At 35.8% G+C, this 72,089-nt stretch overlaps 1 pseudogene; it reads left to right on the plus strand.

Annotated features, from left to right (window-relative positions):
- Positions 1 to 18,997: 18,997 nt before the first annotated feature.
- Positions 18,998 to 47,523, plus strand: LOC100659899 (dolichyl-phosphate beta-glucosyltransferase-like; annotated as a pseudogene).
- The last annotated feature ends 24,566 nt before the right edge of the window (positions 47,524 to 72,089 follow it).

Raw genomic sequence — 72,089 nt, forward strand, 5'->3', positions numbered from 1 at the left:
CAAGGCATCCACTGTCCTGACCTCACACACGGAGCTTTGAATCAATTATACCCCCGGTTCATAGACTGTAATTAGTGTTGGTGCACACAAGGACCTTCTCTTGTTTCACTGATTTATTTTTATCCCCATTCATGGCTCCCAATCCCCCTTACTTCCTTCAAAGATTTTTCAGTAACTAAGAACCCGTTAAATCCAATGTGTTTTACAATCAAAATTAATTGTCCTTATGATATCCCCAGAGGTTAGCATAGAATTATGATCCGGTTCTGTACGAAGAATAGGAATCAAGAGTCATGTGCTCAGTCATTGCCTTATAAAACCAGGATGTGATGGGACACCTGACAATAAAGAGCTGTGTCAACAAATTGAACATGTTGTCCTTCACTTTACATATATTGCATATCACTGGATTTCATTTTAAGGTGCTCGCTGTACAGTTCAAAATCCTTAAAATTTAATTACAGATACTGCACTACCAAAGAGGCTATTCAAAGACTAAAATATCTCTCTTATTAACCCACTGAATTCCAACATGGGAGCATTTATTATTTTCACTTTAAATTGTCATTCTTTCACTAGAAGGCTTTGTAGGACATCTTTTCTTTGCTTTAAGAGAAAATCATAAAAGTGAAAATGCATCGGGACTAAGCTCCTAAAATTGGGCCCTCCTGAAATTCCTTGCATCTTCTCCTCCAGAGGAAACCTGTCACATAGTAAGACCTGTTTACCTTTTCACCTTTTCCTAACGTATCTACCAAAGCAACATTTATTTTACTGCTTAAACAGCATCATGCAGTGTCGGAGACAAGAAATACTGAAATGAAATATATCTATCAAAGCTAAACGAAGTTATACTCAAATGTTTGCCTCTTCAGGATGTGCCTGTTACTTCATATAAATTCTAAAAGATGTGCTATGACTTCTCAGACATTATTAGTGATTCAAAATATTATTTAATGCATGTCCCTATTGCATAATACATTGCCATGTACTCTGCCAAAAATTTTTGCAAGTCAGGGCTTCCAACTGGTTTGAACCCTGCTGAGAATTTGCATTTCTAACAAGTTCCAGGCCATGCTAACGATGCTGGCAAGGGACCAGTTCTGAGGACCACTGGTCCAGCAGTGCTTCTCAAAATTTATTATACAAAAGAATCACCTGGGGACCTTGTTAAACTGTAGATTCGGATTCAGTACTTTTGGAGTGGAAATGCAAATTCTCAGCAGAGATTTGAACAGAATGATCTGGTTCAAAGCCCTCTTGCAAATGAAAATCACTACTTTTCATAGCTGTCTTTTCTAATGGGACTCAGCATATCAAGGATATTAGAGTCACCTTTCTCAACATTGTTAATCAGAACACTCACTATGTCAGGTCTCCTGATAATGAATTAGTGAAAAATTATTTTTGATCCTGATATGGTTATTTTAATTTAATATGTCATCATCAACATCAGAATTGATGTAGGTAGATAGATAGATTTTATGCCTATTCCCAAGAAAGGTGATCCAACCAAATGTGGAAATTATAGAACAATATCATTAATATCAAACCAAGCAAAATTTTGCTGAAGATCATTCAAAAACAGCTCCAGCAAGTATATCGACAGGGAACTGCCAGAAATTCAGGCCGATTTCAAAAGAGGACTTGGAGCCAGGGATATCATTGCTGATGTCAGATTGATCCTGGCTGAAAGAAGAGAATACCAGAAGGATGTTTACCTGTGTTTTATTGACTATGCAAAGGCATTCGACTATGTGGATCATAACAAACTACGGATAACACTGCAAAGAATGGGAATTCCAGAACACTTAATTGTGCTCATTAGGAACCTTTACATACATCAAGAAGCAGTTGTTCAGACAGAACAAGGGGATACTGACTGGTTTAAAGTCAGGAAAAGTGTGCGTCAGGGTTGTATTCTTTCACCATACCTATTTAACCTGTATGCTGAACAAATAATACAAGAAGCTGGACTATACAAAGAAGAACAGGGCATGAGGATTGGAGGAAGACTCATTGACAACCTGAGTTATGCAGATGACACATCCTTCCTTGCTGAAAGTGAAAAGGACTTGAAGCATTTACTAATGAAGATCAAAGACCACAGCCTTCAGTATGGATTGCATCTCAACATAAAGAAAACAAAAATCCTCACAACTGGACCAATGAGCAACATCACGATAAATGGAGAAAAGATTGAAGTTGTCAAGGATTTCATTTTACTTGGAACCACAATCAACAGCCATGGAAGTAGCAGTCAAGAAATCAAAAGACGCGTTGCATTGAATAAATCTGCTGCAAAGGACCTCTTCAAAGTGTTGAAAAGCAAAGATGTCACCCTGAAGACTAAGGTATGCCTGACCCAAGCCATGATATTTTCAATCACATGATATGCATGTGAAAGCTGGACAATGAATAAGAAGACCGAAGGAGAGTTGACACCTTTGAATTGTGGTGTTGGGGAAGAATATTGAATATACCATGGACTGCCGAAAGAACGAACAAATCTGTCTTGGAGGAAGTGCAGCCAGAATGCTCCTTAGAAACAAGGATGATGAGATTGTGTCTTACATACTTTGGACATGTTGTCAGGAGGGATCAGTCCCTGGAGAAAGACATCATGCTTGGCAGGGTATAGAATCAACGGAAAAGAGAAAGACCCTCAATGAGGTGGATTGACACGGTGGCTGCAACAATGAGCTCAAGCATAACAATTGTAAGGATGGTGCAGGACCAGGCAGTGTTTCGTTCTGTTGTGCATGGGGTCTCTATGAGTTGGAACTGACTCGACGGCACCTAACAACAACAAGATAGATAGATAGAGGGACTGTGCAGAAAAACAGAGATTCAAACATGTGATGACATTTTGTGTAACACGTATTAGTGAGATATCTATTATTTTACATCTCCACATATTTTGATATGAATAATCAGTGGTTTACAACAGCTTGTTTTCCCCTAAATTGTAACCATTCTCTAAAATGAATGCTGTAGTAGCTCAGTAAATCTCCAACAGACAGTACCAATATGGGGTACCAACTATTAATAAGCCTTGCCTCGGATTTTCCAGAACATTGATGTAATAATGTCAAGTACAGATTTTGGCCTGACATTCACAAGTCACCTCTAGCACACAGTGATAGAATCAAGACTGTGCTAGGGAGAATGATGAAGGTGATGAAGGTGAGAAAGGTTATCTTCTAGTGAAAAATGCATTAAATAACCCATTGCTGTCAAGTCAATTCTGACTCATAGTGACCCTATAGGACAGAGAACAGCCCCATAGGGTTTCCAAGGAGCACCTGGTGGATTTGAGCTGCTGACCTTTTGGTTAGCAGCTATAGCTCTTAACCACTATGCCACCAGGGTTTCTGGGAGAAAAAAAAAAAAAAAAAAACATGAAAATGAAATGAAAAATGCATTACTCATCACAAAATGCCACAATGTGTCTACAAAAAATAATCTCACACACATGCACACATAATTATTGAACGTGCTAGAGTCTGCCATCTTCTCAGAAAGGAAACCCATTTGGCTGATACACTTAACTTTTCTGCTATGTATCTTATAAAAGAATACTGCAAACTTAAGGATTTTTTCAAGTGTTGCCTTTAAGGATCTGAGGATTTGGTTCTATCCATCTGGGGAGGAAACATGACTGGCTACATGATTTTCTTCTAAGCAGTGGTTTAAAATCCAAGAGTAATTTAAAACCAATGTGAAACTTACCCATGAAGTATAATTCTATTATCTTTTACTGATATAAGAATGCTTTTAAGAGTCAAAAATGTAGGAAATAGTAACTTTCATTTGTGAACTTTGATGAGATTGAGAGAAGAGCAGATAGAAGCTTAGAAAGGAAGCAGACAAAAAAACATATTATTTCTTGATTCACAGAGAGGAAAAGAATATTTTTATTCACTAATATAAAACACTAGTGGTTTTCTGGATGGCTGCACTCAGATCACTTGGAGTTTCAGGTGCTAGGGTGTTACCAAGTTCTGTCATTTTTTTTTTTCTTTGTCTCCTCTCCTCCAACATTTCAAGCTTCAACTCTAACAAGTATAGGAACTCATCAACTTAAAACTACTCATATCTTCTATTTTTTCTTTGATTTCTGAAAGAAGTCAGATTACTTTTTGCACAGTACTAATTTGATCTCGTATTTGCGTTATCATAATGGACACTTAATTTTTAGGTGTATTTCATTGAGAATTACATATAAACATTTAGAAAATATTACAGGCCTCTTTCACATATGATATATTTTTTTTTTATAGTCTGTAGGTGGTGTGAATGGTTAAGACGTTTGGCTGCTAAGTGAAAGGTTGATGGTTCAAGTCCACCCAGAGGCATCTCAGAAGAAAAGCCTGGCAATCTACTTTCATAAGATTACAACCACTGAAAACCCTGTGAGAACAGTTCTACTCTGACACGCATGAGTTGCCGTGAGTCAGCATCAACTCCACGGCACAGGTTTGGGTTTCTTCTTTTCAGTGTTTTGGAATTCAGGTGAACAATTGGGATTTGGCAAGATTAATTTGCTCTTCTGTGATAGTAGTGAGAAAATGACTGAGCTGGAACATGAAAACTAGATAATCTCATTTAGAGTTCATGCTTCTAATTGCCGATCTATTTTGCTTACTTTAGATTCTGTGTATAAAAGGATACACGGAATCTAGAGCCATATCAGGTTCTATTCCCTCAATTTGTTTTTCAGGGTCCCATAATCTAATAACACGCTACCTTTTTAACCTCAGGTCCCTCTTCTTCCTTACACAAACCTGCTTTTCTAAATAGGACATTTCCTGTGTGTATCTGGGAGAGAGAGAGTGAAGGAGGGAGACAGATAGATAAAAAACAGATGATAGACGATTAGATAGACAGACAGACAAGAGAGATAGATAGATAGAGACAGCGAGAGAGTGACACTCATTTCTGATATTATCCTTTGTTTTCCTAATACCAGGAAAATAATACTGTTTTTTATTGTTGTTTGTTTTGTTTTGTTTAATTATATAAATTAATGGTTCTCATCTGCTGTATTGCTCCCTAAGAGATCTTTGGGAAATTTGTCAGAGAGATTTCTTCCCAATGATTATAACGCTTGGGTCCAAAAATGGGGGCATCTTGGGGGGAAGGCACTAGGGATGCTAGATGCCTTGCATGCAAATCCCGGATATTAAAATGTTTTTTTATGTCCCACATTTATGTAAGTGAAAAATCTGTTTATAACATACCTGAACCTTGGACTTAACTCAATTTTCATTTAAGATTGTGAGGAGTCACTTAGATCCATTTTGTAATCAAGTTTAACATAGAGTATGCTGACTTTTCTAACCACCCTGTAAATGAAGAGAGTCTAAAGTTTGTTTTGTGTAGAAATTTAATAGCAAAGCATTCCTGTGATCCACATTTCTGAAGGCAAGACCACTCAGATGGTAGTGTTTACATACTAACCTGGCACATTTGGATCTCTGCATTTCTGTCTGCCTAATTCAAATACAGGTGCTTTAATGCATAGTCTATTGTAACAGTGGAAACACTGGTGGTGTACTGGTTAAGAGCTATGGCTGCTAACCAAAGGGTCTGCAGTTCGAATCCACCAGGCGCTCCTTGGAAACTCGATGGGACAGTTCTACTCTGTCCGATAGGGTCGCTATGAGTTGGAATCGACTCGAAGACAATTTTTTTTTTAAATGTAATAGTTCTGTAACGTGTATTTTGTTACACATTACTTTCTTCTATTTTCCCCTTTATATTACACTTTGGGAATTCTATTAACTTTTTTTGAAATTTTGTGTATGTGGTTACATTACCTTTGATTTTCACTTCTGGATAGCAAAGGTGGATATTACTTCAGAGAAGGTGGGGAGATAGTGTCGTGTGATCATCTCTAAGTAATGAGATTTTGTGTGGTGGTTTTGTTTTTTTGAGTCTGTTTTTTCTAAACTCTTTAATTCTTCTAACCAACTTATACACAATATTAGAATAATAATATAATATTTAAACACTTTTTAAACCTAAAATTAATTCCAGCCTGCTTTCCTATATATTTCACCCTGCTCTATCAATATTAAAATATTAATAGTTTTTTAATCTTAATCTTTTTATGAACTTGGTGCCTTTTGTAAGTAGGTTAAAAAAAAGGGGGGATGTAATTACTAACTGTAACATTTATGCAGTTTGAAATCAAGTTCATTCTGAAGCTCTTGCATATTTGTTATATTAATTTCAATTTCAACAGAACACACAAAGAAGAAAAATTATGAAGATGGCAGAATCAATACGTTTAGCTGAGAAAAAAATGCCTATTCAAATAAAATACATGTTAAAATATATATATATAAATAAATACAAGAGAAGTGGATTTTTAAATTCACTCACTGGAAACCAAGGTATTAAATATCCTTTTGAATAAAATGAGCTTTAAACAAAATGGAAAATTTGAGAGTTATTTCCTTCATGCAAAAATTCCTGGTATTCATCTACCATACATAGGTTTTTAAAAAGTTTAGTATTAATTATCAGAATAATTCTTATAATTTAAAGTATTTGTAAAATTAAATGCACTAAAAAAAAAGAACTACTGTCCTATTGGGAGCTTATATTTAGAAAGTGGATACCCGTGAGACAAATTATATCCATTCAGTGCTTGTCTTGATATGGTATATCCATTAAAATTCATTTTCTATAATTAGATAAAAATAGTATTCAAAATAAAATTTTAAAATATTTTAATCTAAAATCTTAATTATATTCTTGTAATTTATAATTATTTTGAGTATAAATAATGATAATGTTTAATTAAAACAATTTAATTATTTTATTCTTTATTTACAATATAAAGATTAAGCAAAAAAAACTCAACTGCAAAAAAATAAAAATATACCCCATCATTTATACTTCTAGATATTTAAAACAATAATTTAACCTTTGTCTCTCTTTCTCTTTTTTTCCTGGAATGAAAAGTCCCATCAAATACAGTGTAATTACATAATAATATTTGCTAATAGTAAATATTAAACACATAGTATATACAGTTGCATTACTGGAAAAAATATGACAGTTTATTGCCAGATATGATAATTTGGTCTTTAGAAATTTGATTATTTTAGAATTAGTTATTAAATTATTTTAAGTGGTAATATGATATATACACATATATATCAATAAAATGTACCTGTATTTTTTATATATATGAACTGCACAGCATGTTTGTTTTATAATTTTTGGTGTATTATTTTCCATGTCATTACTGAAATAACCAAGGAAAATAATTAAAAACATTTAAAATAGGAATTCACCAATATATGATACTTGTTCAATAGTTTCAAAAGTGTTTCTTTCTTAGTAAATAATTTACTAATATATAATACTACATAGTTTGCAAGGTAATTAAGTTCAAACATTTTATTTGAAAAAATAGTATTTAAAAGTTTTCATAAAATTGAGTTTCTATTAATTCTTTTAAAAATAATTTGTATTAAAATGCTAATATCAATATACATCTTTAACTTCAAAATAAAGTGTTAGTACTGACTACTCAACTAGTAAAACTGCTTCCTGATTCAGACGAAGCATGTTTTCCTGTTTGAAAGTGATTAAAATGATTAATAGTACACAATTTAATAATAAAATCAATACTGCTGCAAATGTTAGAAAATGCCAGCAGAAAAGAGGACCTATTCAGTTCTGTTTTGTCATATTTTTGTATTGCAATCTGGGCTATCCAAAAGAGGGTGCTATAGTATTGTGCTAAGTAGCTTGGTTTTATGAATCTGAGACTTTGGATGAGCTTCATATACGTAGCTGCTTTTAGATGTAAATTTAACCTGACTAAAGCCGAGTTATTAGCACTTGCATTTAAGGGACAATGTTTAACTTACAATCCTAAATTTTTGTTTTTCTCACACAAAAACATTCTTTTCTTTCAACCACCATCAACTTTTAAAAAATAAATTGCAAAAGACAGAAGGAGCGTTAGATAAAACTTATTTTTGATTTTTAAATCTTAGAATGGAAGGACAGAAATCAGATAAGGCTTTGGTAACTTGAATCACAGGAATTTGTCTACATTTATATAAAGAGTACCAATAATATTGAGGTTGTTTCTATGGACATGAAGACTTTTAAAAGTAATATAAAATAAGACACATCTATAAAACACACACCAGGAAAATACAGCTTTTATATAACTTCAGTGGGAGAGTTGGCAAAGAGACCGTGTACGTTAATTATATGTGTGTTTATATACCAGGGTTGCTACCCATTTCCCCTATAGACTAAGACAAGACACCATTATAAATAAAGGTTCATTGCCAAAGAAAAAGAGAATCTGAAGTACCTTATTGAAAAATGGTATTTTATAATGAGGTTTACTTAATTAGTGAATAGATTAATTTACTTGCTCTGTACATCAGAAAGAAATCTTTAACTCCAGTAGGAATCAAGAAGAGAGGAGATAATTTATCTATAAATAATTAATTTTCCTGTAAATAGATTGTGAAAGCAAAATGTTTAATTGACTATCGGATACTCATATTGTTATGTTTCCTCGAGACACTACATTGAAACAGAGGATTTTGCTCTTTTGTGAATTGGGTGAGCTTTTTTTTTATCTTTACCACTCACACTTTTCTTATTATTCCCGTAACACTAGAGATAGAGCATGATTAAGGATAGCAATTTCTTCTAGGATTAATTGAGGGGTTTAGCAATTGAAGTGCCAAAGAATTTTTTTTAGACATAGCCTAATGGAATAGTATCCAAGGGTAGAATTGTGAAGCAATACCAGTATATAATAAACAGATGGATAACAGACTACATATTCTTTTAAAAATCAAGTCTTTAAAAAATTAAGTTACTATTTTTTAGGACTTTATTTAACATTAGAATAATTTATTTTGTGAATGAGCTCAATATTCCTCTTTAAAACTGTCAAACTGGTTTATACATACTTCTTTCCCAAAGGATCAATCAGTTATATTAACAAATAGCTCCATGTCATGCATTCCTCTGATGTAATTTAAATAGTTTGTGAGTATAAATAATGCCCAGAATAGCACAACTTTATACCCTCAGAAACACATACGATGAGCTCCAGTGAATGTTTAGGCTATGCTAATTGAATTAGCTGATTTAAATGACTTCAAAATGATGACTGAAACTAGTTTTTCTTTTAGGCAATTGATATTTGAGTTTGTTACCGGGTTATAATAGATGTGAATATGATGACAGAATGCTTGAAACAGAGCAGTACTGTCAACCTGAAATATTAATATGTTTCTCAATATGTGTGACAATAATGGAATTTTAAGTCATTTACCAACTGTCAGTTTGTTGTACCCTTGTAGCTTCCATGTAGCTCTAATACTAGAAGCTACACCAATAAGATATCAAATACCATAAGGGTCACCCACGGTGAACAGGATTCAGTAGAGCTTCCAGGCTGGACAGACTAGGAAAAAGACCTGACAATCTACGTTACCAATTTAGCACCCGTCAATGTCCGTTCTGGTAAGTCAAAGCTAGCTCAGTAGCAACTAACAGCACCAACACTCATGCTTTATTTATACACGCAAATTTGGAGATCAATGCAGGGAAATTTAGGCCATATGGGACAAGGTCATTTAAACAAACACAATAGATCTGGTTTTAGAATGGATACCACCTAGAGGAATCCACATCTCAGAAACGGCTTTCAATAGAACCAGGTCTACGGGTATGACATCCAGGTATTTGGACATTTCTAAATATGTCTATTATTTCTATCATTCTATTTTTTTCTTCCCTACAAGATGCAGGTTTGTTAGATCAAAAGTTTAAAATGAAAAATTTCAAGCAAAGATTCAAATAACTTTAGTTCAAACAGAGATGTTAGAAATCTTCTAACTTCCCTTCTTCATTTACAAAATAATGAAATTGTCTCAGGTTGGTAAATGAGAAGTCCCCTATTTCTGATCACATTACTCTCATCCATTGCTTTCCTTACTATCCCAAATGGAGTGTAATTGCACCATGCAAAATTTGGGAATCGATTAGCTGACCTCCCTTTGGTGGTGTGGGCTTTGGCTTTTGGAGGTAGAATAGACACTTGGTATAAATCCATGGCCCTCCTCCACATTAATAGATCCTCCACATTAATAGATCCTAAATCTACTCAGTAAAGTTTGTGGAGAGAGCCAGAACCAACCACGGTGGTGAATTAAATGGCAGCTGTGTTTTTAACTTTTGTCACACATTTAATACAGTGCCATATTTTACATGTAAAGGGTTATGAATAGAAACCAATTCTCTAAAAGTATAACGGTTTATACCAATAAGGCATTCTTAAGTGTACACTACATTCCAAAAAACCTGGATTCTACTCTTGGTTTTTCTGCTCCAGGATCAGTTTTTGGTATCCTTATCTGTAAAACCAGTTAACAAAATAAAACATCAGTTAAGGTGCCTTCTTGCTGCAATAATCTCTGATTATATTGAATCATTCCTTTCTTAGTTTAAAATATTTTTTACAAGACAGAGATCACATTTTATAGGATTAACTTTTTTCATTTGAAAATAGCATTGAGAATCATCAGAAACTATTCAAACTTGACCCTCCTTTCATTAATGATAAGTAAAATTAAATATTTTCCATGAACTATATTTTTCATACATTTAAAAACATACACATACATAGTTTCATACTCAGATAATATGAAGCAGTTATTATGCTCTGAGTCTTTTGAAAGTTCTGATGCTTATACAATTTTTAACATCTCTTTAATTTTTTCTGAGATATTCTCATTGTTGTTCCCACTGTCTGCATTTGTGAATGATTAAATGATATGTTTAAAAGCTGCTGGAGGTACACATACATGTATATGTGTGTGTATATAAATTATTTTCTACCTTCTTTTAAAAACCTAGAAAAGGAAAGATCCTGAAACATGTATAAAATGTGATTATTGCTTTTCTTAAATAGAACAGTAAAATTTTCTTAAAATATAAAAATATGAGAAACCAACAGTTTGACTACACTGCAACTATATTACTACTACTATTACTATAATATTAATAATAAACAAGATTAATACTTATTAAGTAGATTTTTTTTTTATGACAAGCACTGCTATGAGATGGAATCTACTTGACTGCAATAGGTTTGGTTTTTGGTCTGATGACAAGCACTTTGACACAATTATTATCATAATAAATCTGGACAATAATCCTAAGAATTATAATTATCCACGTTTTCACTTGAGGAAACTGAGATTTGGGAAAATTAAATAACGGGCACCATGCAAGGTGCATAATATGAAGGTGGTGTTTCTGACTCAAGAACTTGAGCTCTTAATCATTACAGTTTATATGTAAATAAATCTAAGTTCTTTCCTCATCTGTAGCTCAAAAGAAGTTCATACTCGGGTGGGAAAGGGAGAAGCAGGGAGTTACAATGTGCAGAGTTAGCATCAAATGCAAAGTTATGAAGACCATATCATTTTCAATCTGACACAGGGATTTGTTTGATAATCAAGCAATGCAAACTTAAAGAACAATTTAGCAGAACTTGATTCACCTAAAACATTTAAAGTCGCGTGTATTTACTTTGAAAAAAACATTAAAAGTTTATGATATAACTTTAACAAATCCAAATTAGGTATTATTTTTGTTTTCAGTTAAGAACCATAAAATAAATTTTTGCCAAAAAAAAAAAAAAACTACACTTTAGAGTGACAAGTATATAATTTACATATTATTTTGGTGAAAATTATATACCTCATTTTGTTCAAATGCTGTGGACTTGTCAATATACTTTGAATACCGTGGTGACCCCACCACGTGTCTGTCAGTTTGTCTTACTGTGGAGGCTTGTGTGTTGCTGTGATGCTAGAAGCTATGCCACTGGTATTCAGATATGAGCAGGGTCACGTACGGAGGACAGGTTTCAGCTGAGCATCCAGGCTAGGAAGAAGCACCTGGCAGTCTACTTCTGGAAAGAATTAGCCAGTGAAAACCTTATGAGTAGCAGTGGAACATTGTCTGATATAGTGCTGAAAGATGAGCCCTCCAGTTTGGAAGGCACTCAAAAGATGACTGGGGTAGAGCTGCCTCCTCAAAGTAGAGCGGATCTTAATGATGTGGATGGAGTCAAGCTTTCAGGACCTTCATTTGCTGATGTGGCATGACTCAAAATGAAAAGAAACAGCTACAACCATTAATTAATAATCGGAATGTGGAATGTACAAAGTATGACCTTGGAAAACTGGAAATTGTCAAAAATTAAATGGAACACATGAACGTCAATATCCTGGGCATTAGTGAGCTAAAATGAAGAGTACTGGCCATTTTCAATCAGACACTCATATGATCTACTGTGCCAGGAATGAAACTTGAAGAGGAATGGTGTTGCATTCCTTGTCAAAAAGAATACTTCAAGATTTATCCTGAAATACAACACTGTCAATGATAGGATAATATCCATACCCCTACAAGGAAGACCAGTTAATACGACTATTATTCAAATTTACACACCAATCACTAAGGCCAAAGATGAAGACATAGAAGATTTTTATCAGCTTCTGCAGTCTGAGATTGATCAAACATGCAATCAGAATGCATTGATAATTACTGGTGATTGGAATGTAAAAGTTGGAAAAAAAGATGGATCAGTAGTTAGAAAATATGACCTTGCTGATAGAAACAATGCCAAAGATCCCATGATAGAATTTTGCAAGACCAACAACTTCTTCATTGCAAATACATTTTTCAACAACATAAATGGCAACTATACACACGGACCTCACCGGATGGAATACACAAGAATAAAATCAATTACATCTGTGGGAAGAGACTGGAAAGACTCAATATCATCAGTCAGAAAAAGGCCAGGGACCGAGTGTGTAACATATCATCAATTGCTCATATGCAAGTTCAAGTTGAAACTGAAGAAAATTAGAACAAGTTGATGAGAGACAAAGTACGACCTTGAGTATATCCCACTCAAATTTAGAGACTATCTCAAGAATAGATTTGACACATTGAACACTAATGAACAAAGACAGGATGATTTGTGGAATGACATCAAGGACATCATACATGAAGAAAGCAAGAGGTCGCTGAAAAGACAGGAAAGAAAGAAAAGACCAAGATACATGTCAGAAGAGACTCTGATGCCTGCTCTAGAAAGTTGAGCAGCTAAAACAAAAGGAAGAAATGATAAAGTAAAAGAACTGAACGGAAGATTTCAAAGGGCAGCTCCAAAAGACAAAGTAAAGTATTATAATGACATGTGCAAAAGCTGGGGATAGACAACCAAAAGGGAAGAACAGGCTTGACATTTCTGAAGCTGAAAGAACTAAAGAAAAAATTCAAGCCTCAAGTTGCAATAGTGAAGGACTCTATGGGGAAAATATGAAAAGAGGTAGGTAGCATCAAAAAAAGATGGAAGGAATACAGAGTCATTATACCAAAAAAAATTAGTTGATGTTCAAACATTTCAGGAGGTAACATATGATCAGAAGGTCATTCAAAAGTGGCTGCAGGAGTATATTGACAGGCAACTGCCAGAAATTCAGGTCAGATTCAGAAGAGGACCTGGAACCAGGTATATCATTGCTGATGTCAGATGGATCCCAGCTGATAGCAAAAAATACTGGAAGAATGTTTACCTGTGTTTCATTGACCATGCAAGGACATTTGACTCAGTGGATCATAACAAATTATGGATAACATTTTGAAGAATGAGAATTCCAGAACACTTAATTATGCTCATGAGGAACCTGTACATAGATGAAGAGGCAGTCGTTCGGACCAAACAAGGGGATACTGCATGGTTTAACATCAGGAAAGGCATTCATAAGGGTTGTATCCTTTCACCATCCCTATTCAATCTGTATGCTGAGCAAATAACCTGAGAAACTGGACTATATGAAAAAGAACGGGGCATCAGGATCGTAGGAAGGCTCATTAACAACCTGCATTATGCAGATGACACAACCTTGCTTGCTTAAATTTAAGAGGACTTGAAGCACTTACCAATGAAGATCAAAGACCACAGCCTTCAGTATGGTTTACACTCAACATATGAAAACAAAAATCCTCACAACTGGACCAATAAGCAACATCACGATAAAGGGAGAAAAGACTGATGCTATCAAGGATTTCATTTTACTTGGATCCACCATGAACACCCATGCAAGCAGCAGTCAAGAAAGCAAAAGACACATTGCATTGGGCAAATCGGCTGCAAAGGATCTCTTTAAAGTGTTGCAAAGCAAAGATATCACCTTGAAGACTAAGGTGCACCTGACCCAAGCCATAGTATTTTCAGTCACCTCATATGCATATGAACAATGGACAATGAATAAGGAAGACCAAAGAGGAATTGATGCCTTTAAATTGTAGTTTTGGTGGAGAGCATTGAATATACCATGGACTGCCAAAAGAACGAACAAATCTGTCTTGGAAGAAGTACAACAGGAATGCTCCTTAGAAGTAAAGATGGCAAGATTGTGTCTTATGTACTTTGGACACGGTGTCAAGAGTGATCAGTCCCTGGAGAAGGACATCATGTTTGGTAAAATACAGGGTCAGCAGAAAAGAGGAAGACCATCAATGAGATGGACTGGCACAGTGGCTGCAACAATGGGCTCAAGCATGACAAGGACTGTGAGGATGGCACGGGACCAGGCAGTGGTTCTGTGGTACATAGGCTGCAATGAGTTGGAACTGACTTGAGGGCACCTAAGAACAACAACAACCATGGTGCTGGATCCTTTTAAAAAAGGGTACCCACAATCCCTGTTGAATGATCAAAGGTCTGATTTCAGTAAATTCATTGTGTTTCATGACCTAATATGAGATGCCTGGTCCATCACCTAATTCAGATACAGTTACAAAAGTATTAAATACCAACCAAAAGATTGTCTAGTCCTGTTTCAAAAAAAAAAAAAAAAGATTATATAATTGACCCAGAAATTAAATGGTGATCATGAAAAAATAAATCAGTAAAGAGGAAGGAGAAATCATAAAAATGGCAGAAATTAAATGTAAACATAAGAGACAAAGTAACAAGAGTGGAATCTACAGAAAGCAGATTCTTGGAAGTAGGAAACTGTAGTTGTATAATTTGACTCCTTCTTTTTGAAAGTATACTGGAAATCACAGGAGCAAGGAGTAACTGACATTTGGAGACATTTGAGGGAATTCTAGAAGTAATACTGCAGTCCCTGTAACTTCAGGAAGTTAGAACCACCCTCAACATGCAGGGTAAAGGAAGATTGATGAGACTGCACAATTCTGTTTTTTTGGAGAGTTGTAAGACTAATTCGCCCTTAACACTCCAGATAATGACATAGAGATAGAGACCAGAGATATGTGCAGATATATATGTCTTTACTTACAGCCCTCCTTCTCTGCATTAGCTTGACTGACTCTTTTACTTATAACCAGGGGAAATTAGAGACATTTTGGACACACAGTTAATATATAAATATTCTATTTTTTTTTATAGTAGATGTTTAAAATTCACAGTACTGAATATACAGTGGTAATTAATAAAAGTCTCACTTTGTATACATCAAAACATGAATGTTATAATAAGACCAGTTATTTAAAGAATCAAAAAATAAAAAAAGAATGGAGATCATTTTTAATATAACTCTGTGATAAAAAATGAAACATTTTCAGTTCAATTTCTTATTGCTAAGTTCATTCATAAGTATCATATGAATAGTATTATGTGGGGTTTGTAACTTAAATTAATTGTAATGAATCGTACATCATAGGACAAGCAAAGTTTGTAACATACCAGGGCCTTCATACCTGTCATTTCTTCTACTTAAAATGGTACTCCTGATAATATTTCCTTCTGTCTTTTCCTAACGTGATTCAAATGCTACCTTATCAAAGAAACTTCCCTGATTATCCCCATAAAGCTCTGCCCACCTCTTCAGTCACTCCCTATCATTTTCAAAGCATTCACCAATGCCTATAATTATTTACTGTTCGCAGCACTCCTTTAGAAAGTACATTTTTGTGATTAAAAATTCTTCGTATCATGTTTACTGCTGGAAAATTGGCATCCAGAAAAATGCTTGCTAAACTAGTAAAGGTTGAACAAGTATTTGGAGACTAGCATCTGAATATAAAAACATTTTATAAGAATACAAATTAAAATATTCAATGTATTTTATGAATATTATTGACTCCATTTTACAAAATTTAAGGATAAACTAGCCAATGTATTAGCATTCACAGCAAATATAATTTTTAAATTAACTTTGGCACATGTTACTAACAAGTAGAAGTCCCTGGGTGGCGAACACGGTTAAGTGCTTGACTATTAGCCAAGAGGTTGGCAGTTCAAGCCCACCCAGAAGCAACTCAGAAGACAAGTCTGGAGATCTGCTTCCAAAAGGTCACAACTTTGAATACCCTGTGGAGAAAATTTACTCCACATACAAGTGGTCTCCATCAGTTGGAATCAACTTGACAGCAGCTAACATCTCACAAATATGTAATTATTATGACAATTCTTGAATGAACTGTACTTCTCAAGCCAAAGTAAAATCCTTACACAAATAAACCATTTCTATGAGCTCTATTCATTTTAAGGTCAAGAATGGCATTTACTTTATGGTCACTAATATAATTAAAAGAATAATGGAGGAAAACTATAAAAATGATAGAAAAGGAAAGTCAAACGCCTGGCATTAAAATACATGATGATATGAGATACTGTGAAATTTTATTAGCATTGTTTTAAAAGACTTCCATAACTTATATCTCCAAGATTCACGAGTAATGTGCTCCTTTCAATTTAAAGCAATAAACTTTATAGTATTTTATTATAAAGAGACAGTAAATATTCTATGCTAATTTCAAGATGGTATAAATTTATAACACAAAAACATTCAAAATATATAAATATTTCTTTTGCAGGCTGTGTCAACCTAAGGGATAATATGATATGTATGAATATTCATATTTATAATGTTTAACCTGATTTTGGAAACCCCGGTGGCATAGTGGTTAAGCCTTATGGCTGCTAACCAAAAGGTCAACACTTTGAATCCACCGGACACTCCTTAGAAACTCTATGGGGCAGGTCTACTTTGTCCTATAGGGTCACTATGAGTCGGAGTCGACTCGACAGCACTGGGTTGAGTTTTTTTAACCTGACTTCTAGAGTTTCATCGTCTAAATTCAAGAACAATGAATTAGTCATCAGATTAAGCTAGAACTCTCCCAATTTTATATATGGCGAGCCCTAATACGCTTTATCCAGGTATAATGAATGTGAGCAATCACATTTTCCTAATAATAACAATAATACTGACTTATTCCTGGATATGATTGGGATAGGAGCGGTGGTGAGGAGAAAGGGGATTACTTGGATATATCCGTAATTTACAACATTATGCCTTGTAGAATATGTTAGTAGTTGAAGAAATTGATGGCTAACTGAACAACTAAAAGTTTTTTACAATAACATAGAAAAGACATAAGGTTCTGAACTAGAAGAATAGCCCCAAGACTAGACAGTTAAAGGCCAGTGTAAGGTATGACAAAGGTTGTATCTCTCAGAATTTGTCTTACATGAGATAATTAGAAATCATAAAGACATTTTTCTATATACAATTTTTAGAGATGGCGAAGGGAAATAAAAGCATGGCTTTGGAGTAAATGGAAAAGTAGTTTTTAAATGAAAGTTATACCCCTGCACTCTATTTCATATTAGGATTATTGATTTCAATTTTAGGGACAATATCAAACAAGAGTTCACTTAACAGAGGATAACTAGAAAGGTGAGACAGTATGTAAAATGTTGTTCAATGTAAGATGGAAGTAAATGAGAGATGCGTATCCTACAGAGAAAGTATAGGCCACACAAAGATTTATTTGAATGAGTTTAATGCTATTAGATAAGGGTAGAATGCAAATTAGTTTCAAGCTGTATTGGACAAGACAAAGACAAGGTATTTCCAAGCAGGTAGATTTTTATATGACAACAGGAAAAAAACCTCTAACAACATTTGTTTAGAAATAAATGTGGTTGCCACGTGAAGGTAACCTCGCCAGTACAACAGGTGTGGTTTCACCACAGTACAGAGTCTGGGACATAGCAGCTGTGCAGTAACAAGTAAATTAAAAAGGAAGAAAATAAAGCAATCAACCAATGGATGGATGAATGAATGGATGAAAAAACAGTCTAAAGTTCTTTGTTTTGATTTAGAGCTTAAAAGAAAGGAATATAAAGGGTAAATGCAGGGCTCTGAATATATTTCTCAACATGCCTGTGCTCATTTAGGATATAACACTGAGGTTGGTGGTGTTATGATAAGTCATTGCTTTCTTTTACATCTATAAACCATAACATGGACTGATATTTCTACTATATGGAAATGAGATACAAATTCAGCTTCTTAATGTGAAATATTGAATGAATCAATTATCAGGCTCCGGAGACGAAGCAGTCAATATAAAAGCACTTTGCAATTGGTATCCCTGCCCCTAATGAATGTTATGTATACAAGGATAACCTGAATTTTCATGCCCCAGTTTTTCTCACTAGTGCTCCAAAACCCTCCTATTGCTCTATACATTCAGGGTTGTACTCCTGAACTTAAGACATGCCCCCTCGTCAGCAGCAATATTTCATCTTGTTCTACTTATCGGCTCTCAGTGAGCTGTTATCTCCATAGCGCTCAAGTCTCTCTAGGCTCATTTCTTGTTAGTAAGAGAGTGAAAGGAGAGAGGTGGAGCCCAGGAGAAATGTTTCTAAAACTGGTCATGGAAAATGTTCACGAATTTTTGTTACCTCCCACATCTAACAAGTTCCTCATCTTGGAATAGTCACTTTTTGTTACAGTTCACTGAATCATTTCCCCCCAATACAAGCCAAGTTAAGAGGAATAGACATATGTAGTTAATATATTCTGCCTTTGAAGTAAAGGAGAAGTGGGAGTGGGGAAGAAAGATAAGGGAAAGAAGCAAAGCACTAGATATGGAAACAAGTAGCGGCATTGCCAAAGCTGCAAGGAAGGTAAGAAAGCACAAGGAGTTAAGAGCAGCAGGAGAAATAAATCATCACCCTTCACTGTACGCGAAAGATACATCTGCTTTCTACCAATCGTCACAGTGGTTTAGCAGAAAGCAAGGAATATTGTGCAACTTAAATAAACTCTAAATTAGCCACCAAATGACTCAGAATTAAAGCAGAAAAAGACAAAGAAAAAAGAAGGTGGGGAGATAATCTTTCCTCAAGAAGAAAATGTGTGTAACGTTTTCAGGGGAAAAAAAAAAAAAACCCTGTCAACTAGAAAAATAACAGCTGTTATTAACGTATACATAATTTTTTTAATATATATATTAGTATATAGTTTGCTCTATCTTATATGTTTGATTATGTTATTGAAAACATTTTTTATCATATGCTAAACTCTCAAAAAAAAAAATTCTGTGATCTTAACTTGCACACTTTCTTTCCTGTATGTTAAAACTGGTTAAAAATCTACTTTCAGTAAGTTGGTTAGTTAATACTTTTAAATTCTCGTCATGAAGGAGGTAATTCCATCACTTTCCATGCTAGTTCTGGTTGACACAAGCCAAATACTGAGAAAGGAAAATAAGCAAAACATCAAAAAGTCTAATTTGGACAGATAATTTAATCAATTCTCTTCATTTTCTAAAATTGCAAAAGATTGGAATGCTCTTTCCTAATTCAATAAAATTATCTTACATATTTATCTATGGACAAAACAAGTTTATCACAGGCCAAAAGCCAAAGCACTGACCTTGAGACACACAATATGTATCTATGTATCTCTCTGGTTAGATAAAGAGAGATATATAGAAGATTGATAATGCTGATAAACTCTTCAATTTTTAATGTACTAAAATAATCTTACACTACTAAAAAGATAATTATTGGCATTCACTATTTGTATTTTAATAGAAATACTTAGTTTATACTATTACTACTTTAATTGAAAATACAAATTTATTAAAGGTGAAACAATAACCTTCTCCATTTAAATCATTGCATCAAGGACGTGGATCCTGAACAAAACAAAAGACATATAAACATGATTTACGTACTTAACCACACAAGATATTTATCTAATAAGATATACAGAATAGTTAAAACAACAGTCAATGATAAATGTTTCCATTGTTACCATTCCTTCTAAATTAACTATGTGTTACCCTGAGCAGGGATTGGAAAAGGTTTAACTATCTGAAAAAATTCTAATTGTATCTTATTGTTTGCTGTATTATAATGTCTGTAGTTGCCTGACAAATTATTAAAAAAAAAAAGTTCTAATATCTATTTTATTGTTTGTTGATATAATTTCTATAGTTGCTTGAGAAAGTAACTTTTTTGTGCCTTATTTGTTGTAATAATGAAATACTGTTTTTAGTTTATACATTGAAATAATTGAGTGTGTTATTCCTTTCTATTTTCTATATATATAGTCTATATTCATGCCTGTGTGTAGAAAGAGAGATAAAGACAGAGAGATAGAGGCAGAGAGACAGAGAGTGGTGGAGACAGACAGATTTAGCTATATATACAGAAACATCAAAATATAAATGGAGACATAGATCTAGAAGGAGATATATTGAAAAGATATGAAGATGTATCTAATTCAACCTATACATTTTCTTGGATATTTCATTTGTGGCTTAATTACCATTAAAGCAGTAAAGAGATTTGTATTTCCGAAATACTATTTTTCACATAGATGTGAATATTTGAGGAAACATATCTGGCAATTACATCAATTTATTACAGAAATATGCTTTGGTAGAAAAAAAAGATGATAAAAATACTACTGTGTGATAGTCTGGGAACAACCTGCATTTGAGAACTTTCAGGACTGATGTTCCTGTTTTATAAAAGCAGTATACGTCACATAATGTCTTTTTTTTCTAGGAATTGGATTATTCTTGTTCATTTGCCTATAATACACACTGTTATCTGCACCATTACTTCCTCTGTTATACTGACTTCCTGCAAACTGTTTATTGTTTTGTATGGCTTTATTAAGATGCCATTTTACTTACTTTTGAGGAAAAGTTCATTATGCTTTGTATACTTTATTAAGAATATATAAAGTGTAGGGAGATTATCATATTCTAATATAAATTCTGTCCAGTGTATGTTTCTTTCAGTATATTTACGAACATAATAAATATTTAAACTCAAAAATCAAATAATAACTGTTAGTTACTAGCATGCAATTTCCATTATAAGTTAAATTAGTGCTTGGAATAAATAACAAAATCAAGTCATCCATGCTTTTCAGAGCTGTAGTATCAATCTCCAGAATTGCTACGAGTGGCAGACTTTTTAATCTGTGTGTATGAAACCATCATATGCCCTGATGTTTCATTGATTAACTAGAAAGACCAAGAATTATCTTGCTTATCAAGAGAAAACCAGTTTATGAGAAAATAGAGACTATGAGAGCACTTGTGGTTTGTGCAATTGATTGATAATTCATCAAAGTAATGGAATAAGGGATAAAGAAAAAAAAAAAACTTGATTGTTCTTTAAGAAAAGTCTCTCTCTTTACTTCTAGAAATAAACCTACAATCCAACAACCAAACAAACAACAATCTCATGATCTTCCCATTTTACCTTCACAGTTAGTAAGATCCATTATCATGACTTGTTTTGGGGAGGTGTTTCTTGGTAGTGCTAATATAAAAGGTTTCTCCCTCCTTTAGGCTCTAGAGACCCTGCTTTTATTCAGGCACTTTGCATTCTTAATGTGCCTATATGACTACCAGGGCTCCTTCATGTCCATCTCTTAGTAGTTCTAAGTTTAGGAGTAAGTGCATTAAGATGGTAAGACTGCTATAGAAATATATGAAAGTGCTCTAAAGAACTCTCCTCACTTCTGCACTCCTTGCTATATTTTCATGATGAGGATAATGGTGGTTCCAGGCAGAGATATTTGAAGTTACTGACAGGGAAAAACTTTTTGTAGGATAGTCAAAAGAATCAAGGAGACATTGTTTTAAACTAATCAGTCTATGTACTTTACGGATACACACATGTACAAATACACATAAATATAATGCACACATATGTATATTTAATATATATATTTCCTAATCTGACTTTCATGACTCCACATCATCTATGGCCACATTATGTTGCTGTTCTTACATGTGCAATTTGACAGCCTTGTATATGTAACCCCACTTTTCTAAGCCTCAGTTTTCTCATATGTAAAATTGGAGTTGGGGGTGGTTAAAAATTCCTTTTATAAAGTTCTTGGATTTTATGTAAACACGGAAATAAGATAATGACATAACTATTAAGGGACTTTTATTTTTATGGGCTATATTTTATGAGACAATTCATTTCTGAAAACAAATATGTAAGAAAAAAACAAAGTACTATATCTTAAGAAAAGTGTCTTTTGGTCATCAATAATAATTGTCATAGTTATAAATTAACATTGGGCAAAAGTAAACAAAATTAATTTTTAACCTATGCCCTTTTGGTCCTATTTAGAGTGCCCTCTTCTTTCTTAAGAAAACTTGATTTTAATTAAGTAGATAACTTAAGAAGTAAAATATCTAAGAACATAACTAGAATTTTTATTATAAAACACATCACCATAAGTCAAATTTGCTCTACTGTAAAATTACCCTTGATTTGATATTATTTATATTTGATATTATATATAGATATACATATACATACATCTAGATAGAGAGATAGGTAGATAGATATACTTGAAAGCAGGAGCATAAATAAAATATCACATTGAACATTTTTTAAACTATCACACTCTTTTCAAATGTAAGATTCATTTCTATTTCATATTTTAAATGTGCATTTCAGTGAACAAAATTAGTATTAAAGAATACAGCAAACTAATGATCACTTACACAGAAGAGTCTTAGTAACGTTAAATAATTATCAATCTAGGACGTTTACTTTCATAGAGAGCAAGTTACTACCAATCTTTATTCAGGATATGTTTGCATGCATTCTTTATATTACCTTTCAGCTTGAATTGTACTTTCTTTTATACCATGTGTTGCCACATTACTAACATATTTTGGGTTATATAATTTTAAGCACTGTCCAAAGCAGTCTGATTAACCTCACCATGTATTGTAGAAATATTGTGGGCAAGGAGTATCTTTCTCTTATCACTACTGATAATAAGCCAGTAGAAAAAAAGAAATGTGTTTTTTAAAGTTTACTTATCTCACTCGGCAACTGTGCCTTGGAAAGGACACTGTACTAGCTAAGCTTTGCATGTTTAGGGGTTACAGGAAATATGAAATGAAATCTCTTCATGCGAGGTGCCATTCAGAAGAGCTTCTGATCCAACCCAGGCTTTATCAAGTAGAGCAACGCAACATGTAAAAATATACTTTCTAGATCAACTTTAATACTGTCATCTTGCTAAGCATATGCAGTGATACAAGGCATTTACACTTCAGTTATGAAAGGAATGCAATAGTGGTGTTAAGTATGTAAATCATTTCAAAATTATTCAAAAAAAAAAAAAACTATCCAATAGTGTCATAAAGAAAACAGTATTTCCACCATAGAAAAGGTCTTGGCTTATAAATCAGTTTTAAAATTAAGCATATATGACCGTTGGTTAATTAGTAGCAGCAAATTTGCCTGGCTTAAAATTACTGGTGAAATTGCTTTATAATTGATGCTATCTGCTTTCTCTAACATTTTTCTTTAATTATTTAATTTTTTTTTTAAATAATTACTTGACCTACTATTAAGGCAATCTATAACAAAAAGACTGGTGACATTAACTCACACAGCATAATCTGACTGGTAGCCAGGAAGCACTACAAAATGGTCATTTACACTTTCTGGAGCAGGAGATCTCATAAAATCACTTACTAAGCCCAGAAATAATGACTTCTGAAGCCCTGAACATCAACCAAAACAAACTACTCCAATTGTGATTTCTCACATATATTTAGATTGCACACTGATAATATTTTAAATGTATTTTCTTTTTTTAATTTAGGTTTATCTTAAAATTTCTAAGGTAAAACTACTGCCTAAAGCATTTTATATTATTTCAAGAAATAATTTTTCTCATAATATTTATTTTTGCCTTACATTTTCTCATTTTCAAAATACATAAACCAAAAAAAAAAATACATGGGGATGATAATATGTCAACATGTTGACATATTTTTATTAAATGCATACGATGATTTGGGAACTCTACATTTGAGGAAGCTTTAGGTGAACCCATATTATGTTTGATGACAAGCCTACAAATGCGTGCTGTTCATTTTATGTCCAAGTTCTTTGCTCCTATGTACTGGAATAGCATGCTATTTCATATTCTTTATCTTTCTTAGATCTACAGTGCAAATCTGGATTAGCCAGTTTCTTAGTTACACAAATGTCCTCCCCACTTGACATAGCAACGCCTAAGTATTCAAACAGTGTCTGAAGCTAAAAATAAGCTACGTCCTCCATTGAATGCAGGAGATTTCTATATCAATTTTTTTTTTTTTTCCTAATTAAGAACACTGAATGCTCAAATTCATTCCCAGTCAGATATGGCAAAAGATGGGTAAACATTTCTAATTCTATAGCAATAGCAAATAGAACCAAACGTCAGGCAAAAGTTACCACTCTTCTTAATGTCACAAAACCATTTCTCATGCTGTATAGATTTTAGAAACCTTACGGAAAACCCTTTGTTACAAAGATAATAGATTTACAATACTAGCAAAAAAATCTGCCTATTAGATGACCACAGATACCAAGAAAAAAACACAAATTTCACCACAAATCTATAATCTATTACATTCTCATCAAAAAGTTAATGCCCAAATAAATGCAAACTTACGTACTATGGGTTAGAACTTTTCTTCCATTGCACTGTTATTGCTTAAAACAGATTCTGAGAGCATACCCTGTTAATGCTCATTGTAAATTTTATAGAATATTGATAACCTTATAGTTGGAATTCGTCATGATATTTTTGAGATCAATGTGCTTGCAAAAATTTAGTTGATGTGAATATTACATTTAGAAAAACAAATAAAAAGCAATGCATTGCATCTTCCATATCGCCTTAAATTAAAAAAAAAAGACACTTTTGCCTTTGAAACTCTCTCCCTCCTATGAATTTCATCTTATTCATTACATTAAGATATATTTGCTGAGATAATGGAGAAAGATTAAAGCTAACACACTTACATGTCATTATGTTGACCTGAGTGACACCATAAATATGTGAAGAAACCTCCTTTACCAGGTAAAGTGATCACCTTAATCCTGACATGCAATATCCATCTATGTAGTTTTGCTATTTATACTTCATTCCACTTATAATAGCAAAAATAAATCATAGTCTAATAAATTATGACTAATGATGCCTTTAATTTTGACAGGTCTGACTCTAATTATTTCTGCAAGAGTTCATGAGAAAATCTGGAGTCCATTTCAAATTCATATAATAATAATATGCACAAGCACATTGATAGGTAAGTAACTCAAAGCCACCAAAACCAACTAACACAATTTGAAGTTTAGTTGGATTTTTATAATAATGTTCCACACGTATATTTGAGGAATATGCAAAGAGTTTGGGTATGTATCAGTTTTGTAAAAGTAAAAGAAGAAGCAAACACTGCAAGTTTTGTCCACTAGGCATTGCAACATTTTATTCAAATACTACAAAATATATTCTTACCTGGCTCCAAACGTTCAAAGAGAGAGCGAGCAAGCAAAATAGCAACTAGGAGAAAAGCAGTATTTATACCACTTCATTATAAGAAAGCAGAAATTGATACAGCTCATGCTGTCAAGCAAAGTAAACACTTACCTTGTTCAGTCAGACTGGCTTTAGCCCTGCTCAGCACTGACAATTCCGTGTTGCTTCAGTCTCATTCCTTCCCTTCTCTTTTTATAATATCTTCACAGCTGAATCTTCATGCATCTCAGTGCGCCTCCCTCTTCGAGCATCACTTTTAACTCAGACAGGCAGGAAGCCGAAGCCAAAGGAACTCTCTATCTGATTGGTTTCCATTCAGTCTTTCTGATTAATAAGAAACGTCCCTCACATGGGAAGATACTGCCGCTGATGGCGCTGCAGGGTTCCGGGTTTAGGGTTGGGGGAGTAAAGACTTCTCTGGGCACAATGATTTGCAAGCGAATGAAGTGGGAGGGCTCAGAGAAGAGGGCTTTGTCAAAGACCCCCCTAGGAGAAAACAGCCCCGTGTTTTTAGTCTTGGTTAATCAGCTCTGCTTAATCTGTTTGCAATTAGGAGACAAAGGTCACAGCATACCTGTAACCTGTAAATCATCTGTAGAAAATATTTAGCACATGGAGAGTGCCCTTGCTCAAAGGGAATGTTGCGCACAGTCATGCTGAATTCACTACCACCTATTTCAATTCAATGTCAAAATCCCAAGTTTAAGAAAAGAGAAAAAACTCAAATTATATCCGTTATTAATAATAGTGAATTTTTATCAGTGTCTCTCTGAGTTTATAATCTAAAATTATCTTTCGAAAACAGTGATTTTAAGACAAGTAATAATCGATGTCCTGGGATGGTCTCTTTCAGTGAAGAGAATAATCTCAAATTGCTAAAATCTATGATTTTTACTTGCTAAAAAAAATTTTTTATTTTAACTCAATTGAGAGATTTTCACCTTCCCCAAAAACGTCCAAAAATAATGGTGGCTGTGATTGCATCAAAGGAAGCCCTGGTGGTGAAGCGATTAAGCACTAGGCTGCTAACAGAAAGGTCAGCAGTTCGAACCCATCCTGTGACCCAGTGGGAGAAAAGACCTGGCAATCTGCTGTTGTAACGATTACAGTCTAGGAAATACTGTGGGGCAGTTCTACTCTGTCACGTGAGGTCGCTATGAGTTGAAATAGACTTGATGGCACCTAACGACAATAACAAAATGATCACGTCACAAAAGCTAGATGGTTCGCCTGTTGCTTCCTTATTGTACATCTTAAAACTATTATAGAGTAATCATAGCAGAGCAAGCCCTGTTTCAGAAGAGAAGTCTCTTTAGTACCTCTGGAAATGGTACAATAAGATGGATATTGATTAATAGATAAATCCTTCTGAAAAGAAGTTCTAGTAATAGTTGCACGAAACGCACAGTGGGAATATGGCTCACTTTATAACGGCTCGTTAAGTCACAGTAAGTAAATAGCTTAAGTGCCAAAGAATATCAATAACCTATTTGATGCTTCAAAGGAAAACTGACAATAGGAAAAAAATAAAATAAAATTGCCACTTCTTTATTTTTTCAACGCTAAAGCTTATCCTTGAAGTATAGCTAATACCGCTGCCTATCTGAAGCCTGGGTATTATGGAAATTCACTTCTTAAAAAAGGAAAACAAATGCTTAGAAAAGACAATTTTACATATTCCCCACTAAAACATGACACAACTAATGAACGATGATTCTGCTTGCAGCGCATGGCTTTAAAGTCATTGCGAATTTTAAGTGTGTCAGGTGGCCCAAAGAAAAGGAACTTCATTTTGTTCATCTGCAAAGAGAGAGAAGAAATATGGATTCATGCGTATTTTCCAGAACTAGATAGATCCAAGTGGTTAAGAACAGCTTAGTGAATTCTTCGTGGAGGCTAAGAGTATTTTCTTGAGGCAAAGACACTTAGTGTAAGATTCATAGTCTCCTTTAGACTTCTCTCTTCCAGGTCTACTTGTTCCCTTAAATACAATTACATATTCTTGAACCTTCTTTGTTAAGAGTGAGGTAAAATAATTGATGTAGACTGAGAAAAAAAGGAACCAAACAGAATACCTTATCACAGTTTAAGGTAAATATCTGTAAATAAAAGCTTTAAATCTCTCAAGTTGCACACCTTTTATTTCCCGCTGAAACCCGGCTGTAGGGAAAGACTGCTTTGTGTGACATCTACAATCCAGCAGAGCATTCTGTAACCTGATTTGAAGTTATTTTTACTGCTTCTAGAAAAAAAGAAAGAAAAAAAAAAGTGTTACCAAGTGAAAAACGGTTACTATCTCAAGTGTCTTCTGCCTTTCTCTTGCTTGTAATGGCGACGATGGGAAATCTGAAAACAGGACCTCAAGTTTGGAATTATGAAAACTCTTTTATATTACATGTGTGATGACTTGAAAATTTTTGAAAATGAGTAATGTTATCTATCATGTTAAAGCTGTTTTTAATGCTTAGAATACAGACTGTATGAAAATATTAATAATCTTCATTATTGTTAGTAACAGGAATATATTTCCTCTGCCTATATTTTGACAGGAAACCCTGGTGGCATAGTGGTTAAGTGCTATGACTGCTAACCAAAAGGTTGGCAGTTCAATCCACCAGGTGCTCCTTGGAAACTCTGTGGGACAGGTCTACTCTGTCCTATAGTGTCGCTATGAGTCAGAATCGGCTCCACGGCAATGAGTAAGGTACGGCATATTTTGAGAGATCAAAATCTGTTACCAGTAAATGTAAAATATAATTTGAAATGTTTTTCAAAAATGCTTTAATTTGAATTAACTTTTACTTTCATTATTTGATACTTTAAAGGTACTAGCATAATAAAGGAGCCCTGGTGGCGCAGTGGTTAAGAGCTATGGTGAGCTACGGCTGCTAACCGAATCCACAAGCCTCTACTTGGAAACGCTATGGGGCAGCTCTACTCTGTCCTACAGGGTTGCTATGAGTCAGAATAGACTTGATGGTAATAGGTTTGGTTTTTTGGTTATCTTATTAAAAATAATCATATCATGGATTTTTTTCTGTTGTCTTCTTTGTACTGTGTCTTCATACTTGAAGTTGAAATCAACTTGAGGGCAATTTTTTTTTTTTTTTTTTGGCTGCATAGAAAACTCCAAATTTTCTTGTTTTATCATTTAAATGTCATTCCATTACATAACAACCATTTTGCAAATTCTTGAAAAAAATTTTAAGAGGTAAACTACACATAATGCTAGTTTAAATTGCACTGAAATGAAAAATTTTAAAAAAGGTTAAAGACGGAAATAAACGTTATGATCAAGTTGGTTTTCAAGCACGCAGTTGGTCCCACTGTGTTTCTATAAGCCCATAATAACATTGGTATTCCACTGGGACATCCTTGAGATAGATGTTCCCTGTGTTGTGCCACCACTCACAGGAACATTCTGAGTTTTAAGACCATCTGGCTCTTGGTAGAATCCACTCACCTCTTCCCAGCTGAAACTGATACACTTTGGACAACTTTTTTTGCATGACACTATTACAATATTCTTATCCAGGTTTCAGTTTTTCCAACAGAACAAGGGGATATCATATGGTCTAAAATTGGAAAAGCTATGTCCAGGTTTGTATCTTTTCAACATACTTATTCAATCTGTAAACTGGACTATATGGAGAAGAACAAGACATCAGAATTGCACAAGGACTCAGTAACAACCTAGAATATTCAGATGGACTCAGCCTTGCTTGATGAAAATGACTTGAAGTACTTAGTGATGAAGGTCAAAACCCCAGCCTTCTAAATAGATTACACCTGACCATAAGAAAAATGAAAATCTTCACAACTTGGCATATCAACCACATCACGATAAATTATTTAGGAACTGAAATTGTCAGGCTTTCATTCAACTTGGATCAACAATCAATGCCCATGGAGCAGCAGTTAAGAAATCAAATGATGCATTGCATTGAGCATAACTGCTGCAGCAGACCTCTTTAAAATCTGAAAAAAGCAAAGATGTCGCTTTGATGACTAAGTTGCACCTGACCTAAGCCATGGTATTTTTAGTTGCCGGATATGCATTCGAGACAATTATAAAGGAACACCAAAGAAGAACTGATGTATTTAAACTGTGATGTTGGCAAAGAATATTGATATCATGGAGTGCCAGATACAAGAACAAATCAGTTTTGGAGGAAGTAAAGCCAGAATTTTTCTTAGAAGTGATTATGGCAAGACTTTGTCTTCCTTATTTTGGACAAGCCATCAGAAAAGACCAATCACTAGAAAAGGACATCGTGTTTTGTCAATGAAAATTAGGGAAGCCCTCAATGGCATGGATTGACGTAATAGCTGCAAGAACGGACTCATACAAAGCAATGATTTTGAGGATGGCACAGGACCAGGCAATGTTTCCTTCTGTTATACATAGGGTTGCTTTGAGTCAGAGCTCCTAATAACAACCACCACCCAGACTGATACACCAAGAACTTCCTCCTACATCCTGCACATTAAAATATACTCAGGAACAAAGCAAAAATTACGTTACTTTCTTCTTTTCCCTAACAAACTTCCAGGATTAATCCTATCATTTTCACATCCCTGCTTATCTCAAGAGTTTAAGATTCTCTATTCATCATCACAAGAATTCTCATCACTGTGTGGATTGTAGCATCCCCAAATCTGACCTGAATCCCCTTAGATTAATTATGCCACCTGGAAGAGCTCAATCTGACATCACAAAATAATGTGTGTGTCCTCAGCCTTGTCTTGGGCCATCCCCTTCAATTCCTTATTCTAACTCAAAGTTGGATTTTGTCTGCTGATTGGCTTTCGTTTCAGGTTACTCACGTGAGAGATGATGTTATCCTCATAGCTCCTGTACCACTTGTCATGTGTTTCTCTTTTTTTTCTTTTTTTTTTATTCCTTTCTTCTGCTTGTCTTCAGCTTTATCACGTCTAACTGCCTGGTTGTAATCATTTTAAGGGCCCAAACATTACTCCTCCTCCGACATTGCAACTGAGTCCCTAGGTCAGTGTCTTTTTTTCCTCTTCTTCTTTAGAACCACTAGTGTTATCAATGTTAATAATAAGTTAAACACCCAACACACTGACCACTTATTGCCTTAATTTTCCCTTTTCCAATGATCTTCTATCACACTTCAGCTACAAACCCATTAGTCACATTCTATTGAGAAGACAGGTTTTTTTTTTTTTATTATTATTCTGGACAACCTCAATGTTTTTTCCTCCATTTGAACCCTCAAGATGGACTTAACAATGAGTCGACTCAGCAGAGGTAAGTTATATTAGCAGGGAAGTCTAATACATTTCCTAGTCACCTCTTACTATTCCTCAAGAAAACAAAGTTAGAGGCCAGAGTATTCCTTTTATACATATGACCTTGTATCAACTAGAAATATTTAATGGATCTGGCCTCTGTTGCCCCCTCCTAAGGTGGAATTCTATTCTATTCTGGAGCATTATCTAGGGTGCTCAGTCCAGGTACCCCTTTCTGTGAGATAGAGAAAGCTCAGGCACTAAAAGCATTCTACAGTTTTATTCATCTTTGATCCCTTAGCACACTGAAAAGCACAGCGCAGTTAGCCAGTAAATGGTGTATTTTGTGCTTAGTATGTTTTCCGACAAAATGAGCATTTAACAAAAATACCTGGTCATATTTTTAAAGTTAGTTTTTGTTATTAAGCTCGTAAGTAAACATTGTATACTTATCTAAAAAGTAAAAAACAAACAACAAAAACAGAGCAGAGTCAGAAAAACAGTAATATCACTTGAAATCACAACCATAAAAAGATAATATTTGTCATAAATTTAGTTTACCAACACAATTAATTAAAAAAAAAATGAGATCATATTCTGCATACTGTTTTTATCAAGGATACTTTAATTTTTCATTGTTGTTTCAATGCTATAATATCTTCCTTTAATTGCCCCCACCCCAACGCTCTTCTCATTTATCAACTCTTTTTCTCTACTGCAGGAATTAATATTAACAGCCTCTTGCATAACTTTCTGTATATTATATAATCTTATTGAAATCTCTGTCTATATTTCTATCTCTCCTCTCTGATATTTATATATATCCTTAATGTTAAAATAAACAGTCTATTTAATTCACTTCTCTGTATCCTGCTATTCTACTTCAATGTGTAAATATTAGGTATTGTATAAATCTCTATAAGCCAACTTATAAACATATGCCATTGTTTTATGGACTGCTAAATATCCTATCTTACTTAATTTTCATAGACATTTTCTTTTCTCATAGTTCGTTTGTTTATATTACAAAAATACTCAAAGAACTTTATTCTAATTACTTAACGGTTTAAATGCCTTTTTTTTCCAATTTATTGGAAAAAATCAAGGAATAAGATAGCTAGACTGGAAAATATTTTAAATAGATATGGAAACCTGGTGATGCAGTCGTTAAGAGCTTGGCTACTAACCAAAAGGTCAGCAGTTTGAATCCACCAGCCACTCCTTGGAAACCCTATAGGCCAGTTATACACTGTGTATAGGGTTGCTATGAGTTAGAATTGATGCAAGAGGAATTTTTTTTTTTTTTTTTAAGTTGTATTGCCAAAAGATTAATTCATACTTTCCTGAGGATTTTGGTCTTTAGGTTTTTTTCCAACTTGGTGATAGACATATCTCATTGTTATTTGAGTTAAATTTCCCGGGCTAAGAACTTATAGCTGGCTTTTTGAATGTTATTTTCAGTGAATTGTCTATTCATAACCCTAAATTAAAATATTACTTTTTTCATATATTATATTCTCATACTTGCTGGAATATATTTCTAGAATTTATTCTGATATAAGTGAAGAAATCAATATTAAAATTGTTGTTTTTGTTAAGTGCCATAGAGTCCCTTCCACTCACAGCCACCCTATGTAAAACGGAATGAAACACCGCCCATTCCTGTGCCATTTGCATGACCTTTGAGCCCATCATTGCAGCCCCTGTGTCAAACCATCTCCTTTAAGGCCTTCCTCTTCCACTGAACCTCTACTTAACCAAAAATGATGTCCTTCTCCGAGGACTGGTCCCTTCTAGTAACATGTCCAAAGTATGTAAGATGAGGTATTGCCATCCTTGCTGCCAAGGAGCATTCTGGCTGTACTTCTTTCAATACAGATTTGTTAGTTCTTCTAGAAGTGCATGGTATATTCAATATTCATCACCAATGCCATAATTCAAAGGCATCAATTCTTCAGTCTTTCCTAATTCATTATGGAGCTTTCACACGCATATGAGCTAGTTGAAAACACCATGGCTTGGATCAGGCACACCTTAGTTCTCAAAGTGACATTTTTGCTTTTTAACAGTTTAAAGGGGTCTTTTGTAGTAGATTTGCAGAATGCAATGTGTCATTTAATTTCTCATCTGTCACTTCCATGGGTGTTGATTGTGATACCAGTAAAACGAAATCACGGACACCTTCAATCTTTTCTCCGTTTACCATGATATTGTTTACTGGTCCAGTTGTGAAGAATTTTGTTTTCTTTTTGTTGAAGTATAATCCATACTGAAGGCTGTGGTCTTTGATCTTCATTAGTAAGTGCTTCAAGTCCTCTTCACTTTCAGCAAGCAAGGTTGTGTCATCTGCATAACGCAGATTGTTAATGAGTCTTCTTCCAATCTTGAAGGCCCGTTCTTCTTCATATAGTCCAGCTTCTCGTATTATTTGTTCAGCATACAGATTAAATAGGTATGGTGAAAGAATACAACCCTGACTCACACCTTTCCTGACTTTAAACAAATCAATATCCCCTTGTTCTGTCCAAACAACTGCCTCTAGATCTATCTAAAGGCTCCTCATGAGTACAATTAAGTGTTCTGGAATTCCCATTCTTTACCATAATACTCACAATTTGTTATGATCCACAAGTCAAATGCCTTGGCATGGGCAATAAAACAAAGGTAAACATCTTTCTAGTATTCTCTCCTTTCAGCCATGATCTATCTGACATCAGCAGTGATATCCCTTGTTCCATATCATCTTCTGAATCTGGCTTGAATTTCTGGCAGTTCCCTGTCGATGTACTGCTGTAATCGCTTTTGAATGATCTTCAGCAAAATTTTTCTTGTATGTGATATTAATGATATTGTTTGATGAATTCTGCATTCTGTTGGATCACCTTTCTTTGCAATGGGTACAAATATGGATCTATTCTAGCCAAATGACAAGGTAGCTGTCTTCCGTATTTCTTTTTAATAAGAATTTTATTTAAAATTTTAAAGTTAGACCCACACAAATCACTATCAAACTTCATGGATAATTTCAAAATGCAGATAACCATAAGATACAGTTGAAGAAAAGAGAGTTCTGGGACCAGGTTCTTTTTGCCCCATCAGATTTGCCTGGACCAGATTTAACATATTAAGTATCTGTATAATATGAATGCCTACTCTAATTATACAGACAAGAGCTCTTTTTATGGCTAAATAGCTGTTTTTCATGAGCTCTGTGTTTTATGGCTAGACAGTGTAGATTCCAGGTTTGTTTGCTATGACCAATCTTTGATAGCTAGGTTGTTGTTGTTGATAGGTACCTTCAAGTTGATTCCAACTAACAGCAACCCTATGTACAACAGAACAGAACACTGCACCAGCTCACAATCATTGCTATGCTTGAGCCCATTGTTACAGGCACTGCCTCAATCCATCTCATTGAAGGCCATCCTCTTTTTCACTGACCTTCTATTTACCAAGCATGATGTCCTTCTTCAGGGACTGATCCCTGCTGATAACATCTCCAAAGTACATGAGAAGAAGTATCTCATCCTTGCTTCTAAGGAACATTCTGGCAGTACTTCTTCAAAGGCAGATTGGATTACACCTTAACATAAAGAAAACAAAAATCCTCACGATTGGACAAATGACCAATATTATCATGAACAGAAAATACTGAAGTTGTCAAGGATTTCATTTTACTTGGATCCCTGATCAATGCCCTCAGAAGCAGCTGTAGAGGACTAAGGTGCACCTGATCCAAAGAGTGGTATTTTCAATCACGTTATATGCGTGCAAAAGATGGACAATAAATAAGGAAGACCGAAGAAGAATTGATGCATTTGAACAGTGGTGTTGTTCAAGAATATCGAATATACCATGAAATACCAGAAAAAAAATAAATCTGATAGACAGGTATATCCTGCTAAAGGCTTTCCATAAATGAGGAAATAACATTGGCGTATTTACCAGGATGTAGGCCATCAACATGTTTACAAGGAGATTAGACTGAGTCACCTTCTCTCATTCCTTTTCTATTTCCAGCAATAGGTGAAAAATGTTCCACAAATCTGTTATCACAATGCCATTCTACTTTAACAATAAACCTATTGCTGTCGAGTCAATTTCTACTCATGGTGACCTCATGTATGACAGAATAGAACTGTGCTCCGTAGGGTTTTCAATCACTGATTTTTCAGATGTAGCTAGCCAGGACTTTCTCCAAGGTGCTTCTGGGTGGACTTGAACAGCCAACATTTTGGTTAGGAGCTGAGATTTTTAACTGTTTGTGCTGCCCAGGTACTCTAATAATAGTGGCTTTATAATATGTTTTACTGGTTGGTTTGTCAAATCTCCACTCTCATACTTTGCATACTTTTCTTGGATTTTTACAGAATAAATTTCCTTCCATAGAAACAGTTTCAGTCAGAAAATGCATAAACGACTATGTGTTCTCTTTCTGTATACAGTTGGGTTATCATGCTCCAGGTTAGGACAGTCTGGAAGATAATGCTAAAGCATTGATCACTGTATCACATGGAGCCTAGAGTCATCTTTGATATTAAATTTGTCCAGATAAAACTATCTGTACTCATATCAAAATCTAAACCTGATGAAGACTCCAGTTTTATAAAGGAATTTGCAATTTTCAGTTATTGTGCTCTATTCCTCTAGTCTATTCCAGTTTATAGGGATTGCTGTCTTAATCTTTGATTTAAATTTTTATCTAGTTTAAATTTCTGTGTCAAAACTTGGTATAGACTCCCAGCTCATCCTCCTGGTGCCTATAAAATGATTGTCTCATCCTTGTGAATTCTTATCCTGATATATCACTTATGTGTAATCTTAACCCTTTGTTAGGATAAAAATTCCAAGATGTTTACTGACTCCCTCCTTCCATTCACCTGCCTTCATCAAATGAAATCTTTATCTATTAGGAAAGATTACTGAAAAAACAGGGATTAAATAAATGAGAACTAGAACAATGAAAGGCTGTATTCAAACTGAGGAAACAGGTAAAATGAAAAAAAGCATGATGCATACATTCAATATTTACTGTCTGTTTGGGAAATGTTTCCTACATAAAGAAGAGTACGTAAAATGCATGGAGTTTTAAAACAATGATATGATGAACATATGTGTATACAAATTCAGGATCAGATCATTACTATTACCTTATAAACCTACTATGGACTACTCCCAGATTGCATACTTGCTTCCATTCTCTGAAAGTCACAGGACAATCAGAAAGTGGTAGAGTCATCAACTTCATCAGCTTATGGAATTGAAAATTTAGAATCTGGTTTTCTAGGCAAAACAACTATCTACTCTGCTTTCAAGTTTCCCAAAGGTAGCTATCTTCTCCTTTCCTGGTGTTTCCTCTATTTTGAATTGGTTTTAATTGGTTATCAGCTAGCAGTAAATGACACGTCTGTGTTCAGTTTTTCCGGTTGACTCAAGTTCTAGGTTTCAGTTCTATCATTAATAAACTGGAAAAAAGAGAAAAGTATGAAATTAGTTTAAATAAATTAGAAAAGAAAAAATGTAAGTTGAGAGACTTGATATTGAAAAGTTTAACAGGGACAGCTTAAATTTTAAAAAGAATGACCCTTAAATCAAACAGCTTTGTGATAAACCCTAATTCAAAGCTTGAAAAGAGGAGCTTACTATGCAAATAGCAGAAATTATACAGAAGTGAAAGAAGAAAATTATGTTTCCCTGTAAATAATTGAATACTTATCTCTGTATGTGGACACACAGATAGTAAAAGTCTACATGGGATACTTCATCCTGCTACAATTCTTATATCCATAAATTTCAGCCTAATTTATAATAAGGAAGCTAAAAATCCAGGTATTTCCTATTAAAATCCAGGAATATCCTGCTAAGTATTTTTTAATATAAATTTTCAGGAACCCTTAGTATATACTATTAGCATAAGTATACAGAGATCTGGTAGAGAAAAAAAAAATGTGTCTCAATTAAGTGAACCACAAGTATGGAAGAGGTGATTCACAGGTTTGCTGTTATCTGTTTTCTTTCCAGATGGCTTATGGGACGCCTTATAGCATGAAATTTTATATCTTCCACATATGCCTAAATTTGAGCCATGTGCTCTTATTTTCAGGTAGAATGTGTCAATTTCTTCACAACTTCCATATGTTGTTCCTTCTGCCTAGAAGTTTCCTATTCATTTTAATCTTCCCTCCCTGCCCGTTTCACATTCAAACACAATCTACCTGAAGAACACATACCCCGTCATCATGACTTAGCTTAAATATCACCTTCTTTATCTTTCTCCCACCTATCCAAGCATAATTAAAAGCTTCATCTTCCGTGCACCTATAAACCAATGGGTCTAATAATATATTAACATTTCTCATAGTTAATATATTACCTACTAAACAACATGTTCCCCCACATGTCTGTCAGTTTGTCGTACTGTGGGGGTTCCATGTTGCTGTGATGCTGGATGCCTCTGGTATTCAGATACCAGCAGGGTCAACCATGAAGTACAGGTTTCAGCTGAGCTTCCAGATTAAGACAGACTAGGAAGAAGGACCCTGCAGTCTACTTCTGAAAAGCATTAGTCAGTGAAAACATTATGAATAGCAGCAGAACATTGTCTGATATAGTGCTGGAAGATGAGCCCCCAGGTTGAAAGGCACTCAAAAGATGACTGGGGAAGAGCTGACTCCTCAAAGTACAGCTGACCTTAATGACATGGACAGAGTAAAGGACCTTCATTTGCTGATGTAGCATGACTCAAAATGGGAAGAAACAGCTGCAAACATCCATTAATAATCGGAACCTGGAATGTACAAAATACGAATCTAGGAAAATTGGAAATTTTCAAAAATGAAATGGAATGCATAAATATTGATATCCTAGGCATTAATGAGCTGAAATGGACTTGTATTGGCCATTTTGAATCAGAAAATCATATAGTTTACTCTGCTGGGAATGACAAGTCGAAGAGGAATGGTGTTGCGTTCATCTTCAAAAAGAACGTTTCAAGATCTATCCTGAAGTACAACCCTGTCAGTGATAGGATAATATCCATACACCTACAAGGAAGGCCAGTTAATACGACTATTATTCAAATTTATGCACCAACCACTAGGGCCAAAAATGAAGAAATAGAAGATTTTTATCAGCTGCTACAGTCTGAAATTGATTGAACATGCAATCAAGATGCATTGATAATTACTGGCAATTGGAATGTGAAAGATGGAAACAAAGAAGGATCAATAGTTGTAAAATATGGCCTTGGTGATAGAAACAATGTGAGAGATCAAATGATAGAATTTTGCAAGACCAATGACTTCTTCACTGGAAATACCTTCTTTTACCAACATAAACGGCGACTATACACATGGACCTCGCCAGACAGAACACACAGAAATCAAATTCACTACATCTGTGGAAAGAGACAATGGAAAAGCTCAATATCATCAGTCAGAACAAGGCCAGGGGCCAACTGTGGAACAGACCATCAGTTACTCATATGCAAGTTCAAGCTGAAACTGAAGAAAATCAGAGCAAGTCCACGAGAGCCAAAATATGACCTTGAGTATATCCCACCTGAATTTAGAGACCAACTCAAGAATAGATTTGACACATTGAACAGATGAGTTGTGGAATGACATCAAGGATATCATCCATGAAGAAAGCAAGAGGTCACTGAATAGACAGGAAAGAAAGAAAAGATCAAGGTGAATGTCAGAAGAGACTCTGAAGCTTACTCTTGAGCGTTGAGCAGCTAAAGCAAAAGGAAGAATTGATGCAGTAAAAGAAGCAAACAGATTTCAAAGGGCCTCTCAAGAAGATAAAGTAAAGTATTATAATGACATGTGCAAAGAGCTGGAGATAGAAAACCAAAAGGGAAGAACACGCTCAGGGTTTCTCAAGCTGAAAGAACTGAAGGAAAAATTCAAGCCTCAAGTTGCAAGAGTGAAGGATTCCATGGGGAAAATATTAAACGACGCAGGAAGCATCAAAAGAAGATGGAAGGAACAAACAGAGTCATTATACCGAAAAGGATTGGTTGATATTCAACCATTTCAAAAGGTGGCATATGATCAGGAACTGATGGTACTGAAGGACGAAATCCAAGCTGCACTGAAGGCACTGGTGAAAAACAAGGCTCCAGGAATTCATAGAATATCAATTGAGATGTTTCAACAAACAGATGCAGCTCTGGAGGTGCTCACTCGTCTATGCCAAGAAATACGGAAGACAGCTTCCTGGCCAACTGATTGGAAGAGATCCATATTTATGCCTATTCCCAAGAAAGGTGACCCAACCAAATGTGGAAATTATAGAACAGTATCATTAATATCACACACAAGCAAAATTTTGCTGAAGATCATTCAAAAACAGCTCCAGCAAGTATATCTACAGGGAACTGCCCGAAATTCAGGCCAGTTTCAGAAGAGGACGTGGAACCAGGGATATCATTGCTGATGTCAGATGGATCCTGGCTGAAAGCAGAGAATACCAGAAGGATGTTTACCTGTGTTTTATTGATTCTGCAAAGGCATTCAACTGTGTGGATCATAACAAACTATAATGCTGCAAAGAATGGGAATTTCAGAACACTTAATTGTGCTCATGAGGAACCTTTACATAGATCAAGAAGTAGTTGTTCGGACAGAACAAGGGGATACTGATTGGTTTAAAGTCAGGAAAGGTGTGCATCAGGGTTGTATTCTTTCACCATACCTATTCAATCTGTATGCTGAACAAATAATACAAGAAGCTGGACTATACGAAGAGGAGCGGGGCATCAGGGTTGGAGGAAGACTCATTAACAACCTGTGCTATGCAGATGACACAACCTTGCTTGCTGAAAGTGAAGAGGACTTGAAGCACTTACCACATCCTTCAGTATGGATTACACCTCAACATGAAGAAAGCAAAAATCCTCACAACTGGGCCAATGAGCAACATCATGATAAACGGAGAAAAGATGGAAGTTGTCAAGGATTTCATTTGACTTGGATCCACAATCAATAGCCATGGAACCAGCAGTCAGGAAATCAAAAGACGCATTGCATTGTGCAAATATGCTGCAAAGGACCTCTTCAAAGTGTTGAAGAGCAAAGATGTCACCCCAAAGACTAAGGTGCGCCTGACCCAAGCCATGGTATTTTCAATGGCATCATATGCATATGAAAGCTGGGCAATGAATAAGGAAGACCAAAGAAGAGTTGACGCCTTTGAATTTGGTGTTGGCGAAGAATATTGGATATACCATGGCCTGCCAAAAGAACGAACAAATCTGTCTTGGAAGAAGTACAACCAGAATGCCCCTTAGGGGCAAGGATGGCGAGACTGCGTCTTACATACTTTGGATATGTTGCCCGGAAGGATCAGTCCCTGGAGAAGGACCTCATGCTTGGCAGAGTAGAGGGTCAGTGGAAAAGAAGAAGACCCTCAACAAGGTGGATTGACACAGTGGCTGCAACAATGAGCTCAAGCGTAACAATGATTGTAAGGATGGTGCAGGACCAGGCTGAGTTTCATTCTGTTGTGCATGGGGTCGCTAAGAGTCGGAACCGACTCGACAGCACCTAATAACAACAAAAGCAGACAACATGTTCTTCAGGAAGAATATCTTTGTTTTCCTGTTATTTGTATTTCTATCTCTCCCACTGTTAAAAGTCCTTGAAGAAGTGGGATAATTAATACTTGTTGGAAAAAAATGACTGTGTGAATTAATCATGCAATAATACGTTTGACTTACTGAACAATATTGGTATGAAAGTATTCCTGGGTTGTTCAAACAGTTAAGTGCTTCACTACTAATTGAAACATGGGGGTTCAAATTCACCCAGAGACACCTTGGAAGAAAGGCCTGGAGGTCTGCATGTTAAAATCAGCTATGAGAAACCCTGTGGTACAGGAAAACCCCATGAGTCAGAATTGAGTTGATGGCAGGTTTTTTTTTTTTTTTAAATATTTATGAAGTATTTGTTGCCATATACAAAATGTTTCTGATTATCTGAACCACCCTCCCATGTAAAACTAAAAAAAAAAAAAAATCACACACACACACACAACAGAAGCAAACAACAACATGCGTTGAGGTTAGGAGAGCTTACTTATTTACATTCCTATAATAGCTAGCCTTGAATCCAATACAGGAAACCTGATTTTCTAGAATTCCAGTATCCACATTTTTTTCACTAAACAAATTTGACTCTATAATTCTCCACCTGAGTGTAACTTTTAGTGTATTTATTAAGAATGTGAAGCTAACATTTTAAGACAATAAGACACAGGCAGAAAACTTTTAATTCCAAGCCATAATCCAGATGAATGGAATGAATCATTAAAGTAAGTTGATTGGAGCATGATCTCTTAACATACACACACAGAAATAAACAAAGACCATATACATGACAACAAGCAAAGGCTGTCTGTTCACAGATTGCTATATCAATGGTGTCATCCACCATCTCTGTAAAGTAAGCAAAGGATTAGTCAAGCTTTATAGTGGAAAAAAGGGAAAGCTTTAGCTTTACCCTGATTGAATAATGTTGGCATGGGAAGCTGAAGGCAAGCTAACTAGAAGAAGGGCATCTTATGTGACTGGTTAAGGGAGCAAATCTGGCTTTCACCAGTTGGTCCTAAATTGGAAGCAGGAGCAAAATTTAGGGAAGCTGTTAGTTATTGATCAAGTCCTGATCATTTTGGGCTGATTGCTACAGTGGCTGTGGCATGGCTTCCTGGCTCACTGCTGCAGATTCTGGTTTACTTCTCATTCTCGTTGTGGACCAGAACTCTATAGATGGTCTCACACTTTGTGTGTGTGTGTGTGTGTGTGTGTGTGTGTGTGTGTATACCACAAAAAAAGAATCAGCAACATAGATTCTAAACATATATATATACACACACACATATATATGAGCACACAGATAAGCATATATATATATATATATATGGACCCCTGCTCGTGCAGTGGCTAAGAACTTGGCTTCTAACCTAAAGGTCAGCAGTTTGAATCTACCACCTGCTCCTTGTAAACTCTACAGGGCAGTTCTACTCTGTCCTACAGGATCACCATGAGTCAGAATTGACTCAACAGCAATGTATTTATATACATATATATATATAAGTTGGTGTTGGATATATACAAATGATTTGTTTTATATATACAATTTTTGTCATTTCAACATTCTGTACACGCACAGTTCAGTGACATTAATTATGTTTATTGTGTTGTTCAACCATTACCATGATCTTTTTCCAAATTCTCCCATTACTTTTAACAGAAGCTCAGTATTCCCTAAGCCGTGAATCCTTCTCTTCCCCTCCCTCCAACTGTCCCTGTGCCTCTCCTAGATATTTCATATAAATGGAATCACACAATAACTGTTTTTTGTAACTGACTTTTTCAATATTTATCCATGTTGTATCATGTAGATTTCTTTAACTAGAACTTATAAGCCTCCAGGAAAAACATTAAACTCTGAAAAAGCAAATAATACATTTGGAATTTCTCAGAATTTAAGCCTGCAAATATGAAATATGTTTGTTTAATTCTATGAAGTAACCAGGTTATTGATTTAAATTTTATCATTAGGAACATGAAACTTATAAAATTAAAAATTTTTTAACCAAGAAAATGTCACAGAAATCTTTACAAATATGTATAGCCCTCGTCTGTCAGTTTGTCTTCCTGTGGAGGCTTGAGCGTTGCTGTGATGCTGGAAGCTATGCCACTGGTATTTCACATACCAGCAGGGTCACCCATGGTGGATAAGTTTCAGTGGAGCTTCAAGACCATGACAAACTAGGAAGAAGGACCTGGTGATCTATTTCTAAGAAAAACTGGCTAGTGAAAAACTCATGAATAGCAGCAGAACATTGCCACCAGACCGGGCAGTGTTTCATTCTGTTGTACTTAGTGTCACTATGAGTGAGAACCGACTCAAAGGCACTTAACAACAACATACATGATTTTAATTCAAGTTTTTACTAAAAGTCACATTTGGAAGATTTTTATGTACAGACATAAAGGAACGATCCTGTTTGAATAGCAATTTATACCATCTAGGTAAAACCATTGTTTTGCTATTCACAACTTTATAAGCAGAAAAGGTACATGTGACAATGTACTTAATTATGAAGTGTACAGTGAGACAAATTTAGGCAGAATTACATATCTCCTATTGTTCCACCATGAAAGTGGAATAAGGCTCCTTGCTGATATTGTGCTTGACAATAGAATTGTTTTCTGTTTCAAACAGGATTTATCAATCACGCAGTTATTAAGTCAAAACTGTTTCTGATTCCAGCACTCCAAGCCTTTTCTCCTACTATTACATAATACTACTGATTAAACCAAAGAAGTAAAAATGCATTTTATAAATGGTTGTCTAAACTCGGACTACCAAACTCACTGAGAATGGGCTTACTATTAAATTGATTTTTTTTTTCAAGTAATTGACACAGTTTCAAATTCTTTTGTGCAGAAATGTCATTCTCTGTCTCTCTTTTTTTTTCTTTTTACTTTCTATTTTTTGTTTTTTTTCTCCTCTTCACTTGAAGTAATTTCTAGTTTGGGAGACATTATTGGCAAATAGCAACTAACCACGAAATCAGCGCATCTATGTTGGCAGCTTAATTTCGATGTGCAGATAAAAGTCTTTTCCAATTTCCAAGATATGCCAATTTTTGTACTGACATACAAAATGTCACAAAACTAGATTGCATGATCAACTACTGGTGTGACCAGAAAAGTAAAATTATACTTCTTGCTTTTCCCATACCTTACTGAAAGGATGCAGTCTATATAGAAGCCCATGGCAACAGCCTCTGGAAGGATAAAGGGACAGAATGAAAATCAAATTCAAATCAATACACATGAGAAGCTTAGGTTGTATCAGCATCTCCTACTCCCTGAAATACCCAAATACTAAAGGGACATATATGGGTGCACATCTGACTATCTGTGAGCTTTCTTGCCCTCCAGCAAACAGACAAGACTTTTCTTCTACCCTGTGTTTTCTGGAAAGGATTCTTTTCTAAAATTGTGTCTGACCATTAAAGCAGATCAATATATGTATGAGAGTGTTATTTTCCATTTGTCTTAAAATAAGTCAAGCATTGAAGAGTGTCAGCTACAAAAAAAAAAAAAAAAACAAGTTTGTGTTTCTTGCAGCAGAAATGAATAATGAATATCCAGCTGCTACGAGCCTGACAGCAATAGCGTTCTAAATCTAACTTTGTAACAACTACTAAAATTCAGTTGAAAACAATTTCATCTAGTTGTAACCATTTTCAATAAGTGAATTTTAACTTTGCAAATGCTGTAATTTAAATAGTAATAAAGCCCCTGGAAATATGCCTTACACTTGATCAAGTGAACTCTCAAGATGGAATTTAAATGTGAGGTTAGTTTTGAGTCTTCACTTCTGTGTTTATCGAAATCTCTACCTTTCCTGTAATCTTTCTGAACAATGGTATTAAATGGTCTAGCAAATATTTACATATCAAAGGGAATGAAGTTTCATCTTGTAATTTAAAGTTCAGATATATTTTCAGAAATGATTTCACAAAAATTTTGTGTTTACAAGAAATTTTTTTTCTTTTAGCAAAAGTCAATGTGGTCTCCTTATGAAATTTTAGGGGGAAAACATTAGGAAAACTCTCTATATTAATTTATTAAAGTGAAGAATATGTTCCATGTGGAAACAAACAAACACAAAAAAGCCAGGAGAACAATGATGAATGAAGTTTCAGAGTTTGAACGTACACAGTGATAACTATAGTCGTAATTTTATATTTTAGTAGGAAAGGAGAATGCTTGTTTGTCTCCCTTAATTAAATTCTATCTTTGAATGAACGTTCTTATTACCATTACTAAGAAATCCATGCATATATTCTGTATTTTAAATTTTTTAAGTAAAATTATGATATTCTTTCTTTTTTTTTTTTTTTTTAAGAGTCTTGTCTTAGCTTCCCATGTCATCTCTGCAGTAGCCAAAAGATAGCAGTTTGGTGGTTTTCTCACAATTTTACAATTCTCCCTTCCCCTCCCTTTCTCTCACCTCCCCCCCCCCATATATATATGATACTTGAGCTGTCATACTTAGAAAGTTATTGTGACCTGGCATGGTTGCACAGTGTATCAATTCCATCAAATGAATGTATAAAGGTAAACTATTTCCACACTGATGAGCATGACGGAATTTATATCCTATGTTCTACCACGGTTACAAAAGGTACATACATGGTGTTATTATTTCTGTTAGAATTCTAAAATCTGCTTTGCTGTGGCAAAGCGAAAGCACAATTTTAATGTTTATCTGTATGCCAGATAATTTCTCAAAATTGTGTAACAATTTAAATATCCACGGTACATGATTGAACTTCTTTCCGACACTATCGCTGGTACTAAATGTCATCATTCGTGTGTGTGTGTGTGTGTGTGCGCGCAAACCTTATTGGTAATTCTGATCTACCTCTTGAAAGTTGATTGCAAACTCCATGTTTAAACAAATTAAGTAAGAAAAGCTAAAAGTGGCACATTTCACTTGCCATAGTTCCAAACATTGCAGGTTGCAGTTATTAACTACAAATATTTGCTTTTATTAACTATATCTTATAAAAAAAAATATATATTTGATAAGAAGGAATAAATCTGACTAAGCCTTAACTGGAGACCCTGGGTGGTACAAACTGTTAACACTCTAGGAAGTGAACAGAAATAATGGAGATTCAAGTCTACCCGGAGAAAAGCACCTCAGAGGAATGGCCTGGTCATTTACTTTTGAAAATCAGCCGTTGAAATCTCAATGGAGACTGCGGACGCAGCCTAGTCGGTAGCCCTAACGTGGAGAATGATATGGCTCCTGCTGCAGCTCGTGGTACCAGCACACGGCCCTCATACTGATTTCCTTTGTTGCATTTACAACTGCTATGAAAATGCCACTACTTCACCAGCATGAAGACAGGAAGTTATCTCAAATACCAGAGGCAGGAAGGAAACTTTACCCAGTGTTATGGATTGAATAGTGTCTCCCCCAAAAATGTGTGTCAGCTTGGCTCTTCATGATTTGCAGTATTGTGTGATTGTCCACCATTTTGTCATCTGATGTGATTTTCCTATGGGTTATAAATTCTGCCTGTATAATATTAATGAGGTAGGGTTAGAGGCAGTTATGTTAATGAGGCAGAAATTAATCTACAAGATTAAGTTATACTGAGTTAATTTCTTTTGAGATATTTTTATGGATTGAATTGTGTTCCCCCAAAAATTCTTGTCAATTTGGCTAGTCCAAGATTCCCATTTTGTCATCTGATGTGATTTTCCAATGTGTTGTAAATCCTACGTCTATGATGTTAATGAGGTGGGATTAGCAGCAGCTATGTTAACGAGGCAGGACTCAATCCACAAGATTAGGTGATGTTTAAGCCAATCTCTTTTGAAATATAAGACAGAGATGTGAGCAGAGAGCCATGGGGACCTCTTTACAACCAAGCAAGAAGAGCCATGAGTGTGCATGATTTGGACCGGGGGTCTCTGCATTGAGAAGCTCTTTGACCAGGGCAAGGTTGATGACAAGGACCTCCAGAGCTGACACGGAGAGAAAAACTTTCCCTGGAGCTAATGCCCTATATTTGGACTTCTAGCTACTAGACTGTGAGAGAATAAGTTTTGTTTGTTGAAGCCATCCACTTGTGGTATTTCTGTTATAGCAGCACCAGATAACTAAGACAGATATAAAAGAGAGAAACAAGCAAAGAGAAAGGGGGACATCATACTTCCAAGAAACAAGAGACAGGAGAATAGTGCATCCTTTGCATCCAGTATCTCTGCGCTGAGAATTCCTTGAACAGGAGAAGATTGATGACAAGGACCTTCGTCCAGACCCAACAGAGACAGAAAGCCTTCCCGTGGATCTGGCACCCTGAATTTGGACTTCCAGCCTTCTAAACTGTGAGAGAATAAATTTATCTTTGCTAAAGCCATCCACTTGTGGTATTTATGTTATAACACCACTAGATAACTAAGACAACCAGCATATGGGACTCACCTACCAAACAGCCCTTTGTTGTCATGCCTTCACACAATGAAGAAAAACTGTTGTCTGTGATGATGGATGAATCTCTAGATTTCTAGAGAAAAGACAGAAACAAGATCGCAGGTTCATTTATGAGGTAATAGTAGCTGATGATGGCAGTAAAGACTAGGCTTCAAAGGTAGCTTTGAAATATTGCCAGAAATGAAAGCGACAAAGGAAGACTCATAATGTTGCTGAAGAATTGTGAGAAAGTTGGAGTTATTAGGATACATGTACTCAGTTATCTAGCGAAAATATCCTTACGGCAGATGCTGATAGAGCACATAGTTTCCAGATATTGAGAAATTAGAAAAAGGACTGATGATCTACAGCCTTGGCCTCTTACAAAGAAATTCAGGGGACAGAGGAACATGTTAAATTTCACCATGGAGATTCCATCAGCAAATCCTTGGAAACTCTGCAGGACAAATGACTTGCTCCCTTCAACAACAACAACAATAAAAAATTGTAAGAAAAAAATTTGAAAAGAGGTAGGGGCAACCGTTGGATAAAAGAGGTATCAACCTATTTATGTGGATTTTACTTGGGCCTTGATTCAAACAAATAAAAACATTTATGAGATAAATGGTTGAGTTTGAACACTGTATCTTGATGGTATTGAGGAATTATTAATCTTTTAGGTATGATAGTGTTATTGTGATTATGCATTTTAAAAGTATTTACCTTTTGTAATTATTTATTTCAGGGTTACTGAAATACATGTTAATATATAATATGTGATGTCTGGAATTTGTTTCAAAATAATTCCAGGTTGGACTGGGTGATGATAAGGTTTTTAGATGAAACCAGATTATTCTTGTGTTGATAATTGTTGAAGCCAGGTGATGGGTCTTATTTTCCTGTTCTCTCTATTTTGGGAAACCCTGGTGGTGTAGTGGTTAAGTGCTGTTGTTGTTGTTACGTGCCTTCCAGTCAGTTCCAACTCATAGCGACCCTATGCACAGCAGAAGGAAACACTGCCATTCCTGTGCCATCCTTACAATCGTTGTTATGCTTGACCTCATTGTTGCAGCCACTGTGTCAATCCACCTTGTTGAGGGTCTTCCTCTTTTCTGCTGACCCTGTACTCTACCAAGCATGATGTCCTTCTCCAGGGATTGATCCCGCCTGGCAACATGTCCAAAGTATGTAAGACGCAGTCTCACCATACTTGTCTCTAAGGAGCATTCTGGCCGCACTTCTTCCAAGACAGATTTGTTCGTTGTTTTGGCAGTCCATGGTATATTCAATATTCTTCGCCAACACCACAATTCAAAGGCGTCAACTCTTCTTTGGTCTTCTTTATTCATTGTCCAGCTTTCACATGCCTATGATGCCATTGAAAATACCATGGCTTGGTTAAGGCGCACCTTAGCCTTCAGGGTGACATCTTTGCTCTTCAATACTTTGAAGAGGTCCTTCGCAGCATATTTGCCCAATGCAATGTGTCTTTTGATTTCTTGACTGCTGGTTCCATGGCTGTTGATTGTGGATCCAAGTGAAATGAAATCCTTGGTAACTTCAATCTTTTCTCCATTTATCATGATGTTGCTCATTGGTCCAGTTGTGAGGATTTTTGTTTTCTTTATGTTGAGGAGTAATCCATACTGAAGGCTGTGGTCCTTGATCTTCATTAGTAAGTGCTTCAAGTCCTCTTCACTTTCAGCAAGGAAGGTTGTGTCATCTGCATAATGCAGGTTGTTAATGAGTCTTCCTCCAATCCTCATGTGCCGTTCTTCTTCATATAGTCCAGCTTCTTGGATTATTTGCTCAGCATACAGATTAAATAGGTATGGTGAAAGAATACAACCCTTATGCCCACCTTTCCTGACTTTAAACCAATCAGTATCCCCTTGTTCCATCCGAACAGCTGCCTCTTGATCTCTGTAAGGTTCCTCATGAGCACAATTAAGTGTTCTGGAATTCCCATTCTTTGCAGTATTATCCATAGTTTGTTATGATCCACACAGTTGAATGCCTTTGCGTAGTCAATAAAACACAGGTAAACATCCTTCTGGTATTCTCTGCTTTCAGCCAGGATCCATCTGACATCAGCAATGATATCCCTGGTTCCACGTCCTCTTCTGAATCCAGCCTGAATTTCTGGCAGTTCCCTGTCAATATACTGCTGCAGCCGTTTTGAATGATCTTCAGCAAAATTTTGCTTGCATGTGATATTAATATTGTTCTATAATTTCCACATTCAGTTGGATCACCTTTCTTGGGAATAGGCATTAATATGGATCTCTTCCAAACAGTTAGCCAGGAAGCTGTCTTCCATATTTCTTGGCATAGATGAGTGCGCACCTCCAGTGCTGCATCTGTTTATTGAAACATCTCAATTGATATTCCATCAATTCATGGAGTCTTGTTTTTCACCAGTGCCTTCAGAGCAGCTTGGACTTCTTCCTTCAATACCATTGGTTCCTGATCATATGCCACCTCTTGAAATGGTTGAACATCAGCTAATTCTTTTTGGTATAATGACTCTATGTATTCCTTCCATCTTCTTTTGATGCTTCCTGCGTCATTTAAAATTTTCCCCCTGGAAACCTTCACTATTGCAACTTGAGGCTTGAAATTTGTCTTCCGTTCTTTAAGCTTGAGAAATGCCGAGCATGTTCTTCCCTTTTGGTTTTCCATCTCCAGCTCTTTGCACATGTCATTATAATACTTTGTCTTCTCGAGAAGCTCTTTGAAATCTTCTGTTCAGTTCTTTTACTTCCTCAATTCTTCCTTTTGCTTTAGCTGCTCAACACTCAAGAGCAAGTTTGAGTCTCCTCTGACATTCGTCTTGGTCTTTTCTTTCTTTCCTGTCTTTTCAGTAAATTCTTGCTTTCTTCATGGATGATGTCCTTGATGTCATTCCACAACTCGTCTGGTCTGTGGTCAATAGTGTTCAGTGCATCAAATCTATTCTTCAAATGGTCTCTAAATTCAGGTGGGATATACTCAAGGTCATATTTTGGCTCTTGTGGACTTGCTCTGATTTTCTTCAGTTTCAGCTTGAACTTGCATATGGGCAATTGATGGTCTGTTCCACAGTTGGCCCCTGGCCTTGTTCTGACTGATGATATTGAGCTTTTCCACTGTCTTGTTCCACAGATGTAGTCGATTTGATTTCTGTGTGTTCCATCTGGTAAGGTCCATGTGTATAAAAAAAATAGTCGCCGTTTATGTTGGTGAAAGAAGGTATTTGCAACGAAGTCCTTGGTCTTGCAAAATCCTATCATTCGGTCTCCAGCATTGTTTTTCTATCACCCAGGCCATATTTTCCAACTGCTAGTCCTTCTTCTTTTTTTCCAGCTTTCACATTCCAATCACCAGTAATTATCAATGCATCTTGATTACATGTTTGATCAATTTCAGACTGCAGCAGATGATAAAAATCTTCTATTTCTTCATCTTTGGCCCTAGTGGTTGGTGTGTAAATTTGAGTATTAGTCGTATTAACTGGTCTTCCTTGTAGGCGTATGGATATTATCCTATCACTGACAGTGTTGTACTTCAGGATAGATCTTGAAGCATTCTTTTTGACGATGAATGCAACACCATTCCCCTTCAAGTTTTCATTCCCAGCATAGTAGACTATATGTTTGCTGATTCAAAAGGACAAATACCAGTCCATTTCAGCTCACTAATGCCTAGGATTTTGATGTTTATGCATTCCTTTTCATTTTTGACAATTTCCAATTTTCCTAGATTCATACTTCGTACATTTCAGGTTCTGATTATTAATGGATGTCTGCAGCTGTTTCTTCTTTTTTTGAGTCATGCCGCATCAGCAAATGGAGGTCCCAAAAGCTTTACTCCATCCATGTCATCAAGGTCGGCTCTACTTTGAGGAGGCAGCTGTTCACCAGTCATCTTTTGAGTGCCCTCCAACCTGGGGGGCTCATCTTCCCAGACTATATCAGACATCAGACAATGTTCTGCTGTATTCATAACGTTTTCACTGGCTAATGCTTTTCAGAAGTAGACTGCTGGGTCCTTCTTCCTAGTCTGTTTTAGTCTGGAAACTCAGGTGAAACCTGTCCTCTACGGGTGACCCTGCTGGTATCTGAATACTGGTGGCATAGCTTCCAGCATCACAGCAACACACAAACTCCACAGTATGATAAAGTGACAGACACATGGTGGGGTTAAGTGCTACGGTGCTAAACAGAGGGTTGGCAGTTCAAATCTGGCAGGTGCTCCTTGGAAACTCTATGGGGCAGTTCTACTCTGTTCTGTAGGGTTGCTATGAGTCAGAATCGACTCAATGGCACTGGGTTTGGTTTTTGGTTTGGTTTCTCTATTTTGGAGTATGTTTTGAAAAAATCCATAATAAAAAGTTCAGAAACAGTGAACATAAACATGAGAAAAGTTTAGGATGTTTTAAATGAAAAAAGAGCATGATATTCATGAGTAAATTTCAGCTATAATTTTTAAAAGGCAAAGAAAAAGAGTTGGCAAGGAAAAATATTTGATCCTCTTTATTTACAAATTCACCTATTCACTAAAACTTATTTGTAACGCCAAAAGGAATACTCATCACCCTTTCAAGGATGTTTTTGGACATGTGCCTGCACAGAGCTGTAAAAAAAAGTGAGTTGCTGACATGGACGTTCCCAGTTAAGTTCAGACAAGGCGGGTTTGTTGTTTTTAGGTACCATCGAGTTGGTTCCGACTCATAGAGACACTACGTACCAGAGAATGAAAAACGGCCAGGTCCTGTGCCATGCTCACAGTTGTTGTTATGCTTAAGTTCATTGTTACAGCCACTGTGTCCATCCACCAGATTGAGAGTCTTCCCCTTTTCTGCTGACCCTGTACTTTGCCAAGAATGATGTCCTTCTCCAGGGACTGGTCCCTTCTGACATGTCCAAAGTATGTAAGATGCAGTCTCGCCATCCTTGCTTCTAAGAGGCATTCTGGTTGCATTTCTTTCAAGACAAAGCCTGGATTGATATTCACTAATTCAGTGTTTGAGAGAGCGTTATGGTGTGCAAACTATAACTATTGTAAATAACGAGAATCTATAGTATACGAAATGTTATCGGGGCTACTTCTGCGTATTTAGATTATGCATCAGTTTTCTCCTTATAATAAAGATTTGTTAAATATATAAAAAAATAAGAGAAAATTCTATGGAACTCAGTTCTAATCTGACACACATGGTGTGAGGCCTTGACTTGAGGGCAACTAGTAAGTTAAGCCTTAATTGGCTGTGCCACTTTGACAAAGTAATCCACATTCAGTTTTTTTTTTAATAACTTTATATTCAGTTAATTATTTATAATTAATAAATAAATTTATTTTTTCTATGATATGTTTTATGAAAATGTTAGGCCAATTTAGATGAAGAGAGACATATTTATTTATCTCACATATTTGATTTATAAGACCTTAGGTAATGCAAATGTTTAAGCACTCTACTACTAGCTGAAAGGTTGGCAGTTCTAACCCACCCAGTGGCTCTTCAGAGACAGGCCTGGCCATCTGCTTCCCAAAGGACATAGCCTTGAAAACTTTATGGAGCAGCTTTACTCTGCAACACATGGGCTTACCATGAATCAGAATCAGCTGGACAGCAACTAACAACAACATGAGTTCTCTAACAGAACAGAAACAGTGAAAATGTATTTCCATGCAAAAGTCTGGGATTATTATTATTTTCTTTTTCCATAGGACTATATTGTTGTCACTATGAGTTGGAATCGACTCAATGGCACTAGGTTGGTTACTGGGTTATGCTGTTGTTGCTAGGTACCACTGAGTTGGTTCTAAAAAAAAAAAAAAAAAAATTCATAGAGACCCTATGTAAAACAGAGTGAAACACTGCCTGGTCCTGTCCATCCTCACAATCATTATGCTTGAGCCCATTGTTGCAGCCACTGTGTCCATCCCTCTCATTGTCTTCCTCTTCTTCACTGACCTTCCACTTTACAGGCATGATATCTTTCTCCAGGAACTGATCCCTCTAATAACACGTCAAAAATATGTGAGACACAGTCTAGCCATTCTTGCTTCTAAGGAGCCCTGGTGGCACAGTAGTTACGAACCACAGCTGCTAACTGTAAATAAAGGCTGGCAGTTTGAGTCCACTAGCCAGCTATTCCTTGGAAGCCCTATGGGGCAGTTCTCCTCTGTCCTGCAAGGTTGCTAGGAGTCAAAAATGACTCAAAGACAATGGGGTTTTTGAAATGTAGATCTAAAAATTAATTTGAGAAAAAGACTTTTCAATTTTCATCAAAACATTTGCTTGATAGATTTGCCATGTTTAACTCACAGAAATTTCACGTACCTCAGTGCCTATACTAATTACAGAAGACTCTGAATGTCAACAGAGTCTATTCCTAATGTAATGGATTGTTTATTACCGTAACCTCAACACCACCTCTTGGTATGTACAGTAGAAGCCAATAACTACATTTTCTAGATTTGCCCTTCCTATCTGGTTCTAAGTTATAGTTTCCTATGCTAAGCATGTGCTTTAAATGACAGAAATGAAGAAAAATCACTGTTTTGTAGAAGTATTTGCAGTCCCCACAACACCCCCATACACACCTGCAATCATCAAATGTTTGCTAGTTTTTATTGAGTCCAGGAAAAAAGAAGTTGCTATAACAATCCCAAGCTTCACCAAGGCAGATTTAGCTGTGGCCATTGCTGATTTCCAATATACTAACAGCAGAGAATAAAACTGATCCCTCACACACCAACACTACCCAGGGTGGCCATCCAGCCATGTGGTTACATATTTATTAAGTTGGATCCATTCATCATAAAGGGGGCATTGATTTGTCCTCAATAGAATAGATACTTTTTCTGGATATGGATTTGCCTTTCTGGCTCACAAAACCATCATCAGTGGATTTAGAGCACAGAAAATTTTGTTCATCATTCTTTTATTCATCACAGCATCACTTTTGATCAAGAAACTCATTTTAGAACAAATAAAGTGAGACAATGAGCTTAGGCTCAGAAAATCTACCAGACTTTCACATAACCCCTGCCCCAAAGCAGCTCCCCTGATAAAATGACCTATTATATATTCATTTATGATACCAGCTGGGTGACAACAACTATTAGAGCAGAAAGGCTGTTCTTTGACATGAACTATGTGTTTTCTACAAGCAACCAATATATTATGCTTTTTCCCCATAGCCAGAAAACAGGATACTAAGAATATACAAAAAAGAAATCTGGAAATAGAATGGGCTCCTTTATCACTCTTAATTATCCACTAGCAAAAGGAAAAAAAAAAAAAATATCTAAAGCCTGATGTCTTAGTTATCTAGTGCTGCTATAGCAGATATACCACAAGTGGATGGCTTGAACAAACAGAAATTAATTTTCTCACAGTTTAGGAGGCTGGAAGTCCAAATTCAGAATGCCAGCTTTTGTGGAAGGCTGTTTCTCTCTGTTGGCTTTGGAGGAAAATCCTTGTGTCCATCAAGACAACCTCCTCTCAGTCATGTCCACAGGCATGCCTCTCTCTGCCCCTCAGTCCCTCAGCCTTGCCTCTGCTCTGCTGGGGAAAGAGTTACAAAGCTCCTTAGCAACTCCAGTAAGGGCCCAGAGGCACCCCACTCCTCCAGGAAGCCTCCTGCCCGGAGGCACTCAGCTCTCTCCCACTCCACGGGTAAGCTCCTGCAGCATATAGAGCTAGTCTCCTGGTTCTGCTGCTGCTGTTTCTCTGACACTGCTTCTCACCTTCTTGGGTCATTTCAAGTGTTACAGCTCTCTCTGTGCCTCCTGGTTCTAGAAGGTTCTCAGTGCAGGAATACTGGGTCTAAAAGACACACTCTACTCTTGTCTCTTCTTCTTGGTGGTATTGAGTTCACTATCTCTGCTTGGTTCTCTCTTCCTTTATCTCTTGTAAAATAAAAGGTGTGACTCAAGGGTATGGCTTCAATAAGGATGATGACTGCGGTAAAGGTGGTGACTGGAGTCACACCCTCCAGTAAGATGGTAAATCAAGATACATCCACCCTAATCCCGCTTCATTAATGTAACAGAAAACTCATTTCCAAATGGGACCATAACCATAGGCATAGAGGCTTAGATTTACAACACATCACAAAATGGAGGATAATTACATCAGATCACAAAACAGGAAGACAACCACCCAATACTGGGAATCATGACCTAGCCAAGTTGGCACATATTTTGGGGGGGTACAATTCAATTCATTACACCTGGGTCCTACAATATTACAGGAAATCAATAAGATTTCAGTTAAAGTGCACCCTGAGATCATCACCTGACCATTTTGGACTCCTCTTGCTACTGAAACTACAGACAAATAAGAGGGCTAATATACTGAATGGGTTGATAATAGTTATCAGATGGAAATATGATTGCTGGTACACAATGGGGGCAAGCAGGTATATGTCTGCAACACATGAATTCTCTGGGTCTTTTTTTATTATCCCATGTCCACGGATAAAAATAATGAAAATTTAGCCATTCAGTAGAGGCAAAATTGCTGACAGTAAAGACACAATAGGAATAAAGTTTTGGATTCCTTTTTCAGGTAAGGACACAACCATAGAAGTGTTGAATAAGGAGAAGAAAATGAAGAATGTGTAGTGGTAGACAGAATTTATAAATACAAATTATGGTCTCATTGCCAGTTGCAGAAATGAATATGGTGGTGAGTTTTCTTTCTTATTTTGTTATTCATAGATTATATAGAGCCAATGTTTCCTTTATATCTTTACCTTTTCTTTAATATCATTTTAACCATGTAATTCAGCAATTAATTTATCTTAAGCGTAAGAATGATTGTGACTGACCTAAAGAATGCATGATCATCGTTCAGAGATGAATACAATGACATTTTGAACTTACTGCCTCCACTCTTAGGGAAAGTGTGCATTTCTTTTTGGTTGCACAGGAAAGAGTTGTATCAAGTTTAACAGAATAATAATAATATATATATATATATACTTTATTCTGAAATTAAATCTGGTTAAAAATGGTGTTTAAATTTTGAGTTGACAAAGTGGTAGTTTGTGCCATATTTGTTTTCAATTTGACACCACTATGATCTGCTTCTAGGGCTTGTTCTGCACCTCATAAGAGATAGCAGGAATTGAATTTCCCAGAACCTCCTACCCTCTGTGATTTCAGATTATAGTTTGTGAATGAGAGCCACTCTCATGAGATTTGGAGGGTAAAAGAGAAGAAAAAGCCATCATTTTCTAGAGGCATTTTCAGCCAGACAGAGGTGTACACAAAATTCACAGAGACTTGCCAAAGAGCTCTTGGAAAGCATCCATGTTAGAGCTTCAGTTTAAGCTATTTTGTGTTGGCTTCCTTACTATGCAATATTTCCTGAACTTTATTGTGGGGTCTCTGACATTATCATTTCCACTACTTCCAAAAGTACAGTAAGCTCTCGTCTTTACAATAGATACTTTAAACCTGGACTTCATTTAGTGGCTTTTGTCTTCCTGTTCAAATGCTACCACCTTTTACACATGAGCTTTAGAGACCCCTGTCCTTGTAATCTGACCATTTTCTGAGACATTTCTTTAAATTACCTGGAAGTTCCATTTCCCAGTGTCCACCTGCCTATAGCTATGCAACGTCTTTGATAACTGTTCCTTGTCCCTCACTTTCATCTGATGTTCCTTTCTTTATCTTCACCCAATTTAGTTTTCTCCTGGTTTTTCAAGAACAAGTGGAAAAAATCTAGTTCTTGATCCTGGACACTCCTCCTTCTGTAAATCTACTTCTCAGTACTAATTGATCACTATGTTATGATAATGTCAGGGTCCAACCTGGGAAAACCTGGGATACTTAAACATGTGATGGGGACATCTGGAGATGGCTTCCAACAAGATTCTCTCCTTTCACAAGTGTCTGAGCTACATTATAGCCCTCAATGTTTCCCTCCCTATTCCTTCGCTCTCTCCTCTTTATCTTTGACAGTTGTTACTCCCATTCACATTATGAAGGACCCAAATTCACACACACACACACACACACACACGCACACACACATACACACACAGCAAAGAGTGAATACAGAATTAAATACCATTGAAATTAATTAAGTAGCATAGGAAATACAAGAGGCTATTTGTGTTATCAGAATACAATCTAGAAATTTTAAATTTAAATTAATATAAAATGAAGTTAAATCTTCACTTCCTCAGCCTCACTAGCCATATTTCCAGTGCTCAATAGCCATGAGTGGCTAGAGGTTACCCATATTAGATAGAAGGGAAAATTCTCCTAAATTGTACTGATATAGTAGTGTAGAGATGACCAAAAATGATAAATCAATATAGGGAGAACATTTTCAAGAACACATTGAAAATAATAATGATAATAAAAAATTCTTACACAATGGATAGATATATAATATATCAAAGAAAATATCAGTGAATTCAAATTGTGAAATATTAAAATATAAGAAAGAAAAATGTCCAGATTTTTCAATATTTCGTAATATCAATATTTGATGACATCAACATGAGATAAAAAAACACTAAATTTGCATATTCAGTACATTACTGTCTTATTTTTCCACTGATCTATCAATTTTGTTCCCTCTCTCTTTCACAGATCTTTCTTTTATATATTTTTTCCTCTCTAAAATAATTTTTATTTTTTTTTTAAATGTAAGTACTTCCTTTTCTCTTTATATTCTCTTTCAGTACCATCAGCAATGCAATTTTGGGCAAGGTGGCAAAGCTCTAAGCCTCTTTCTTACATTAGAAAAGTGGAGTTAATATTAACCTTAGTAATATTGTAAGGATTATTTAAAATAATGTATGTATAACACACATCTTAAGGTAATTTCTCAATAAAATTAAGGCATTATTATTTTCCACTAGATGCCTTCTTTATAAAAAGATAGAGCCTAGACTCACATAAGATATTTCAATGTGGTTCAGAGGGAAAGTAATATCTCTGAGGCATCTATAATTGTTGGCTGGACTTGTTTGAAAGGAAAACTTGATCTTTCTGGTTGTATTTATTAGAAGATAGGAAAGTTGAGTGAGAAAGGAAAAATCAAGTCAATATTAGAACCTTTCTCTTTGAGACAATAGGAACACATGCAACCAAAAATACACCATAATTATTCAGCAGATATGAAACTAGGACTCATACGTTAGGTCAGGATTGGAGGCTTGAATTGGAGCGCTGCTGTAGGGAATATCACGAAGTCACAACTTGTGGTCTGTATTTCTTGGGATACATTGTGTTAAAACATAAGGATATCAGAGACATCATCACGTTTTTAAATTTTTACTTTATCTTTTTCCCCCCACATGTCTGCCAGTTTGTCTTACTGTGGGGACTTGCTTGTTGCTGTGATGTTGGAAGCTATGTCACCAGTATTCAGATACCAGCAGGGTATCCATGGAGGACCGGTTTCAGCTGGCTTCCAGACTTAAGACAGACCAGGAAGAAGGACCCAGGGGTCTACTTCAAAAAAGCATTTGGCAGTGAAAATCTTATGAATAGCAGCAGGACATTCTGTGATATAGTGCTGGAAGATGAGCCTCCCAAGTTGGAAGGCACTCAAAAGACTACTGGCGAAGAGCTGCCTCCTCAAAGTAGAGTCGACCTTAATAATGTGGATGGAGTAAAGCTTTCAGGACGTTCATTTGCTGATGTGGCATGACTCAAAATGAGAAGAAATCACTGCAAACATCCATTAATAATGGGAACCTGGAATATAGGAAGTATGAATCTAGGAAAATTGGAAATCATCAAAAATGAAATGGAGTGCATAAGCATCGATATCCTAGGCATTAGTGAGCTAAAATGGATTGGTACTGGCCATTTTGAATCAGAAAATCATATAGTCTACTATGCTGGGAATGACAACTTGAAAAGGAGTGGTGTTGCATTCATTGTCAAAAAGAACATTTCAAGATCTATCCTGAAGTACAATGCTGTCAGTGATAGGATAAAATCCATACACCAACAAGGAAGACCAGTTAATACCATATTATTCAAATTTACATACCAACCACTAAGGCCGAAGATGAAGAAATGGATTTTTATCAGCTGCTGCAGTCTAAAATTGATCGAACATGCAATCAAGATGCATTGAAAATTACTGGTGATTGGAATACGAGAGTTGGAAACAAAGAAGGGTCAGTAGTTGGAAAACATGGCCTTGATGATAGAAACAATGCTAGAGACCGAATGGTAGAATTTTGCAAGACCAATGACTTCTTCATTGCAAATACCTTCTTTCACCAACATAAACGGTGAATATACACATGGACCTTGCCAGATGGAAAACGTAGGAACCAAATTGACTACATCTGTGGAAAGAGAAGATGGAAAAGCTCAATATCATCAGTCAGAACAAGGCCAGGGGCCGACTGTGGAACAGACCATCAATTGCTCATATGCAAGTTCAAGCTGAAACTGAAGAAAATCAGAGCAAGGTCACGAGAACCAAAATATGACCTTGAGCATATCCAGCCTGAATTTAGAGACCATCTCGAGAATAAATTTGATGCATTGAACACTAGTGACTGAAGACCATACAACTTGTGGAATGACATCAAAGACATCATACATGAAGAAAGCAAGAGATCAGTGAAAAGACAGGAAAGAAAGAAAAGACCAAGAAGGGTGCCAGGGGAGACTCTGAAATTTGATGATGAACGTCGAGCAGCTAAAGGAGAAGGAAGAATTGATGAAACAGAAGAATTGAACAGGTTTCAAAGGGCAGTTCCAGAAGACAAAGTTAAGTATTATAATAACATGTGTAAAGAGCTGGAGATAGAAAACCAAAAGGGAAGAACACTCTCCACTTGGCATTTCTCAAGCTGAATGAACCAAACAAAAAATTCAAGCCTTGAGTTGCAATATTGAAGGATTCTATGGTGAAAATATTAAATGACTCAGGAAGCATCAAAAGAGGATGGAAGGAATATGCAGAGTCATTATACCAAAAAGAATTATTCGATGTTCAACCATTTCAAGAGGCAGTATATGATCAGGAACCAATGGTACTGAAGGAAGTAGTCCAAACTGCTCTCAAGGCATTGATGAAAAACAAGGTTCCAGGAATTGATGGAATATCAACTGAGATGTTTCAACCAACGGATGCAGCGCTGGAGGTGTTCACTTGTCTGTGCCAAGAAATATGGAAGATAGCTTCCTGGCCAACTGGAAGAAATCCATATATTCCTATTCCCAAGAAAGGTGATCCAATCGAATGTGGAAATTATAGAACAATGTCATTAATATCACACGCAAGCAAAATTTTGCTGAAGATCATTCAAAAGCGGCTGCAGCAGCATATCGACAGGGAACTGCCAGAAATTCAGGGTGGTTTCAGAAGAGGACATGAAATTAGGGATATCACTGCTGGCGTCAGATGGATCCTGGCTGAAAGCAGAGAATACCAGAAGGATGTTTACCTGTGTTTTATTGACTATGCAAAGGCATTCAACTGTGTGGATCATAACAAATCATGGATAACATTGTGAAAAATGGGAATTCCAAAACACTTAAATGTGCTCATTTACATAGATCAAGAACAGTTGTTAGGACAGAACAAGGGGAATTGGTTTAAATTCAGGACAGGTGTGTGTCAGGATTGTATTCTTTCACCATACCTATTCAATCCGTATGCTGAGCAAATATATGAGAAGCTGGATTATATGAGGAAGAACAGGGCATCAGGACTGGAGGAAGACTCGTCAACAGCCTGCATTATGCAGATGACACAACCTTGCATGCTGAAAGTGAAGAGGACTTGAAGCACTTACTAATGAAGATCAAAGACCACAGCCTTCAGTATGGATTGCACCTCAACATAAAGAACACAAAAATCCTCACAACTGGACCAATGAGTAACAAACATCCTGATAAATGGAGAAAAGATTGAAGTTACCAAGGATTTCATTTTACTTGGATCCACAATCAACAGCCATGGAAGCAGCAGTGGGGACATAAAAAGACGCATTGAATTGGGTAAATCTGGTGCAAAGGACCTCTTTAAAGCATTGAAAAGCAAAGGTGTCACCTTGAAACTAAGGTGCGCCTGCCCCAAGCCATGGTATTTTCAATCGTGTTATATGCATGTGAAAGCTGGACAACAAATAAGGAAGACCAAAGAAGAATTGATGCCTTTGAATTGTGGTGTTGGCGAAGAATACAGAATATACCATGGACTGCCAAAAGAACGAACAAATCTGTCTTAGAAGAAGTACTACCAGAATGCTCCTTAGAAGCGAGGATGGTAAGACTGCATCTTACGTACTTTAGACATGTTGTCAGGAGGGATCAATCCCTGGAGAAGGACATCATGCTTGGCAGAGTACAGGGTCAGCAGAAAAGAGGAAGACCCTCAACGAGGTGGAATGATACAGTGGCTGCAACAATGAACTCAAGCATAACAGGGATTGTAAAGATGATGCAGGATTGGGCAGTGTTTCCTTCTGTTATGCATAGGGTCGCTATGAGTTAGAACCCACTTAAGGGCACCTAACAACAACAACAAGAACACTCTATCATTTCAGGACCTTGTTCATTAATAATAGGAACTACGCATACAGCTTTTTTTTTTTTGCAATGGGTCTAGATTGGCTGCTGTGAAAACAAATTCCAAAAATATAACAGGTGATATTAGGTATGACTAGTTAGCTCAGTCTACTTGAAGGGGATTTCTTAAAAGAGTATTTTTTGTCAACATGAATGAAAGCCGTAGGATGTATGATTGGATAATGAATGAATGCCTGTGACAAAGGGTATGGCTTGAGAAATTTGATTATTAATCGTCTGTATTGCTCTCTCATGGTCAAAATGATACCAGTAAAAATGACAATTTTTAGAGTTGATTAAGAAGATATTGTATTAATTTGTAGATTACTCTTGGGGCTTCTTCAAGCTCCACAATTATGAAACAATATAAGCAGTACAGATTTTAATCACAAAGTAAAACTTTGTGTCATAAGAATACTTTCCAGTTTCTAGGAGATAGGTCATTACTTTTTAAGATGAATTTTACTTAAAGCTCTTGTGTAGTTTTCTAATAGTCTGGCATATCTGTGTTAATAAAGAAAATAATATTCCATAAATATAAGTTTTCCTGGCAAAAGAAAGCACTATTTTACATAATTTTCCATTTCTAATTTTCTATACCAGTATGCCCACAAGAACAAAATCTCTATTTCTAATTGCACTCCCAATGAGGTAAAGGACATTTTTTCTCATGGGATTTTTTAATGGGATGTTAACAGTGAATAATAATGAAGGATTGCATATCCTGATTAGAATAAGAAATATTGGAAGGCTAGAAGGAAATATGAATATTAATACTACAGTTGACTACTAAAATAGATTGTAATTTTCTGAAACAAATGTGTTTCTAAATAACTTTATGCAGAAATTTTAAAATGCTAAATTAAACCATGACATCAACTGATTTAGAGAACAAACCTCTGACTCATGCAGTGATATTTACTGAGAAATTTCAGCATCATGTTTTATTGTGTATGAGTGAGGATATTTAGTTCAAAGCCACAAGAAACTATCACATGGGGCATGTATTTTAATTAAGGCTTTTTTGCATTACAAAAGGAAAGAACATGCTCTACATTTCTCAAGCTGAAAGAAGTGAAGAAAAAATTAAAGTCTTGAGTTGCAATATTGAAGGGTTCTACAGGAAAAAATATTAAACAATGCAGAAAGCATCAAAAGAAAATGTAGGGAATATACAGTCACTGCATGAAAAATAATTGGATGACATTCAAACATACTCAAAAAAAAACAAAGAAAAACAAAAACCAAACCCATTGCAATGGAGTTGATTCAGAGTCATGGTTACCCTATAGGACAGAGTAGAACTGCCTCATTGAGTTTCCAATGAGCGCCAGGTGGATTTGAACTGACGACCTTTTGGTTAGCAGCCGTAGCTCTTAACCACTACACCACTAGGAGGTAACATATGATTAAGACCTGATGGTACTGAAGGAAGAAGTCCAAGCTGCACTGAAGGCATTGGCAAAGAACAAGGCTCCAAAAATTGGCAGAATACCAATTGAGATGTCTCAACAAACGGATGCAGTGCTGGAGGTGCTTACTCATATATGCAAAGAAATTTGGAAAACAGCTCTTTGGCCAACCGACTGTAAGAGATCACATGTGTGTCCATTCCAAAGAGAGGTGACTCAACAGAATGCAGAAATTAACAAACAATATCATTACTATCACACGGAAGTGAAATTTTGCTGATAATCACTGAAAAGAAGTTGCAGCAGTACATCAAGAGGGAACTGCTAGAAATTCAAGCCAGATTCAAAATAGGACTCAGAACTAGGAGTATCATTGCTGATGTCAGATGGATCTTGGCTGAGAGCAGAGCGAGCATACCAGAAAGATGTTTACCTGTGTTTTATTGACTATGCAAAGAAGAATGGGAATTCTGGAACATTTAATTGTGTTGGTAAGGAAACTACATAGACAAAGAGGCAGTCATTCAAACTGAACAAGGGGATATCGAGTGGTTTAAAATATGGAAAAGTGTGCGTCAGGTTTGTATCTTTTCACCATACTTATTCAGCCTGTATGCTGAGCAAATAATCTGAGAAGCTGAACTATATGAAGAAGAACTGGGCATCAGGACTGGAGGAAGACTCATTAACAAACTGCATTATGCAGTTATGTGACCCAACCTTGCTTGCTAAAAGTGAAGCACTTACTGATGAAGATCAAAGACCACAGCTTTCAGTATGGTTTACATCTCGACAGGAAGAAAACAAAACTCCTCACAACTGGACCAATAAGAAATATCATGATAAATGGAGAAAAGATGGAAATTGTCAAGTATATCACTTTACTTGGATCCACAATCAATGTCCATGGAAGCAGAAGTCAAGAAATCAAAAGATGCATTCCTTTGGGCAAATCCACTGCAAAAGACCTCTTTAAAGTGTTAAAAAGCAAAGATTTCACTTTGAGGATTAAGGTGCCCCTGATCATAGCCATGGTGTTTTCAACTGCCTCATATGCAAGTGAAAGCTGGGCAATAAATAAGGAAGACTGAAGAAGAATTGATGCCTTTGAATTATGGTGTTGACAAAGTATGTTGAATATACCATGGACTGCTAGAAGAATGAATAAATCTGTCTTGAAAGTACAGCCAGAATGTTCCTTAGAAGCAAGGATGGAGCAACATCATCATCTCACATATTTTGGACATGTTATCAGGAAGAATCAGTCCCTGGAGAAGGACATCATGCTTGGTAAAGGGTCAATGAAAAAGAGGAAGACCCTCAGGGAGAAGAATTGACACAGTGGCTGCAGCAACATGGATCAAGCATAACAACAATTGTGAGGATGACATAGGACCCGGCATTGTTATGTTCTGTTGTACACTGGGTCACTATGAGTTGGAACTGACTAGGTGGCAACTAACAACAGAAACAATATATATAAAATGTCACTTTGTAGTTGTTTAGGCCATTGTTATTAAATGTGGAAATTTAGTTTACCTGAATGGAAACATAACATCTATTTTTTTCTTTCTTTGTTATATATTCCCTGTTGACTATGACTTATATTCCTTTTTGAACAATTACTAATATACATGGATGTTTGTGCATATTATTCATGCAGAGTAACATGCAATCACACTCTTCTCACTGAGCAATTTATATTATTTATTAAATTCTTATAACCAGAATCCTTTCAATAGAGTTCAAACTATGGAGAAAATAGAATACATTATACTGAATTGCAGGTAAAACAAAACTCATACAAAATAAAATACTAATAGCTATTTCTAGTGAATAGGTATTCCTTTATTTATTTACTCACCATAGACTTATTAAGTCCATTCTAAGCGACATGAACTCTGTCTCTGGTAAGAATATAGTAAACAAAACAGATACAGTTCCTTTTCAATATATATTCATAAAACAAAACAAAACTAACCAAACTCATGGCTGTCGAGTCGATTCTGACTCATAGCGACCCTATAAGGCAAAATAGAACTCCCCTATAGAGTTTCCAAGGAGTGGCTGGTGAATTCGAACTGCTGGCCTCTTGGTTACCATTGGAGCTCTTCACCACTATGCCATCAGGGCTCCATACGTGTTCCTACAGTTGGTAAAATCATACTCTGTTACAGGGATTCAGTAAACTACAATGTGTAGGCCAAAACTGGCCTGCCACCTGTTTTTATAAATAAAATTTTATTGCAACACAGCCACTCTCATTCATTTACATTTTATCTAAGTTACTTTTAGCCTCAATGGAAGACTTGAATAGTATAGCCAGAGATGATATGTCCACAAACCTATAATATTTACTATCTTGCTCTTTAATAAACGTTTGCCAACCGCTGATCAAGAATATAAAATATACTTGCAAAACAAGTCTCCATCAAGATTTTATTGAACAAAAACACTTTTAAAATGGAAGATAGTGAAACTTATTAGAAACCCATATAACAATGACTTTAATGTCAGGAAGACAAAATTAATTTGTTGCCTTTTAAACAATATACTACCAGAACATTTGTGAATTCTCAAAAAAAAATAATAATTATGTTTTTGCTTTTCATTCAATTGTCTCCTTACAACTATCATTTTAAGGAAGAACCATCTATCACAAGGTGTGTTAGGCTAGGAGTAAAACCAGACCAAACCAAAGAAAAATAAAATCATGGTGTCAAAGGACAGATTTCCAACAGAAAACATTAACAAGCTCACCATCTATCCCCATTTTGCACATTTCTCTACATTTTCACACTGTTCTTGAGCTGCTATTCAGCTGTTTTGTAATTGTTCTTGCTTACTGAGAGTTCTCCCTTGGCATCAATTTTGATTTGGCTATCCTCCTATATTTAACTTCACCACCTGTCTGTCAGTTTCTATACTGTGGGGGCTTGAATGTTATTGTGGTGCTGGAAGTTATGCGACCAGTATTTTAAATACCAGCAAGGGTACCCAAGGAGGAAAGGTTTCAGAAGAGCTTCCAGACTAAGACAGACTAGGAAGAAAAACCTGGCAATCTACATCTGAAAATTGGCCAATGAAAACCTTTTGGATAACAATGGAACACTGTCTGACTCTCTTGCTTTGGACACATCACCAGGAAGAATAGGCCACTGGAGGAGGACAGCATGTTTGGTGAAACAGAGGGCCAGCAAGGGCAAGGGAGACATGTGGTGAGGTGGATTGGGGCAATAATCATAAGAATGAACTTGAACATGCAGGCAATTGTGAGGATGACACTACTGGACAATGTTTGTTCTATTGGACTTAAGGTCATCATGAGTTGAAGTCAACTTAACAGCAGCTATGTTAACTGTTGTAAAATTTTGAGTATTACTCTAACTTTAGGATTAAGAGACAAAATAGAAGGGTTCAGTGACTTGGACAAAAGTGTTTTGCTAGTTAAGACAGGCTAGCACTAAGCCATTAGTCCAAGTTCTGTGTAGTTCAAAAATCTATGCTACTATAAAAAAAAAATATACCTAGTATTAATACTCTTGTATACCAAGAGTCGGATATACCAGTTAAGGAAACCCTGGTGGGAGAGTGGTTAAGTGCTACAGCTGATAACCAAAAGTTCAGCAGTTCGAATCCGCCAGGCGCTCCTTGGAAAATCTACGGAGCAGTTCTACTCTGTCCTATAGGGTTGCTATGAGTCGGAATCGACTCGATGGCACTGGGTTGTGTTATACCAGTAAAAAATTATTTTATCTCTCCAATCATTTAACTCCTTTTTTTTTTCTGCTAGAAGAATTCTTTTTTAATTCACACAAGAAATTTTTCAGAATATCCCAGTATTACGTCTCGATTTTTATATTACCTATGTATTATACATGCGAGTTTTCAAATGCATTCAACAACGTAATGTGATGGGAATGTCCCAGAAAGATTAGGATTGTTCATTTCCTCAAATTAGTTTAACTTTTTGTATAATCTGTTGGAATAAGACGAATACGAGGTCACTTTATAGTGGTATATCTAAAGGTTTAATAATGCCACAGAAAGGTGTTCATATCAAATGTGTCAACTGAAAAAATCTTACTAGTTTGAATTGAACACACTTCTTTTCTTGGAGTCTTTCAGCAAATCACGCCAAGTCCCTAAACCTCTGCATCGACTTTTGTGTAAGAGCAGAAGAATGAGAATTGTTTTAATGCAACCTCAAATGGGTTATTCCCACATTCCACTGTTTTCTTTCCTCACTGAACTATAGATTAAATTCAGTTTTACACCACTCAAAATCACCAGCTACACTCGCTTTGAAAGATGGTCAGTTTATACTAGGGAAAGACATTTTATTATTTCTCCCGTGGAACTCTTTAGCAGCCTTTGAGTAATATTTCTGTACAGAAAGTGATTACCAGCACCGTTTGTATGCCACCAAAGTCAGCGGCACATTCCTTATTCTGATGATATTAACGGTTACCTTCCCACTTCAGTGACTTGGGCATTGGGATTACCATGTTTATTCACCAGAGAAAATCGTGAAGCCAGTTCATAATTTATCACTGAAAAGGCGAAACCAAACAAATAAAATGAATAAAAATGACAACCAGCAAGATTCCTAACCTGGAAAATGACTTTGGCACAAGCCCAAATTGAATATACATTAATAATTTCTAAACAGAGGTTGAAAAATATACTACTCTATTATAAGTAATATCTTAATATTCTTTATATTTTTATTGTATAGGATTCAGTGACATCTGTATGTGTGTCTCTGTGTTTGATCAAAAACCTTCGAATTGTTATTTCCAGGTTCTGAGCCATTAAAGTTTTTTCTGTCTCTCTCTCTCAGGGTTGTTAGCTGTTTTAAAATATGAGTGCATGTGATCTCATTTTATTGATATGGAGAAGCTATCTAGGAGACTACTCCCGTTAAAGAAACAACACAAAGGGTAGTGACTATTTTCAAAATGTTTAGAAATGTAAATCTTCAAGACACTTGCGTTTGCTTGTTTTAATGCATTGCTGGGTAGTTTATAAAGCACTAACAACTATTGGACTATATATATATCTGGAGTCACTCAACAATAGCAATACTGGAATATTGAGATAAGTGGGCATGTGATATAGGCCTATGTTTCATCAAATGAGCTAAGTAGCATCCATATTGTGCTTACTGTGTGTCAGACACTGGTATAAGCACATATGAACATCACATCAACTAAATGAAATATGTGCTATTATCATCCTCATTTTACAGTTGAGTAATTGACATACAGAAGTTAGCATCTTGCCCAAGATCACACAATTCATAAGTGGCCGAAAGTAAGTCTTATTATGTAATAAGCCTATTAATCACCATACATTTACTGTAATTATCTCTATATAGCAACAACATAGGAGGAGATGTGCAATTTATTTCCTAACCAAAATCTTAAAATTCACACACCTCAAAGCTAGTAGGATAAAACCAGTTGTCATTGAGTCAGTTGTGAATCATTGCAATCCCATGTGTGTCAGAGTAGATCTGTGCTCCTTAAGGCTTTCAATGGCTGAATTTTCAAAAGTAGATTGCCAAGCCTTTCTTCTGGTGGACTGAAACACCAACTTTTTAGTTAGCAGAAGAGCACATCAACTATTTGCACCATCCCCGGACTCCAAAAAGATTCACTGAGTGCTTACTATGTGGTAGGAACTATTCTAGGGTCAAGGACAGAGCAACGAAAGAGACAATGCCCCAGTCCCTATAGATCCCAGGTTTGCAAAGAGAGTTCACCAACTTTATGTTTATCCAAACTACTGTCTCTGTTGAACGCTTCCAATTCTCATTTTATCTGCCATCAACAGAGCACCACAAAAAAGTCTAACGCTGTGGTAATTTTTAAAAATCACCATCTATCTCCTGACTAAATATGCAGTTTAAGCAACAGACAGACTTTGGATATAAAAAGATAAGTAGCAGTTCAAGGTTGCATGTTCATTCTAATATAATTTGGCACCATTTTTAGCACGAAATAGTTTTATATCATTCAGTTGCATTTGACTCTATTAAGAGTCCATCGCTGCAGAGAAACATATCAGTGAGAAGCTGAACATCAGGTAGCACATCTTTGCTTCCTTTGCTTACATTGAAGATTCTTTTTTTTTTTTTTAACTTCTGTGTCTTTTGGAAATCAATAAAATTATCTTATTATCATTTTGTGTTTAATATTAATTTTTGTTTCTCAAGACCTGAAGCTTTCTTTATAAACTGAGTTTATTCATTTTTTTTTTTAGTTTAATTTACTTTTGAAATGTTAAATTTACTTTTAGCCAATTTTTTCTATTTTGTGCTTTCTGCTCACATTTGGGAAACTGTAAAAACACAACAACAGCACAGATAAGGGCACATTTTCCATCTTCCTTCCTGCTAGACACAACCATGTAACAAAAATCTGGTCAATGGCTGATGAGCACAGTGATGTATACCACTTTCAATTAAAAAAAAACCTGATTCTGACACATAGCGACCCTTTAGGACAGAGTAAAACTGCCCCACAGGGTTTCCAAGGAGAGGCTGGTGGATTTAAACTGCTGACCTTCTGGTTAACAGTCAAGCTCTTAACCACTAATACCAAAAACCAAAACCAAACCCGCTGCCACTAATAGCCCACTGCCGTCGAGTCGATTCCGCTAAATACTATTCATTAAATAATCTCACAGTAACCCAATACTTATCCATCTCCTCATATGCATGAGAAAGCTGGACAATGAATAAGGAAAACCAAATAAAGAATTGACGTTTTTGAATTACGGCACTGGCAAAGAATATTGAATATACAATTGACTGAAGGAAGAACGAATAAACATATCTTGGACGAAGTACAGCCAGAATGCTCCTTAGAAGTAAGGATGATGAGACTGCATCTCACATACTCTGGACATGTTATCAGGAAGGGATATGCACCTGGAAAAGGACAGCATGCTTGGTAAAGTAAACAGTCGACGAAATAGAGGCGGACCCTCAACGAGAGGGATTGACACAGTGGCTGCAATACCGGGCTCAAGCATAACAACAATTGTGAAGATGGCACAGCATTGGGCAATGTTTTGTTCTGTTGTACATAGGGCAGCTATGAGTTGAAACTGACTTGAAGCCACCTAAAAACAACAGCCCAACACTAAACCTTGTTGTTGTTCTTGTTGGGTGCCATTGAGTTGGTTCCGGCTCATAGTGACCTTATGTAGAATGGAACGAAATGTTGACCAGTCTTTTCGCATCTTCAGAATCATTACAGTGTTGCCTTCTGTTGTACATAAGGTCCTTATGAGTTGGGACCAACTTGAAGGCATCTAACAACAACAATTATTCACAAATAATTGAATTGAAGCATACAAAAGATTTATATGTGTTTTTAATGGTAGTGAGGCCTGGTACTTCGAACCCATCAGCTGCTCCTCAGGAGAAAAAACTGGCAATATGCGCCTGTAAAGATAACAGCTTATGAAACCCTGTGGCGCAGTTCTACTCTGTCATACAGAATCACTATAAGTCAGAATTAACTCGATTTCACACAACAATGACAATGATAATGTGTGATGTTTACTAGCACTAGGGCTATGACTATTTTTTCACTTTGGGGCTGTGGATTTGAGAAAATAAAGTTTTTAAAGCTAAGAACATATTTACCTTCAGATATTTCCTTCAATTTCAGTATCTATATTGCCCATACCTTCTATTTTTAATAGGAAATCTCTATTTTATTTACAAATATAAGCTTTTCTTTCTTTCAATACATATTCTTTTCTTAAAATTTAGTTTTTTTTTTTATTCGAGGTATATGTTTTGTGATTTGAATGCTTTTATTATACTCTTTCACCCTTATTAAAAAAGAACAGACAAACAAAAACTATACTATTCTTATATGGGAAGTCTTTCATTTGTTTTTATTTGTTTCATTTAAATAAAGAACTCAATAACTCAGGTGAAGATGTCCAAAGATTTGCAACAAAATATATTAACACTTTCACTTTTTGTGGGTGTTTTATTGCAATATTCCTCAACCTAATATTTTACATTGTAATGACCTGCTTAGCTAAAAAGTAGTTGGCAACCAATCAGATAAGAAAAAACAGGTTTATTTTTTCCAAAGATAGAAATGATTCTATAAATTTAAGAGTCTGGAACTATGTAGAGTATTTTCTCCATACTGAGGCTTATCTTTACCTTTTAGAACTATAATGGTATTTCAGAAACCATACCTATGGATTTGTTGTTTTAGCCTTACTCCCAGTTTGCTTAAGTAATTCCTTGATGCATACAATCTGAGAGGAAAATAAAAAGGAAAATAGTGATGATAAATTCAACTCTTTGGTTTATAGAACAAACAAAGCTGTAAATTCCCCCAAAGCTTTGGAGAATTAAGGTGGGATATTCTTAAAGCCTTTTGTGATTATAAGTTCAGGGAAAATGCACGCATTGCAGACTCATACCCTCATCGTGTACGAGAGCGGCTGGCCTCACGGCATGCAGTGGGCGGGACTCTGGTGTCTTTCCAACGTTTGCCTCTCACAGGATCTTTTGAATGTGTAGAAGTTTAATTCCAGTGAATAATATGAGCCAACATGAGGATGAGAGCTATTTTCTCTTTGAATACTGAACAGATACTGCATTTTTTTTTAATGTAATAAAGTGATCCTGAATCCTATTATCAGTACTATAATTAATGGTAAATTACCTGGGGACTTAAAAACTATCAAATTCTGCTCTGGTTAAAAATGTGGTGGCAGTTGGTGCCCTAAGTTCCTCGTGTCTTGTATATTCATATCTGGAATCAAATATAAATTACAATAGTGAAAAATAAGGGAAGAAAAATACATGTATTTTATCAAAGTTGCATAAAAAACATTCCTTTGCCTAAATACACTTTTTTTTTTTTTTTTTTTAATGCCAGGAATGGCAATGTCTATTTTCAGATAGAAACTTATTTGTAATACCTAAAAGTAATATGAAAGAGAGTAGGTTGAATAACAAAATTGAGTATAGTTACCTAAAGGTAGAATATTTTATATTTTAAGAACCACTGTACTAAACATCAGAGAAAATAATCCTGGTGCCATGGCTAGCACATATGAACATTCATTTTCATTGA

Source organism: Loxodonta africana, chromosome 2, assembly GCF_030014295.1.
Source record: "Loxodonta africana isolate mLoxAfr1 chromosome 2, mLoxAfr1.hap2, whole genome shotgun sequence".
NCBI classification, from domain to species: Eukaryota; Metazoa; Chordata; class Mammalia; order Proboscidea; family Elephantidae; genus Loxodonta; species Loxodonta africana.